This window comes from Ptychodera flava, chromosome 11, assembly GCF_041260155.1.
Source record: "Ptychodera flava strain L36383 chromosome 11, AS_Pfla_20210202, whole genome shotgun sequence".
Classification (NCBI taxonomy): Eukaryota; Metazoa; Hemichordata; class Enteropneusta; family Ptychoderidae; genus Ptychodera; species Ptychodera flava.
In genome coordinates, this window is record NC_091938.1 from 28,057,391 (window position 1) to 28,129,479 (window position 72,089).

Below are 72,089 nucleotides of genomic sequence, written 5' to 3' on the forward strand. Positions count from 1 at the left end.
CAAATGGTGACTTATTTTAATGTTGATGTTGAAAATACATAAAGGTCATGCTAAAATTTGTATCTCAATCACTTGCAAGCCAAATCCAAGACCGTGTTTAGTTATCGCCCAGATGAGCTTGGTATTGAGGAATCACGTGCACTGGCGATACATTTTGGGTCAGAGCAAAACGGGCGTGGCAGAGACGAGCTCACTAGCTTCACTATTCTCTCCGTCGGCCCTGTCAATATCGTTGGTTTTTGTGGAAGCATAATGGATGCATCGTAAGTCTTACTAAATCAGAGACAGGTAATTTCCAACTTAGTATTGCCGGTGTATTGCGGGCAGTCATTATTACAGAGAGCAAGTAGGGGAAATTTTGACAGTTACCATCAGAGAGGGCGTCTCCATGAATACAATATGTTATTGCATTAAATGACACTCTAACACCAAAAGGAGCCACCCAGTGTACTAAAAAGCCTTTGTATACTGATCTGTTCAGTGTCATTACGCATTCATCAAACGCAAATCACACAATCACACGCCAACTGTGATGAAAGAGACTTTCCTTTTCACACTGTTAACTTTATTACACGTCTATATAATCAATGCATAGTGTTGTAAAGCAATCAGATACTTAGAAAGGGAGCAAGACAAAGAAAGGCAACTTAAAATTATGTAATTTATCAAAATTCGGTAAAGAAATACTCTCCTATATCCTTCGTGCCGTTCTTTGCTAAGACTGTGATCGGAGATTCACGAATCGCCGAATTATTGATTTTGTTAATCCAAATATGGTAGTCTTGAATTGACAGCATTACAGTTTAAAGTGATTTTTAAATGTTCTTCTATACTCTGAACAGTTTATTACACACATTCAGTTCGAATATGACTAATAACAAGCAATTTTCAAAGTCCCCTAGCCTCTGTCTTACTGTCAATGACAAAATTGATGTTTAACATTGCAATATAAAATACATTCAATTACAAACAATATACACTCTAGTTTATTGATATTCATATATAATACTCTAAATTATTGTCTGTACTAACATTTGAGATGTACATTGGTATCCTCGAACAAGAAGATATACCGATTAATACGCATTGATAACACCTTACAGAAAAAAATATCAACAGAGTTATACGCTGATAAGCATACAGATCATATCCTGATGATGATAACGACTCTATAAATTTTAACAATGTTACTTTGCATCGACATCCAAAATTATCACAACTACGAATAATTGATGTTAAGCTGTTCAGACAAAACTCGGTGTTCAACAGCAAAGTTATTTACGTTATCAAACAAACACTTATCTAGTTGAAAATCGCAACATTTTAAAAACGACGCGGTGACGACGATTTTTTTCTTCGTTTTATAAAAATCAAATGAAGCATGTTTTTACACTTTTATAGATGACTTTATAGCTGTAGATTAATCAAGTGCATACAGATTAGCCTATGTCTTGTTTAACAACAATATTTGGTATATTCAAAAACATATCTCTAGTATTTTGTTTTTGGAATCCATAGTTTTAATTTAAATCCATAGTTTTAATACAAACATTTAGAATGATGGTTTTTATTAAGCGTACATGCTTTAATTTTTCAAATATTTCTACTCTGAGGTTTTTGTTTGTGAGCCACGTGAGAAGCCACCTAGAATATTGCAGTGCTATAAGGTCTCCATGGCAAGTAACATAAATTGATAAAATCGAACAAGTGCAGCAAAATTTTATTAAATTTTTATTCTTTAAATGAAATCTGCAATCTATTTCAGCAGAGTATTATTCTCTCAGTACCAGGTTTGAGCTTCCCCCACTGGTAAGGAGGCGTAAATTTTTAGATGGCATTTTGGTTTCAAACTGGTAAATGCACACTATAATTGCTCGTCCACTTTGTACAAAATACCTTTTAACGTATCGTGCAGAAAGCTGCGTATTTGCTACATTTTCCGCATCAGTGCCTCTAGAATTAATCTCAGGAAAAAATCTACATTTTAAGATGGTTAAATATTATCAATGGAATTTTATAAAATCATCCAAAAATTGATTTTTTTAGTTCTACTTCCACCTTTCGGCATGTGCTGCAGGGTGCATGTTTTTACTAGTTTTACTAGTTTTAACTATGTGTTAGTTATGATTATGATGTCACTTTTAATGTTTTTACTTATAGTTTTCTTTTTTATATGTTAGTTTTAATACATTTCCAAGGTGCCTGTAAATGGACATTTCTGCCCGTTGGTCTACCTAAATAAATAAATAAATAAAGAATACAGACGTCTTAATTCACAAGTTTGCTCTTAACGCAACATTTTCTGCTTTCATTTCTCCCAATCCCATCTGTCAGCAATGTAGTCATTCTAACACGCGCTCCATCAGCCGAGATATAAGGCTCCCAAAGTCCTTCATATCCTGTGCATACGGTATCTTCGTGTCCTTAACAATGAATTGCGATCGGCTCATGTCGGACAGGAAGGCACGGCAAATATTTCCCTAGATAAATGGCACAGACAATGAGAACGTTAGTAAATGCTGTGATACACTGTTGGGAAGTACAATGCCTTTCGTCTGCCCAAATCTCATCACCGGCATATTAAAATTTTATGTTGATAATTTCAACGTGTTTTTCTATTTAGATACTTGACTTTTACACGTGGGTTAGTATCATAAAATTGAAAGTGGACATAATGGGAGAAATTTGTCTAATGTAGTTGACTTTGATTCCGCACAATGGATGAAACGAGGACTTCTGCTACGCGGAGGACATCCACACACGATGTAAAAATTCTATAAACAAGAGTAATTTGAAAAAAAATATTTTCATGCTTAAAACGTGCACTTTACTGTCAGAACTAACCTGCGCATTGGTTGTTAGAACGATTGAATCTTCGGATACACGACCATGTACTATTTTGTATCTGTGAAGAAAGTCTAGGGACTTTGCTATGTCGGTAGCCATGACATGTACCTCTTTCACCGTTAGTGTACCCTGTTGAACTTTGATGTTCCTTTTCAACAACTCAACACGTTCGAGGGATGACGTCATGAGATCTTTTGGAACGAGAGGGGTCATCTGCATGGCTTTTTGAAGCGCGGATACTGAAACAACAATATTCAATGCGCAATTATATGCTGATGTGTAAAGTGTTGTGCTGATAAGTGCGAAGGTGAAACAACGAGCCTCTCAAGTGTAACTGAGATTTCTAAATGTTCATCATTAACGAGTCTAAAATTACTTTTTACATTATGAAGACACAAGTTCAGTGTGACCAAATGGATCAGGGTGATGTGAAATATTTTTAACTAAGAAAATAATAAGAGCGTTCTGTCTCACTGCAGTTTCTCTCTATATATCTCTATATATGCAATTTTTTTATCGAATTAGTCAAAAGGCGACGTAGTCGAATGCCACGTCAGCACTCTCCATCTATAAGGTAAAGGGATGCGTTCGGTAAACACCGACACTTCTGTTATTACTATAGTATTGCTTTCGTTTTAATTTACCAGTCTCCAGCCGATTTGAGATCTTCAAAGTTTCGGACTTCGTACGCATTTTAGATTGTTTTGGGGGCGTCTTCTTCACCTTAATGACAGATATGGTGTAGAGGATGGGGTTCATTGCAGAGTTAACAGGCAAGATGAAGACTGCTGTCCAAGCGTATACAGATCCCGGAATTGTGACTGTGTCAGTCAACGCCAGTATACCCATTACAGTGATCGGAACCCAGCAACAGAAGTCAGTCAGTACTATCAGTGTCATGCGTTTTGCAATCGTCGTTGCATTCTTTGTATTTCGAGTAGAATTAACACCAGCTGCTGTCGTTGAAAACTTTACGGAAATGTACATTGCAACATAGCATGCGAAAATCAAAACAAAGGAAAGAAAATTGGCGAACAGGAAAACTGTCACCGAAAATTCCCATCCGGGTGTGCGTTCATTGGTCAAATGTAGAGACAGACATACAGGGGAACGACCATAGTAATTATCACCAAAGTAGGGAATACCAACGAGTGGCAGAAAACTTAAAACCACTACAACGATCCAACCGACAACAATCATAAATACAGCTGTCTTGAGCTTGATACGAATGAACTTCATAGGAAACACGATTATTAGAAATCTATCGAGCGTGATTATTGTCAGCGTGTAGACAGACACTTCACTCGATAACGCAGCTAGAAAACCAGCAAATTTACAGAGTAAACTATTCTTCCAGGATGCGTCATAAGTGACGTAGACACCACGGTAATACATATCAGCTGATGCTATTATCAACATGTATATCCCCATCAAGAAGTCAGCGAGGGCCAAGTTCCAAATAAGAAAAGACGGCACTCTGTTCAAGTCATTCTCCTTAATTCGCCAAATGATAACAAAGATATTGCCAACAAAAGCTGATATTCCAAGGACCCAAATAGACCATCGTAAAACTTGATTGGCCATGAGATCTTCACAAGAGGAGAACGGATCAGCAAGTGGTGTGCACACATCTACATCCTGGTGTTTTCTGACCATACAGCAATATCGGTAAGCATCCGTATGTCTGAAAAGACGGTAAGACGAATGAAGTAAAACACTGGACGTCCACAGTTGTCATCTTTCAACAAAATGGATTGATGAAGCCGAAATTGTTAGAGTTAAGGTACCACCACTTGCAAGACAAAAGAGTTTACACGACGATATGCCCCTATATATGCAATCAATTAGGAAAAAGACGCACGTTTATGTCCTCGTTTTACCTGAATGTAAGTGTGGACCATAAATAAGTACTCACATTTCGTGTAACCCTTCAAGTGGTTCAAATACCGATGAACTTTCGACGTTAAAAATGTTGCTTGTGAGATTCCTGTGTTAAATTAAAAATAAGAGAATGGGCCGTTGTAAGACTTTGGTCTCTCTGCTTAGTTTCAGAAGACCTTTCTTATTAGCTTCGATGTCAGCGACTCGGAGCTTATCAAATAGACAGATTCTCTGTCGTCGTCCGTCCGTCCGTCCGTCCGCAAGCAAGTCATAGCTTTGCAATTTTAAAGCTCATTCGTTTCCTCTCAATCCACAAATTTTCAAATGGCGCCGGTGTGTGTTATTCATTTCGTGTAAAGGAATACAGCAGAGAGTCTCAAATGTTACTTTCACGACTGCAGCACCAAATCGATAAATGCCGTATTTATTAAATAAACATTGAGTATATAAACGTATAGACCTTTGAATCGAATAATTTCTGTTGATATCTGTTTGTCATTCTGTCGGCTTGTCTGTCTGTCTGTTTGTCTTAATGTATATAGATGTGAACTTAATGTGCTAATGTGGTTTACAACAGGTTCATTACATAGCACTATGCTTCACAAAACAATCATATATCTATCTGATCATTATAAGTTCCAGAGACCAGCTCTGGAACTGTTAGTTTTTGCTCACTTTCCTTTTTTCTTTCTTTCTTTCTTTCTTTCTTTCTTTCTCTCTTTCTCTCTCTCGTATTACTACCATAGAACATGCTATATAAAATTTCACCTTTATTACCCAGAATGCATTGCGACACGCTCATGACGTCATCGCTCAGCTCGGACGGGTTTTACGGGCATTTCTTGTTTGTTTATTTATTTATTTTTTTGCATTGCACAAATATCAAATTGAGTTCAGCTATTAATAATTCTAGCTTTCTTTCGCTTTGTTTTTTATTGCTTTTTGATTTTGATTTTTCTCTAAATACTCTCCGTACGTGGCGCTATAATGTTACGTTATACGCCTGGTTGAATGAGATTAACAATCGCGGCGGATACGAACGCTTCCCTCGCATAGAGAGACAAAAGTAGGCTTTGCGTAAGTTTACAAGCGCGGCTGGGCACATCGTGTACCTAGGCGAGGTGGGTGTGCTCGAAAACGAAGATCAATGCAAAATTTGGATTAAAAATCGGCTGTTTCGGCGGAGAAACTGCCCGCCTAAGGGGCCACTAGCGGTTTTTTCTATATCAGTCTGCAGGGCTGAGGTGGCAGGTCGTTTAACGCCTGTATACGTAACACACAGCCCTGCCATGCAGAGCTAGGCGTTCATAGTGAACTGTCTGTCACCGCACGGGCATGCGTTGGCTGCACGTAAAAGCAACTCAACTTTCCAAGATCAAACGGTCAGTATCTTGTGAAAACAGCGACATAGCAATGAAAATTGTTTTAGTCAGTGGTAAAAACTCTTAACAGATGAAACGTTAATAGCTTTTAATCAAATGAAAATACATGTGGCCTCGGTTTTCAAGTTCAACTGCCTAGGTCCGATGTCTCATCTCGTCTAATATACATTTCCGTGCGTTGTCGCCCCCGTATGTATCTGTTGCGTTTTTGCCGTACATGTAGGCATTTGTATTCTGTGTACTGTAATTCCCTGGACTGCCTTGCTTTTAGTTGTATTCTGTTGTTGTATCAGCCCTCACTATAAGTACGTGCTTTCATATTAAAATCCAAAGCACTCTTTCCTTCTGCACCAATCTTCTTCACACATTCTCTTTTCTTCCGCTGCTCTTGTCTCTGGAACTTCGCTTTTGCTTGCAAATGCTTTCTAGTATGTAGTAGGTTTCATAAACTTATGCAGAGTACTCTCGGAGTTAAATAACTAATAACAAAAAAATGAGTTGTTTGTGAACTTGACACTGCTCTATGCTTTATAGGACAAATAGTTATTTATCAGATCAACAACTGTAGCACCTTTCATGTTCTATCAAGAATTACAAACCAACACTAAATATGCAATATCTGTAGCTGGTTTCACCAAATTTGGTGCCATAATTTCAGAGCTATATCACAAATTTCAAAGTTCATTAAATATGAAAAATGCATCCTTAATAAATTTTACATTACTTTTTGCTGAACAATACTGTCGGATATCCGTCGGCTCAGTATCTGCAGCAACTTTTATCAAATTTGGTGCAATTATTTCGGAGCTATGTGACTAATTACCAAACTTCATGAAACATGCAAATGGGCTACTTATCAACTTTACATTGCTCAGTGCTTCACACGACGATTAGATATTTATTAGATCAATATATGTAGCAAGTTTCACCACATTCCGTGCCATAATTATATATATATATATATATATATATATATATATATATATATATATATATAATATATATATATAATATATATATATATATATATAGGTTCTGTCTATGGCCTCTCAGCTAGGCGACTGCTGATGCCGTATGTTGTGGGTTCGAATCCGATTGAAAACTAGCCGCATAGTTTATATATATATATATATATATATATATATATATATATATATATATCACAAAATTCAAAGTTCATACATATGCAATTGAACCCCCAATTAACTTGACACTGCTAAATGCTTCACACCACATTCAGATATGTCACAACTTATTGTCCAACAATCAATCTGGTTTTCGTAAGCTTCATTCCTGTCAAACAGCTCTTACTTACCTTACAAATTTATGGTATCAAGAAATTGACAAGGGCAACCTTATTGGGCTTTTGTTGATAGACTTCAGGAAAGCATTTGACCTTGTTAATCACAATATATTGCTGCGAAAACTGAAACTTTACGGGTGTTCCGACAAAACTCTTCATTTCCTTACATCATATTTAACAAATAGATCCCAGTCAGTTAGCTTCAATGGAACCTTGAGTGATGCTCTTCCAATTAATGTTGGAGTCCCTCAGGGCTCCATTCTAGGTCCTCTTTTCTTCCTGCTTTTTATTAATGATCTCCCCCTAGCTTTAGACAATTCAGAAATCAATATGTATGCTGACGACACAGCGGCACAGGCGGTTGGCCACAATATCCAAGAACTTGAAACTAAGCTCAATGGTGACATGGCATCCATTTTGAGCTGGTGTTGTAATAATAATGTGTATAAACATAGAAAAGACCAAGGTGATGGTCATTGGAACCTCCCAGAAAAAATCTAGAACAGACAAATGTATAAACGTTGTTTGTAATGACGAGCAGCTTGAATGTGTTAAGCAAGAAAACCTTTTAGGTCTGTCAATTGATGATACTTTGACCTGGGATAAACATGTCAGTAAAGTATGTGGTAAAGTTGCTTTTAAGCTTTTACAGTTAAAGCGTATACGATCATTCTTAACTAAGAAAGCAATGTTGACGTTTTATAATTGTTTCATTTTACCTCATTTTGATTATTGTTCGAACATATGGGGTCATTGTTCAACCACTCTTTTATCTCGTATAGAAAGACAACAGAAATCTGTTGCTAGAGTGATTTTAGATCAAGATTTTAATACTCCAAGTTATGTTTTATTTAAATCCTTAAGATGGTTGGACCAATTCGTGAAAGGGTTTCATACAATGAATCAGTTTTAATGTACAAAGTCCTGATAACCTTGCTCCTGATTATCTTAATGTTTTTAGAGGTGTAAAGCAGATCCACGGACGTAACACAAGGTCTGCAAACAGGGAAGATCTGTATATTCCAGGGCATAGAACCCAATTTTTCAAAAGACGTTTTATGTACAACGGGGTTAAAATATGGAATACTTTGCCTGGAGAGATCAAATCTAGCTCTTCACTTCTATCATTCAAAAAAAATTGCAAGTGCCATTTTTTTTAAGAAGATGGGTTAACTTACTGTTATGTAAATTTTAAATTTGTTTTTAGATTGTTTTACTTGTAGCGTTTTTACATTTTTTTCAGTATAAAGTGTTCTTCCTGACTTATTTTTTTTAATGTAAATATTGTAAATGTTGTTATACTCGACTTTGTGTGAGAAGAGCCTCAGGCTCAACAGTTTATCGAGTTTAAATAAAGTCTAATAATAATAATAATAATAATATCTGTCGGATCAGTATATGCAACAGATGTCATCAAATATGGTGCAGTTACTTCGAATTTATATGATTAATTATCAAACTTCATGAATACGCAAAGCTTTGAACACTCTGAGGTCGAAGCCAATTGTGATTAACTATTAGGTTGCCTCGTTCTGAACCCGGTCCATTTAAACTGCAATAAAACAAGTATTACTGTTCATTTAAGTGATACCTATACTGACAATATACAGACAGACACAAGTGTTGGGGTCAAGATCAACAATTTTATTCCAATTTTGACTGGCTATGAGCCAAAAGCCCCTAACACTAGTTGTATGCGTTAGCCTCCGGCGCCCTGGAAGTAGCGTCATCGTTATTACGGATTTATATAACTAATTTCCAAACTTCATGAAATATGCAAAGGAGCTGTTTCTTAAGATGACACTGCTGAATGCTTCTCAGTACAATTCTATATCTTTCAGTTTGATATTTTAGCAGGCATCATAAAATTTAGTGTAGGACGTTCGGAGATGTACCACTAATTACAAATGTTTATTAAATAGGCAAATGAGCAGATAATTGACATGACTCTCACTGAATCATCAAAATGTTGTGAGATTGTCATCATTTGAAAGTTTCATGAAATTTTGTGAAGTATTTTTTGATATATAGTTATTAATGTCATTAGTGTCTCCATAGGAAACAATTCATGAAAAAAAATGATATGTCATAACTTCATTAATATGCAAGTCACACTAACCAAAAACTAATCAGTTCTTACAGTTAGCATACATTACCTGCCTACCAAATCTGACATGAATCCGTTCAAGCGTTTTTGAGTCATCGTGTAGACAGACAGACAGACAGACAGACAGACAGACAGAAACGGACACACGGACAGACCAATAAACATCGCTATGACATTAGCTAACGTGTGTGAACACGTGAATTAAAAATAAATAATTATTATATAAACATATGGACCTATGAATCGAATAGTGTCTGTTTGTCCCTACCTGTCATCCTGTCGGCTTGTCTGTCTGTATGCCTCTCTGTATGTCTGAATGTATGTGTCTGAATGTATGTATGTATGTATGTATGTATGTATGTATGTATGTATGTATGTATGTATGTATGTATGTATGTATGTATGTATGTATGTATGTATTACATTGATTTTAACTCTTACAAGAATTTGACATTTCGAAGGTCTTGAAAAGCACCAATCTCCAAGAACACGATGTCGTTTCCTGATAGTAATCTAAGAAAGAACAAATGTATGAATGTTTATAGCAATTGAAACCTCTGGCCGATGTTGAAAAATAATTATTACCTTGGAATGACTCTATTCGTTAGCCAAGGATGAAAGGAAATGTTCTCAACAGTGGAAATATCATTTGTTTGTATTGTATTGTTTTGTAATGTGACTGGCATTGTTTTACGGATTATCCGGTTAATGAAACAAACGTTCTGCATTAATAAACTCGTAATATTTCATTTCGCAGTAGTCTACATATCAAGACAACACACTCATTCGTCATATCCAGGAAGTCTAGAAGATTACATTTTACATTGACATGTGTAAAACATTCAAGCATATATGTTCTTTTATATTTAGCACAATTGGAGTCTGTCATGATATCGAAGCAATCGATAATTTGCTTCAGTATTATAAGAGGAAATGCGATTATGTAATGCCTTCTGACTGCAGCAATAGCCGTCTCCCATCAAATAGCTTCAGTGACAGCGAGGATATAATTTCAAAAATTTAATTGCTGCATACATTGTCACAGGCAGAATTATGACGATGAGCTGTACTTCCAGCTCAGTGTTTGATTAAATATTCTATTGGAAAAAATTATTACGTACGGGCCCTCCACTTTCCGCTTTACGTTTATGGGGCAGCTAAACCAACATCAATGTCGTAAATGTAAGTATTCACTTAACAAGCGACGTCTTTTTCAAACGTCTTTTATTATTCAAAAAGAATCCACAAAGGGCCTTCGGATTTTACCAACGCTTTCAAATATATATTTTTTCTGGTATGATGGTTTTCTACTACTGTTATCATAAACTATTATTTACCGTGTTCTCAGTATTATGATTTGCAGTCATATTGCATAAGACGGACAGGCTGAAAAGGTATATGGTTAATGTTTGTTTATATATCTAAGTTACTGAAGCATTTATGAAGTACAAAGTGACTTAACAAAAAAAATTACTGACAGTTCGATAAGATTGTGCAATCCATAGAAAGTGTTTTCAGATAAACCTCGAATGTCGTTTTCTTCAAGATTTCTGGAAGAGAAAGCAGCACAGATGTCAGGAGCGAGAAAAAATTTATAAATGTTGGTTTTTCGTAACATTTTACAGACAACGTGGATCATAATGTTGAGAGTAATAATAATTTTCTATATTATCAGTGTTAAACTGATAGTGTAAAAAGGTAGCAGAAAAAAGTAATCATTTGTATAATATTTTGTTTCCCGTATTCCGGAGAAACTTCCAAAGAGAGAGAGGTTGGATACTTACAGCAAGTATAAATTTGCAAGAAAGAGAAACTGCTTGGGTCGAATCCGAGTAATTGAATTACGCGACAAGTCTCTGAAATGAAGAAACATTACAAATTATATGTAATATTTGATTGCGCTTTTGATTGTGTGTTTCTAAATGCGCATAAAGAGATGTGGTATATTATTATAATATACATACATACATACATACATACATACATACATACATACATATATATATATATATATATATATATATATATATATATATATATATTATATATATATATATATATATATATATATTTGTGTTTGTGCTTTTTCATGTATGTGCCACACATAATTAAACAGATGCATACAAACCATTGACACTACAACTTAGCAATGAGTTCAGCAGTTACTGCGTATAGTTTAAGAACAAACACAGGAGTGCAACATCACATGACTTATTCCTTTCAATATAATCTTGAAAAACCAACATCGACTACTTCGACTTCTTCGTGACGTCCAAAAGTAACATAGCCTGCATACAATATTCTCAGATAACCACAAACATAAGGTTCATTTACATGGAGAACGAGGCTTTCATAATGGCATGAAAGAACTGTATAAAATGCTAGGATGAGTCGAACTGCCCGTTGAAAGGGAACTGTCAATCTAGAGGTTGTCTTAACAAGTTCATTGTCTCTACAGCGGTCGATATTTTTCAGATGCCTGACTGGTAACACTTTCAAGACACTCTGTGCTTATCACATGCAATGCAGACTCTATTTGGACTGGTGTAGGTAGACTGATATTTAAGAAATGACAAATGGAAGGATAGATGAATTAATTTTCAAGCTAGATATGTTATCGCTGTTTAGTTAGTTTCGTATTTGTACTTACAGTTCCGCAAGTAATCGAAACTCTTCGAAGTCTTCATCCTCAAGCTTCAAGGTATTGCCGGAAAGAATTCTGTTTATAGGGGAAAGTCAGTTGAGGCGCACATTAACGATCTGATGTCATCAATGTTTTTTTAGACTCTAAATGTGTATTGTCGTCATACAGAAAGAACAAAAATAATTTCCTTACGTATTCAAGTTATCGTGATCAGGTTTTACGCGCATCTTTGACACCTAACATCATCATATTTATAATCATTATTGACACATGACGTTGCTATTTTAGAGTCTGAAAATCAATTGATTCATAAGTCTGCCGACAGTACTTACAGTTTCTTGGCTTTGTTACTGGCAGAGTATGGCAGGACACTCATGTTCGTGTTGGCACAGTCTTTAGCAGAACCGTGGCACACACAATTGTCGGGGCAAGTATCACCTGAAATGAATATAGTAAATGAAAATGTTATGACTATAACGTTAAAGTCTCAGCTGATTTCTGTAATTGGTAACACCATGTATAATGAGTTCTTTGAAATATGTAAAACTAAGTGAATTCATGGTGGATGATATCGAGTTGTGTAAAACACCAGCTTCCACAATGCCACCTTAAAGCCTACGCTAGACTTTCTCCGACAAGATCACAAAAACCATCAATTATAGGCAACCTCCATGTAAAAAGATTGACATTTCTTACCACACAATAGCTCATCATCTCCATACAAACAGTGTTTTATTCCATCGCATCTTTCAGATAGAGGTATGCAGTTTTTCATTCGGTGGCATTGATAACGTCCAGAACAGTTATACGTGTCTGTGTTTATAAAATAGAAGGACATGCTCTATAGATCATAATGTAATTCAAATACGCTGTGTAAAATAGTCTGCAATCATTTTAGATGTTAATTGCATTGTAACAGCCCCTAATGTTCCTCAGGAATTGCACCATTGAAGCTGTTATATAAGGTTATGAACATAGCTTTACTGATCGAAATAATTTAAGCTCGGTTCATAATAAATCACTTCTCATTCAAAAATGAATGAATGAATGCATGAATCATTGAATGAACGAAATGTAGGGTGTATATCATATATTGCGCCATATACCCGTACACCCGTTTAAATATAAGGTAATGTTTTCGAAAACCAAATGGAATCAAGGCCGTCTTCACGTCTTCATAATGTCACTCGTGTAAAATTAATATCGATCATTGTTGTAAAACGGAGAAGAAAAACCTGCACGTTTTATCATTAATATTTTTATTGTTTGATGCCATTACTGTATACACGTCATATTTAGTGTATTGGTCATAGTAACTACTAAAATGGTTCACGTAGTTCTTTCTATGCTGAATGATTGAAACACATGTTGGCTTATCAAGCGATGCATTGTCGTTTTTACACTTCACTTTCATTATATATTAACGGGTAGATGGCCTTATTCACTAAGCATTTAAATAGATAGTACATTATTAATAAACAAACGGATGATTAAATCATATATATTAGAACCAGATTGGAACTAGTTTTGGATGGATATAATATTATATAAATGACTCTTAAAGAAACTATTTGGATATTATTTTGCTTACCACCTTCAAAATTGTATTCACCTTATGCGATCTTGTAAAATCGTTAGAATAGGAATCAAGGCATGACAGTATCTGATGAATTATTATTCAAAGCCAATAAAAAATGTATTTAATTCGATGAGAGAACGTGAACTTGTCTACATTTTCTTGGTCACTGAAAAACTAGTATTAATGTTCATTTGTTATTTTGCCTCAAGCAAAATGAAAATTTCCATTGATTCATTCAGTCAGTCTGGGATTTATGCGTTTAGTAAGCCTCAAACTAAGAAAACGTTAGAGACATTCCAGGAATGGTTAGATTAAATGTCATCTACTACAGAGGTTTTATGCATTTTGTTTCGTTCATACACCCTGTTTATTGTCGTCTGTCTGTCGTTGAGAAATATTTCCGTTTTTACACTATTCTATTTTTTAAAAATTGAATCGAGGTTATTCGTTTTTATTACACTTTCCTTATAAATAATATCACCGTATTATCATAATCTTCTTACAATCGTGTTTAAGAAAATATTAAAGAAATAATGCGTCATTGAATCCATTAATTCTGATGAAATAGTATCAAAATGCAGAGTAAGCTTAATTTAACTTTGTGCACATTTTGGAATAGCTCTCTTGACCTTTCACTATTGCAGCAGCAGAGTAAAAGCTCTGGCAACAATATATATAAACTTTACTGCATTTGTTTCTCAAAATTTGTTAGACGATAAAAAGTACGCCAAAATGCCATTACTGTTGTGTTATTTCAGCACTGCACAAATATCAGTACACTGACCTTTAAAGTGTTCTCCGTCCTGCAATGTTACTGCCGTAATCATAAACCAGAAACGATTTTGTCCATGCAATAAAATACGTTGTAAGATACGCTTACCACAATTGCGCTCATCCATGCCATAGGGACAGTCGAAAATACCATCGCACCGTCGATGTAATGGAATGCAGTAACTGTCAGGACACTTAAACATGGTTGTTGGACAGCTGAAGAACTCTGGAAAATATGATGTTAATATTTCCATTATACATAATCATACATCGTAAAATATCCTTGGATTCGAGCAGAGGTATCCTAACTGAAAAAAATTCCCGAAGAACATATGATTTGAAAATATCAGATATTGCAAATTTTCATTGAATCATAAAATTATTACTAACTTACCACAATGCCTGAGATGAGTGACATCCCGACATCCACGCTGGTACCCATACTTATCGAAATCATAGACACATACCCATCTTCTGTCTATACAATGTCCATTGTTGCATTTGAAACCATTTGGACCACAAGGTCCATATGGCAGCCGCGTATGGGATTCAACGTCATTTGTGCTATTGTGATTGAAACAATTAACCTCATCTTCGTTTTCGCTACCAGCACAGTCCTTCTGTCCATCACATTTTGCTTGGTTAGGAATGCAGTCAAGATAATAACATAAGAATCCTGTACATACGTCTGAAATTGTCAAGAAATACCATTAATATTACATTTCTGATGACTTCAATGCACACGCGCAAAGACCCACTCGGAGAAACAGACACAGACAGATGATAAACTAAACACCGATAACCTGTTTAAGATACAAGTGTGAGTTATGACCGACCGTATATCAGTGAGAGTGTTGAAACAAACATCAGCAAGATATTCCTCCGACTACTTGTTCACCACTCCAAAAGTTGATCTATACTATACATGATCTTCAATAGAAACACAATTGACGTGAGCCAGGGTTGCACTTACAATGCTTCTGTATAATATTATGAGAGTAATCGCGGAAACAAACATGCAGAACGCCTTTCTGTTTGTCATTGTCGGGATAAGTACAAGTGCCCGTTAAAAGGTAACTGTAAAGCCAAGAGTGTCGTTTACAAGGTCAACATCTCAACAGGGGTCATTAAAAGAGAATATTCACGTATATTGGCCTCACAGAATTAACCTTCGAACCACGTTTCGTTAATCACATGCAATCGTGCTGTAACCAAAAGTACCTAATTATCAAAATTCATTTAGTCTCTCAAGAACAGGGACCAGGACTTTGATGTATCATGGTCAATACCAATGCCAATCTCAAAGCACTAATTCATGTTTAACCATTTAACCTGTGGCGGTACACAATGCAGAGCTATATTAAGTTACTGTCCATTTTTACGAACGATAAGAACTCTCTGGAAAACTCTAGCAAGAACAATCGTCTATTTCGAAAACATGACATTTACCACACAGTACTTCATCAGAGCCATCGATGCAATCCACAATCAGGTCGCATTTTTTCGAGATATGTACACACTGTCCGTTATTGCACACAAACTGGTCTTCTGTACAGTTTCGATACACTATAAGTTGATGAAAATTGAATTGTGATAGGTGATTAGCAAGTACATAGCTCTGTAGAATCATGTGACTTTTATTGCAAGTCATAGAAATACGGATCTCGATAATAAAATGGGTAAACATCTATCTTTTCGTACTGTAATTAGTTTTGACTGTGTCAGCTTCTATTTTGCATGAGTAGATGACCACAGAATTGTTAACACGTTATGTAGATATGTTTTTTCAATTTGGAAACAAACATCACAGCATTTTATCCAACTACTCTACTACTGCTTATTATTATCTTGATTTATTGTATTGAGAGAAGATACAAGCAAGTAACGCGCAATAAGGAATTGATTGGTTAAGATGTCATATGGTAATGGTGGTAATTATCCGCAGGAATATAATATACTTATTTCGTGGGCTATAATAATTATCAAATTGTACACAGCTCTTATAATTGGAAATTCTATACAGACCACATTTCTCCTCATCACTGTTGTCGCCACATTGATCGACGAAATCGCAATAAAAAGAAATTGGAATGCATTGTCCATTGCCGCATTGGAAACTATCACTTGTGCACGGTCCTTTCATATCTGTAATTAATGATAGCTTACTGTTAGACAAATAGTGTAAACTTAAATAAAACACGCCATATTTTAGGAACAAATGATCACCGAAACTCGGATATAGCACGAAAATAAATTCTAGCTTAGCTCAGTTAATGAATATCAGACAGGTATTCGGAACACACTATTCAGGCATGCCTTCTGAATTAAACATAAAATGATGCTCATGTAAATCTACACATTATTGAATAACATAACAGTTTATGACTCAATGTAGTTGTCGCCCACAATAGTATGTAGCAAATGCTGCAAATGATAAGATTAACTTACCACAAGCTATCTCATCAGAGCTATCTCCACAGTCATCTACTCCATCACATCTATATATATCATGTATACAGTTGTTGTTTCCGCATTGGTAATTGCTGCCACTACAAATCTCAGGCTGATCACCTAAAAAGTGTTTAGATAGTGTTTTGCGGTTTTGTAGTCTCTGAGTGAACTTGTTAAATTGAGAAAATTGAAAGCGAAATATGCATGGAATTGCATCAGTGACGTCAAACTTGACAACGTTTTAAAAGTAAACTACAAGGACAATCACCTAATTCGCACAATCATATTTGTTCATCCCAACGCTGCATATATTGTTTTGCGCTTGAAAAATGATTTTCTTGGATTTGAACACATATCCTATCCAAATTCAGTTCTAATACCCCACCAATCAATTAAGCAAAAGATCAAAATAAGTTAAAGCTCGTTAACGTGCGCTCTCTTTTAGATTTTTGATTTACTCTGGGTGTTCTCAATAAAGAGATAATTTACGGATTTCAATATTTGTTACCCCGACTTAGAGAGAAGATAAACCAAATCTCCATTTTTGATCAATTGCTAAATTAGAACGCTGATTTTTATAGCTTTTCTTGTTGAAGGATTTTTATCTGCTTGTATATCGGGTTACGTTGAGATGGTAAGATTAACATTGCCGTGTAATTTATTACCTGAAGCTTCTTTTACGCACATGACATTGGTGATGTAATGATGTTCACAGTTAATCAGCCCTACGGACCAATCGAACAAGCTGATAACAAGACATGTGGTAGAGGTATTCTGGGATCCTTTTATGTTCTCTGCATATTCGTCAAAGAAGCAGGCTGTTGAATTTCCTTCTACGTTGTTCCCACAATCGTCAACGATCATATTTTCGTCGTCGGCACTTAATATAGCTGCTTTCCCGACCAGAATATATCCTGATGCGTGATTGAACCAAATATAACGCAGGTAATATTTCACTGTTGTAAGTTCTTGAAATGAGATACTCGTGAAGCCAAACTCTGAATGTTCACACAAGGCTGGCTTTGATAACATGGCTTGAGGCTTGAAACAGGTTTTTTCGTAACGTCCCCATGAGTCGTCTGCACAGTCTGCAAGAATGATAAAAACGTCTTTAAGGAAAACGATATAAATTACTCGCTTTAAAAGTCAAGTTGCTACGTTTTTCATCTTACCGATTTCGTAATTCTTAAGTCTTGCTGATGTTCAAACAAAGAAACAGTATTTCGGCCATAAGATGTATCCTGATGGGACAATGTTGTTACATCTGTATGAGAGATTTACATGCGTTTGAATGCTATCAAGGCTGAATCGTTTCATCAAAATATTCTCAGTACAGAAAACCGTCCTGTTCATCATTGCCCAAAGTATACGTTTGAGTAGGTGAAATAGCGATGCACGTATGATAATTTAATCATACATTTTAATCGGAATGATGACATTACGTTTGTTCTCACCGATACGTCTACAATTGACGCATTCGACGTAGCATAAGCCTCTCCTCGCGCATTGCTGTTAGACCCATCATGTTTCTTGCTTGCAACATGCTATGATGAATGATCGATGTCATGGATGTCACTTGATTTCCCAACTCAAATCCTTCGCCTGATTTCACAGATTTTAATACTTTGACTGCGGTGTTTAAGTAGGGCTTCAAATTGTAAGGGTCGGAGGCCTCGAGGATACGAATAAGGGTATGTCGGGTAATCGGAATGACAAGACGTTTTGTCACTGGCCCTAATCGATGAGTGCATTTTAATAATGAGATGTTAAAGGAGTTGTACGTCACCTTCATAATACGCTCTTGAAAAAACATGGTTGAGAATGATCTTTTCAAGAAATAATATTTCCTGAACAGAGAATATAGTCATTGTATAAATACCTACTGAGAAATTCAATACAATTCATATTACAACGCACTTCAATATCTTACAGGACATGTAGATGTTACTGAAATTTCCGCATCCTGGTGTCTATTAAGAATTAAATTGTAAACGGCATTATTTTCGATGGCATGCGGCTATGCAGAAGACATTGCATAACGCCCGTAATTATAGTACGCCAAAATTATCTTTTTCTATTGAAAAAGATTATTAAACTAAAACATATCATATAATGGCGCTTTAGCATATTCACTATGCATTTGAAAGACTGGTGCCTTTTGGTAGTATCTGGTATTGGTGTACTCATTATAGGCTATCGATTATAGTCCTCGTCATACTCACCAAACATCGATATGCCAGAGTATTGGTCGATTTCATCTGCAATACCGTCAAGTACAGCCTCTCGCTTGCATATATATTGGTTCATTGTATTTGATACACAGGAAATATCATGCCAGTGGTCGGTGAGATGAAAATCAGACAATTCGATTTTTGTACACTGTTCAAACCTGGCACCATCTGGCTGATTGTGCTCAGAGTCAGTACGCGCTCTCTCCCTAGAAGGAAACATATGTATATACAATTAAAGAGGAAAACTTGCCTTTGGATGAATTGAACTTATCCAAACGAAATATATTATTGACATTCAAACACGTACAATGGTCTTCTAATAACAAGAATAGACGTCGCAGAGAAATATTTTGTCAACAAAGCAATGGACCTCAAATGCGTGTAAATAGCATCGGACATTTCTTATTTCGATATACAAACTAAGTTGTTATAATTATTTTCAGTGTCAGTTTCAGTTTTTGAAAATGAAACCATAAAAGTTTGAATTTTCGATTGGATTCGAACTCACAATGTACGGCACCTAGTAAGTTAAACCTAGCGAAGTCATCAGAGTCAAGACCTCTCGGACAAATCCCAACGCTTAAATAAAGACTGACGCAATGATCTAGCTAAGTTGTTTATGTTTATTGACTTAGACCACTCCACACTGTTGCACATACTAGCTATCACAATTCGCACAAATCTTTATCAAAGCAATGAATACATCGCTTATCTAGGCGAAAGACAGCCTAAGGGCAATTTATGTAAACCAGCTGGGCTATCAATCCAGGATAGAAAAGTCAGTAAATGTTTTGATGGGATTCGAACTCACAACGTATGGCACCTATTCACCAAGCGAGGACATCACAGTCAAAACCGCTAGGCCAAATCATCACCTTTAAAAAACAGAAGTTAATGACCGAGCTAGGTTTTTACAAATATTCTGACTGCTATACCTCCACACGCTGTAGAGTCCATAAAGCACTTGCATGAAATGAGAATTATTATTCCTGCATGTGCAAACCTAATATCAGAAACGCATATCCGCACTCGTTGTAAAATACATGTAAAACTTTCTAGGTTACTGTGTGTTTTGAAATCATTGTATTCTATTTGGCTGTATTTCGTTTTATATGGGAATTCTAGCCTAACAAAGGCAATACTGAGACATTAGAAAATAAGTCTCGTAGGGAAAAAATATAACAAAACACCGCGGCCGAAGAAACATACCAGTCCGCATAGCTCATAGGATTGCCATCAGTCCATCGATACCGTCCCTGGACAGTTTCTGCTGTCAGACCTTGATAAAACACAGCGATAGAATGATATTTAGACAGTGCAGTGACAGTACTTGTTCCAGAGCAAATGGGGAAAGGTGACTTAGCATATTATTATAAATGGATAGAATCAGACACTGAAAATCACCAATTTGATCGCACACTAATCGAACGATACTGGCAAACAGGATACTCTGTCATCTGTTTTTGGACAGACTCAATACTGAAAAAATGTAACATTCAGCGAGACAACCAATCAGTTTTCAGTCGAACCTAACTTATTTAGTTGTAGTTTTTGAAGTGACCTAAATTAAAGTAGATATATTTCTATTCAATCATTATATTACGTCACATGATGGTTTTTTCTCTGAGACATCTTTTCGAACAATAACCCTCATTGACGGTTAGTATAGTCAAAGGTTGGTTACAATCTATAGCGTGTGATTGAAAAGCAGCGAGGATACTTCTACGTCAACCGAGTGTTTACCTGACTTAGAAGTAGGTTATTGATAACATAGTATATTGATGTCATTTCGATTTGTTTAGTCTTCAACGATTTTACCATTTCAAACTTTCATGTAATTCATTGGCAAATACTCACCTATATATGTTGAGGTGTCACCATACCACCAATCATTGATCAGCGAGTACATAATAAATTTTGATTCGTCCTCATTCAAGATACTGACAAGATGAGCGCCTTCTCCGATACATGCCTTCTCAGCTTGTCTCCATGAAAGTCTTGTATCTTGCCGATGGAATTTATAACATTCCTTTCCATACTGTTTCCAACTTTCTTGACATTTATACACTGTTATATATATATATATATATATATATATATATATATATATATATATATATATATATATATATATATATTGTATACATTTTGTATATATAGTTATATGTGTACATATATATATATATATATATATATATATATATATATATATATATATATATATATATATATATAATTACAACGGTACAATGAAGATTTGTTTCCTGCCCTTATTGCTAATGACAGTTATACTGATGCTTCCCTTCCTGCCATGCGTTACCTTACAAAAAGTTATGTGAATAAACCTAAGCGAAGAAACAGAAATAATCCCAGACAAAGGAGACAGAGAATCGCCGATGTAAACGGATATACGTTCCCATCGCCGCACCTACAATTACGTTGAATATTAAGAGTAGACTCGGTTGTTTGTACAAGTAATACGTGTTTACGTCTTTACTGTAAGGTAATCATTATATATATATATATATATATATATATATATATATATATATATATATATATATATATATATATATATATATATATATATATATATATATATATAAGGATACATTGGATTATAGTTCTGCACGTTCGGAAGTCGATCGTGTGATTTCCGACGCGGTGCCCGAGAATTTTAGATGCACAGAAAAGCAGCAAAAAAAATTCAAGTATGTTCATCGGCAAAGATAATCTTATCTCGAGTCCCGTAATCCACGGGAATGACACGCAGGAACTAAAATTGTTACTATTGAACTTACATAAGTCAGTAGGCTTGGCTTGCGGGATTTCCAGTTGATACGGAATAGCTGTATACCTAGCCAAGAAACCAGTGCTATCCTCAGACATCTGTTCACCTTTGAATTCCATGTACAATATTGATGAAGGGGAGATAACAGGACTAGGCATTTCATCTCCGCATAAAGTTCGTAATAAGTATGCATCGTCAGCCGTCCGTGAAGCGTAAACTTTCACAAAGTCATGCTCACAGCTTCTATCCCCAACATTGAAATCAATGAACTCCAGCAAAATGACGTCACCTTCTGCCACTTCAATACTCCAACTACATATGGCATTCGATTGATATGGATGGGGATATCCAGACGATTTGAAATATCCACATTTTGAATTGGCGTATATGTGACGTTTACATTCCGACATATCCATTCCATAGCCTTGGCAATCTAAATATATTGATAGTATTTTAAGTAACTATACAATGTGAACCGAGAGTAGATGCCTCTGACATACCTTCTACATCAAAGTCACTTCATCTAGTATTAATACAATTTATGTCAATGTCCCTATGTAGATGGAAAGATAAGCAAAAAGCTGATTTGGTAAAAAAACTAGGTCAGTCCATAATAAAATAAAATAATAAAAAGATAACGCGTGAAATTGCCACCAAACTTGTGCCCAAACAACCAAAACCTGGTCACTTCTACGGCTTACCAAAGATTCACAAAAGCGGAATACCGCTGCGACCAATTGTCCCCCAGTGTGAGGCTTTGACAACACCTCTTGCCAAGTATGTAGATTTTATCCTCCAACCAATCGTTCAATCACTGCCATCTTTCCTGAAAGACACAACTCATCATCTCCAAGACATCCAAAATATATTCGTTCCAGACAATTACAGACTGGTTACCATGGATGTTGTCTCCCTTTACTCAAACATACCCCACCAATACGGAATTACAGCTGTGAAGGAGGCACTCAGAGAGCATAACATTTCAACGCCCAATCCTGATCTCATTGCAGAAATGTTAGAATTTATTCTGACGAAAAATTTCTTCCAGTTCAACAATGAATATTTCCTTCAACTACAAGGTACAGCCATGGGAACAAAAGTAGCACCTGCCTATGCAAATATCGTCATGGGCAAACTTGAAAGAGATATCCTCACGAGCACTCCGAAGAAACCACAAAAATAGAAAAGATTCATAGATGACGTCCGTTTTCTCTGGCCGCACACCACTGATGAACTCATACAATTTTACACCTTCTGCAATAACATACATGAAACTCTAAAATTCACCATCGACCACAGCAACAGCGAATTGCCATTCCTTGACACCGTTGTGATCATACTTAACAATCAGATAGAAACAAAGGTTTACAGCAAACCCACTGTTAAACACGCATATCTGATGCCATCATCATGTCACCCAAGACACATTTTCAAATCCATCCCATATTGTCGAGCTTTAAGGTACATACGAATATGTTCGAATGATGATCTCTATAATGCAGATGCCATCAAACTTCAAGGGCACTTTGCAGTACGAAACTACAAAACATCTACCATCAGAACAGCCATCGCCAAGGCCCAAAGTATTGATCGAGGAGAACTCATCAATTACCATAACAAAAGAAGTGACAACACCAGATGTGTACCACTCATTATCGCCTTTCGCCCAGCACTTCCCAGTATCTCCGACATTGTCACGAAACACTGGAGCATTCTACAAACAAACAGACTTGCCAAGGAAACATTCACGTCAACACCTGTAATTGCCTACCGACAACCGCCAAACTTGAAAAAGATGATACTCAAATCCAAACTTCACCCCGGCGCCAAGATAAACGAAGAAGGACACTCTACCCCCTGCATCAATGCCAATTTTGCAAATACATGTTTACAACAAGACAAGAAATCACAAATAAATCCCTTAAAATAATTAGGACCATGGACTGCAACACACGAAATTTGATTTATCTCATTACCTGTTTCAAATGCAACAAACTATACGTCGGGGAGACCAAGAGACAACTACGAACACGTATTTACGAACACATGTACAATATAAAAAACATAAATGCACAGTAGTCGCCCAACTTTCTAATCAAAATAACCACTGCATTGAAAATTTTCAATTTTCCGGTATCTGTAAAGTTTTTTCAGGGAAAACCGCCATCAGAAAGCAATTAGTACTCAAAATTATACACCCTTGCCCCGAATGGACTCAACAAAAAGGACTGGTAACTTTCTTTTATAAGCTAGGCAGTCCCTCCAATGTTAGCACTCAGCAAGCGACTCTCTTCCCATGATTCCATAAGCTTTCGATCAAAAACTAGGACCACAAGTGTTCCGAGCACTTTACCTGTAAGTAATTTTTATTCTCTTCAACTCCCCTCAAAAGTTTTACTTTGGCTAAGGAAGCATTTTACGTACTACGACTCTTTTTAACCCATTTCCATCGTCTTTTTATTCCAATGTTCTGTATTTTTTATCATTGCCGACTGTGTTTTTATTCATTTTAGATTCCTTAAGAAGGTCCCTTTGAAGGACCGAAACGTCGAATAAATGATTTTATCTGCCACTTGAAACCAGAGTCTTGCCTTCCTATCAAACCCAAAAAGCTGATGGCAAAATTTTGTCAAAGACGGATATTGAAGATTTATAGTTAAGGATAGGTTAAGTCAGCGATTGAAACGTTTTTGAAAATGTTTTACTTGAGCGTTGGATCAAATTAACCCTTTGATCTTTGAGTAATTTTTGTGAAAGATTTTCTGTAGCGTGATTGTTTATGGGAGAGAGAAGGAGCTATGCTTTTGAAAGTTGGCTGTGGAGCGAATGCAAGTGCAACTACGTGAAACGACCAATGCAGCAGTTTCTATAAATTGTCCTCAATTATATTGAATGTTAATTAGTAAGCAGGAATAAAACATGGAATGTAATAGTGTTTCCGCTTTACAAATGTGTAGACAAAATTATCAGATAAGTAGTTTGAGGCATCATACACTCCACAGCAAGATGAACGGCAACTAAATAAAGTACTTTGAAAGACGGCTCATTTATGTGATGCTGTTATGTTCGTGCTGTTATTACCTAAAAGGTTTTAAGTAAATGTGAGTAGCGCAAATGATGGTGATAGCAAGAGTGTAAGAGATAAAAACCGTGTACAATCAAGAAAATACCTCTTGTCTGATATGAAGCAGTGAACCCTGTTCCAGAAGTAGTTTGATCCGACGAAAAGACGATAGTCAACTCATTGGACAGGGATGAAAGGAGTGGAATGTGAGATCCACAAAATATATCCATGAGGTCTATATCGTTGACGTCTGAGCCGTTATATAAGGCAACGTAGCTGGCACAATGTCTTTGGCCGACACCACTGTGACTACTTGGGACGTCAAAAGAGTCAAACCTAACATGAATGTATTGGGCAGATGGTGCGAGAATTGTCCATTTGCAGAAAGTGTCCGGGTAGTAATAAAGATCTCCGGTTAAATAATTTGTAGAATAAATGGAACCAGTTGTGCTACTCAGGGTTCGGGGAGATCCGCACCCAGAACAGTCACCATCCTCGCAGTCTACAACCGAAATTAAAGTTGAGATTACATCAGATGAAACAACATTTATCAAAAATTATTAAAAATCACTTTCCCTTTGCTATTTACGGCGTAACCATGATACTAAAGTGAAGTGGAAATACACGAACGATCAACGTGCCTATAATTTCCTAAGAATTGAGGGAACAATAGATTTACATTTAGAGTCTTGATATTCCTTGGCTTACAAAATGTGGTCAATTTTCACCGACGCTAAGGGAATCCGATTGAAAAGGAATGAAATCTTTCTTTAAAAGTCGAAACGTCATAAAACATCTGACTACTTGTTCTCCACTACAATTCCAAAAATATTATTCGGCAGCATGATAGTTTTTCCGTCAGGTAAGTATGAGTTTTAAAATGCGGGAGTTTGATATTCTTAATACTTGTAGAACAGTAAAGTTTTTTTAATGGTCAACTATATAGCGTTTGCGTAGTTTCATGATTGTAAAGATCGTCATTTCTAAAATCAAAATATTTTATGTTGTGCTTTCTGTATTTAAGAAGTTTATAGCTTACAATTTTTCAGTATTGGTTGTATAGGTAGTGTAATGGCACCCTTCATATCCTCGACGGACACTGTTTGTCCCTTTTGTAACACCGAGTCTATTACAGCTCTACCCATATTGGTAGTAGGGCATTCGGGGCACTGGAAACAGGCATCACTTGTAGTGCTGAGATGACACGACGATTCACACATTAACCCTGTGAAAATGTGAAGGTGATATAGGTTAATGTCGTGTTAGGGCAAACGAGTCTAGATGGGACATTAAGTAAATAATAAATTGTTGTGGAACAGTTTGCTCTCTATTAGTGTTATATGTTCGGTATAAGGCTTAAAAATATCATGTGAATATGTCTACTCTTGAAGAGACTTTACATAATCATACGGCTAGTTTTCAATCGGATTCGAACCCACAACATACGGCATCAGTCGCCTAATCAATATACGTACCGAGAAAATCTCCAGGTTGGAATGATAGGATATCTTCTGTCGGTAGTTGAAAGGTGAAAATATCAGCTATAACATTACTCAGTTGTATATGACTCTGTCCAATCAACTCAAAATGATTGTCCTCGTGACGACGATAAATACCAGGACGTAGAATTAAGGACGTTCCATTTGCCCATGAAGCATTTATTTCCCATGCTTTGATTTTACCTGCACATGGAAATTTCACTGATCTGTCGATGAAAACAACTGGACCAGTCTGGTTGATGGAATAAGTGTGGCCTTTCTTCTCCAAACCAATATATGAGGGACAATGCAGAACATCTGAAATTGTTCAGAAGTTTTAGCAATAGCCTAGTATTCAACTTTAAAATTATCTTGATAACATAAAACAATTTTTGATTTAGCGTACTAATCTTACGATCCGTATTTCCTCATATATATGGAGAGAGAGAGAGAGAGAGAGAGAGAGAGAGAGAGAGAGAGAGAGAGAGAGAGAGAGAGAGAGAGAGAGAGAGAGAGAGAGACTTGCCTGTCGGTAAAAATACCAGCTGGAACACGTTTTGCAAATACATGTCATCATTTGTAAGTGCTACTGTTATAAGGTTGCCAGTACCATAGACAATCTGAAACATAAGCAATCAGTCGATCAATCTATCAATGAGATTTGTTCTCAGGAAATAAATTGAAAGAGTGATGCACTCAGGGACTCGTATTGTCACAACACATGTAAACAAACAACACAGTCGTTCAAAATAATTATAACATGCAAATAAATAAATAAATAAATAAATAAATAAATAAATAAATAAATAAATAAATAAATAAATAAATAAATAAATAATGTGATCGTTTGACCAAAATGTGTTTCAATTTTCTTTTCTTTTATTTTACTGATTTAATTGAGCGTTATTTGCAAAAAAGTACAATTCATCTTTAACTTTTTAATAAAATCAACCCTTTATATTTGAGTGCGAGAATATGTATTTATGCCGTAGGCCTCTCTATCTAAGCCATTGTGTAACCTTAACTGTACCTATCAACTCAATCGTGTGCAGGGAATGGTAACTCTCACGTAAGTATATGATTTATCTGCTTTTCTTGAAGCGAACACAGTTTTGATATGTACATACTTGACATGTACAATTCTTCATTCTCATATTTCTCGATGTACCTGATCTTCGTACATTACAAAATTTGTTTAGCTTTTTGTTAAAAAATAACAGGATGATCAGACCAAAGTGCCCACTCCATACATGATTGTCTCTAATTTGATCATTTTTCCTTGGAATTTACACGTGGGCTAATGTCATAGCGATGTCTGTCTGTCTGTCTGTGTGTGTGTGTGTGTGTGTGTGTGTGTGTGTGTGTGTGTGTGTGTCTGTTTACACGATAACTCAAAAACGCCTGAACAGATTCAAGTCAGATTTAGTACACAGGTACCGTATGCTACTTGCAAAAAGTGATTAGATTTTTGTGAGTGTGGCTTGTATATTAATGAAGTTATGCAATATCAATTTTTTCCGTACAATGGTTTCCCTATGGAGACGGTAATGACAAAGTAGACATATATAAGAAATACTGCGCAAAAATTCATGAAACTTTTCACAGATGACGATCTCGGAACAATTATCTGCTCATTTGCATATATAATGAACTTTTGTTATTAGTGACACATAACTCAGACATTCCAGCACTCAACTTGATGATACGTGCAAGAAATATAGATCTGATATATATCTAATTATACTTAGAAGCATTAGGCAGTGTCAAGTTAATAAATAGCTCATTTGCATATTTTATGAAGTTTTATAATTTGTCATATTACTCGGATATAAATGCACCAAATTTAATGAATTCTGCTGCGGATACTGATCTGACTGATATCTAACTGTGGCGTAAAGCATTTAATAGTGTCAAGTTAATTGAGGGTTCATTTGCATATTTAATGAACTTCGTAATTAGGTATATTACTCTCTAATTACGGCAATCAAGTCAGTGAAATCTTGTACAGATATTGATATGATAAATATCTAATTGTACTGACAAGCATTTGGCAGTGTCACGTTACCAAATAGCTCATTTGCATATTTTATGAAGTTTTGTAAGTAGTCATATAACTCCGAAATAACTGGACCAAATGTGATGAAATCTGCTGCAGATACTGATCCGACAGATAGCTAATTGTGGTGTAAAGCATTTAGCTGTTTGAAGTTAAGTAAGGTTCGTTTGCATATTTAATGAACTTTGTAATTAGTGATATTACTCCAAAATTACAGCATTATATTTGATGAAACTTACTACCGATATCGTTCTGATAAATATTTAATTGTACTGAGAAGCATTTGGCGTGTCAAGTTAATAATTAGCAAATTTACATATTAAATAAAGTTTTGTAATTAGTGATTTAACTCTGAGAGTACTGTGCGAAAGTCGCTGAAACCTGCTCCATATAATAATATAAGAGATATCTGATTGTTCTTATTACAAGCCTAACACAGATGTCGATTATATTGGTATAAGTTGGGTTTATTGACAGGAATATTGAAAAACATAAAAAAATAAATCCTCGTCAGAGATAGCTACTCTGGCAGTAGACCTTATGCACATTTAGTCTTATCAGAAGTCTGTCTTCCGGGTCGTTTGCTCAATTAAACTGCTCTGAGAATATACAATGTCTGTCTTTGTTCTTGTGTTTTGGTTAGTGATTATCCTGAGGTCTGCAAATGTTGCGTAACATCTCCTTGCTTGTTGAGAGAGGTCAAAGGTGTCTGATAAATGTCAATACATGTCGAGTCACCAGCAGTCAATTTCAATGCTTGATAAATAAGTTTGTAATTTTGTGAAACTCAAAGTCATTCCTTCCACTCAAGGGTCACATTAGTATGTCAAATTGTTCTGTAAGTATGCTAAAATTTTCTAGTCTCTTTACTGACTATTAATGAACCTGTTGTGAAACACATGAGCATATTCAGTTCATATCTGGTTATAAAAATCATTTCGACATTGACGGCTGCACATATTAACTGGTTGTTGTAAAGATTTAGTCTGGTGCCGAAGTACAAAACCCAAAAATTTCGGCCCCACAATGGTTCTTGGTGGTTTCTGTATCTTCAAAGCCTACTGAATCAGGATCTGCATTATGCCACCTTGGCACCCTTTGGCCTTTTTAGCTCACGTGTGTGAACACGCGGGCTAATGTCATAGCGGTGTCTGTGAGCATATTCAGTTCATATCTGGTCTATATATTCAAGATGGCCGCCAAGATGACCGCCAAAACATGAAAATGGTAATATCCCAGCCCTATGAAATGCTATCAAAGTGATTTTGGTGTCACTTGCCAGGTAAACAGGGCCAAGGAATTCATTTCTTTCATTGCCGAACATGTGCAACTCTTAATTTGCATAAAAATCCAAGATGGCTGCCAAAATGACCTCCAAAAAAGGTAAAATGCCATATCTCACCTCCACGAGAAGCTGTTGGAGTCATTGTGGTCTCCTTTGCCAGGTTAATGGGGTTAAGAAACTCATATCTTTCATTGCCTGACATATACAACCCTTAATTTGCATAAAAATCCAAGATTGCTGCCAAAACGATCTCCAAAACAGTTAAAATGTCATATCTCAGCTCAATGAGAAGCTATTGGAGTCATTTTGGTATCCTTTGCCAGGAATATTGGGTCAAGCAAGTCATATCTTTCACTAGCTGACATGTACAACCCTTAATTATCATAAAATTTGCATGAAAATACCTGTTTCAGTGTGTAACCAGTCATATCTCAATACATATCTCAATACACTATGCCACTGATTTTAGTGTCTTTCGGTATGTTTACGGGTCAAAGAATTGGTATCTATGATTATTTTTGCTGTAAAATCAACCATGAAAATCTGAAATTGATACTTACAATCCAAGATGATTGCTAAGCTGATTTCCACAACAAATACCAAGGTATATCTGAGCTGAAATTGCATCCTAGAGACTAATATATTAAGGGTTAAAGGATGAAGGATAAGTTTCTCTCGTTATATAAAGTGTAAAAATATTTCATTGAAAGCCAAAATGACCATCCAATATCAACTATGGCCACACAAATGGATGCCACAAAAACACTGAGTCGTATCTTAACCAACCAAGCATTTTTGAGACCTATTTTGTTGTGTTTGGTCAGGTTTTATTAGTCGCAGGGTTTTATTACTTCTTTTCTGAGCTGGAAAAATCTAATGGAGGGATTTTATCCAGCATAGCTGCTATAATGGTTGCCTAAAACATTACACCATATCTTAATTTATCCAGCATCTTCGACACAAGGTTGTATGTGTTTGACTCCGTTCGAGAGATCATGGAATTCATTTTCGTCCATATTATTGTCAAGCCATCCATTCACATCCACCTGCACATCCATAAGGAATGAATTTATGCACTTCTGAAGGGGCTCGTTAGCCTTCACTAATAGTTAAAGTGCAAAGTGATTTGACTGATTCATCTTTCAGCCAAAGTTAAGTGAAGTAAAGTAAGCCTTTATTGAAGTCGTATCCCAATTGGAATCTTAAGAATAAAGTAAAAAGAAGGTTTTGCAAAGTCAACGACAAAATAGTATTAAATAAAAGAGAAATATGAATATCTATATACGGATATTACATGTTCATCAATATTTTCCTTTTTTCATTTTTTCTTGTAAATTTATATAATATGTGTGTGCCAGTTGTTATGCCCGTTATTTTTAGAAGCAGTTTTAGTGCGTTGCGGCTCCAATGGCTAGCATGTAGGCCACTGCTCCAAAACAAGACAAAGCATGGGCACCTAGCAGTTGTGGCTCTTTGTATGCATACATTTTGGTTGTTGGTATGTTTCTTATCGTAGTCCAATAAAAGCTTGTACAAGCCATCAAAACAGTACCGGTTAGTCTTCAATCCATCTTTTGGAGAAGTGGTGTGATAGGAAACACATCAACACTGTTATGTACTTTTGGTTTCATTGCAAGACACGAGGAAAATGCACATGCTCATCAGTATTGACCTTTAATGTCAGGTAGTGGATTTGAACTAGTGACGAAGATTGGTTTCGGAGGAGGAAAGTGTCTTTATGTTTAATTATAAAAACAACAACAATGTAATTAAATATTGGGTAATTGTACTGCAATGAAACTGTTCACAGTGCTTTGGATGGATGTCAAGCGCAAGATATCCATTTCCTTGATGCCCCTACGGATGACCCTATCGCTGAAACTATAAAATTGTTTGCAGCATGACGGTTGCAAAGCTAAGGGTAAATCTTTAGAGGGATTACATGAAATCTTTTCGTCAAAAGTAGAAAAGACAAGAATCTTTCTTGTCGAAAAAGAATAATATAATTCATGTAAATGGATGGCTTGACAATTTATATGGACGAAAATGAATTCCATGATCTCTCAAACGGCTCAAACACATACAACCTTGTGTCGAAGATGCTGGATAAATTAAGATATGGTGTAATGTTTTAGGCAACCATTATAGCAGCTATGCTGGATAAAATCCCTCTATTAGAAGTAAGATTTTTCCAGCTCAGAAAACAAGTAATGAAAACCCTGCGACCAATAAAACCTGACCAAACACAACAAAATAGGTCTCAAGAATGCTTGGTTGGTTAAGATACGACTAAATGTTTTTGTGGCATCCATTTGTGTGGCCATAGTTGATATTGGGTGGTCATTTTGGCTTTCAATGAAATATTTTACATTTTATATAACGAAAAAAACTTATCCTTCAGCCTGAACCCCTAATGAACAGTGGTTTCAATCGGGTTCGAACTCACAACGTACGGTACCCAGTCACCCAGTGGAGAAGCCACAGTATTAGTCTCTAGGATGCAATTTCAGCTAAGATATACCTTGATATTTGTTGTGGAAACCAGCTTGGCAGCCATCTTGGATTGTTAGTTCAATTTCAGATTTTCATAGTTGATTTTACAGCAAATATAACTAAAGATAACGATTCTTTGACCCGTAAAACATGGTGAAAGACACCAAAAGCAGTGGCAAAGTGTATTGAGATATGACTTGTTACATACTGACACAGGCATTCGGGCGGCCATTTTGAATTTTTATGCAAATTAAGGGTTGTACATGTCAGCTAGTGAAAGATATGACTTGCTTGACCTAATATACCTGGCAAAGGATACCAAAATGACTCCAACAGCTTCTCATTGAGCTGAGATATGAGATTTTGATATTTTAACTATTTTTGGAGGTCGTTTTGGCAGCCATCTTGGTTTTTTTATGCAAATTAAGAGTTATGCATGTCAGGCAATGAAAGATATGGGTTCCTTAACCCCATTTACCTGGCAAAGGAGACTACAATGACTCCAAAGCTTCTCATGGAGCTGAGATATGGCATTTTACCTGTTTTGGAGGTCATTTTGGCAGCTATCTTGGATTTTTATGCAATTTAAGAGTTGCACATGTTCGGCAATGAGAGAAATGAATTCCTTGGCCCTGTTTACCTGGCAAATGACACTAAAATCACTTTGATAACATTTCATAGAGCTGAGATATTACCATTTTCATGTTTTGGCGGCCATCTTGGCGGCCATCTTGAATATATTAAAATGCCCAAGGGTGCCAGGGTGGCATCATGCAGATCATGATTCAGTAGGCTTTGAAGATACAGAAACCACCAAGAACCATTGCGGGGCCAAATTTTTCTGGTTCGACCAAAAATCAGGGTTTCGCACCAGACCAATTTTAACGCTGATTTTTCGCACTGTTGTTGTGTTAATTTACTTGTTATTATAACGGTAGACTTCTATTTGGTCTTTTCATAATTGACGCGGCTGAGGTCGATGTGCATTTTCTCAGTGTCCGTTGTCAAAAACGGAAACTTAAATTTACCTCTTGTGGATTAGTGGTATCTCCGCACACAGCTGCAAGTTTATCATCCCCTGAGTCAGATTTGTCGTACACTTCAAGTACATCGATATCACAACGTGGTGGTGCACATTCCCCGACAAGAGAGTAGTACTCAATGACTACTTTGATGGTATTTCCTGCAGAGTATGGAAAACAAGGCCTGATAATTCATCCAAGGACATACCATTGAGGACATCTCTTCAGTGGACAAGATGATCTCAAATGAAATATGAGGATCAGGGTCGATACTTGTGATCCTTCATGGTTAATTTGTTCATTTTGTAACTACAACTCACAAAGTGTGGTAAGTAGACCATAATATAAGATTAATACAGATGGCGACTCGACGATAACAAAGACTGCATCGATGCTATCTCCATTACAAAATTTGAAAGCTAACAAGTGCAGAAATATTCTCTGCGAGTAAATTTTACAAATAAAATGGTCAATGTGAAAATCGTACTGTCATAAGTCACCAATCGGGACCACGGTGATTGTAGAAAACGGGTGTCGAAAATATGGAGTTGTGCACACCTTTTGGAACCTTGACGGTCCATTGACATCGTTCACGCCAGGAAAATAGATAGCTGACCAAGCCAATGTCTCTCACAGTCAGATCCAATACTTCATCAAAGCCACACTTGGAAAGATACACTGTTAGAAGAGTAAATATTACTTGTCACTATATTTGTTGAACTCATCTATTTTTGCTTATTAAGTTGCGAGTGTAAAATCGCATATACCATTGTGAACAAGACTTTGAGAGACGTACAAGTTATTGTTAGAGTTGTTGATTTGTATCATATTCACCTACGTCCATCTCTTCTGGCTTCTTAATTACATGCTTCTTTGCACCATTCTCTTTATTGTCTATCAAAAGTATCGTTCATAGGATGAAACTAAAATCAAATAATATGGACACTGTCGCAGTCTTCTCAAATGTTACAGTTATATACTGTACTATAGGATTCAAGTAGGTTTAATTTTTTCCTGACTATCACATTAAAGTTTAACTATAACAGTATCAATATTGTCAAAATATCATTTGTTGACATTGTATTACTGGAATATAATGTCCATAAATGTACTAGGCAATCGAGAATTGCACACTAGTAACGCAACGTCGAAATGTGATGTTGGCGAATGAATCACCCTAGCGTGTAAGGTTGTTTACCATTACGTTGAAGAAATGTAAATATTAGATGATAGACTTCATGAGTAGCAGACCAAGTATGTTGCTTTCATCTTATATAAGAATTTATAACACGCCACATGCTCATTCCGTGTCGCGATTCGCCAGAATACGTCACGTGACGAGAAAATAGATACGTCTAGTCCCCACCGGATCGACAAAAGTGACGTCAGAGGGTATTTCCCTAGGGAAATAGTCCTGACCAAATTTGGAAAAGTGTCCGGTCACGTGACCGTAGTGTCGTCTGCAGCTTTGCAACAATGGCGGGTGACTAGAAGTTGATGTGGGTCCGGGATAGGTGACGACACATTCTCTAAAACAGATTTTCCATTTTCCAACATTCTACCAGCGTAGTAGGAACTTAAATACTCATCGACGGAAAAGATTAAGGTGCAACTAAGGATGTCGCTAGGTATGCTTAGAATATTTTTTGAAAGAAAGTGGTACTACGTACTACTGAAAGTGCTGTGGAAACATCGCCCAGTAAACTTGTCACAATGGATTGTTGCGGTGCAAAATATCAAAACACGTATCATTAAAAACTATATAACAGTACAACATGAGCATGTGGTGTGTTATAAAACACCTATAGCCCGGTCTTTATTCGGGCTATAGCGCTCGTCTATTACCCCTCGTGGCCGTGTGTTACCAGAAACACATCGCTATACCCCTCGGCCTACGGCCTCGGGGAATAGCGATGAGTTAATGGTAACGCACGGCACCTCTGGCTAATAGACGGTCGCTATAGCCCTCATGACCAGGCAATAGGTGTTTAATATACACTGTGTTAATTTAAATACAAGAATATTAATTGTACAATTAGATGACTTATAAAAGTGTTTGTAGAGAAAAAAGAAATCATCATCAGTAAAAAAGATATGAATTGCATTAAAACAGTTAAGGTTCTATTTGATATGTGGTCGTTTTTGATATGTATAAGTCCTCATCATTTAATCAAGGCCTATTTGATATTGATGACTGGATTAGATGTTTATCTTAACTTGGTTTCTGTTACACGAATGAAGCAATCCTTCATTTTTTAAACAACCTAAGACAGACAGACAGACAGACAGACAGACAGACAGACAGACATGAATAAGGCGGAAATCCAACTCAAGGCATGCCTGGACAACGAAAAGCACCTTAACAGAAACTGAAATCAAATTAATATACACATCACTCCAATCAGCTGACAGACATACATTAAAAAATTCTCTTTCGAAAGATTCGAAGGAATGGAATGTTTTCTGGCATTTGTTGTATATTGTAACAGACTTCACTTTAATTTAAAGGGATAGTAGCTGTAACTTTTGACAATATTTTCACTATTTTTGTTGCACGTCGCGAACTATTCACATGAATAAGCATAGTGAATCACAGTTCAACTCTGGTTCAATATGGCGTCCACACCACAGCGCAAGCGACCAGTGGGTCGACCGAACAATGTATCTGTCATTCACATTGACAAATGGAAATATAACTGACAGTTTGGCAATATCCAATCCTTATCAGTCAGGACCCTTGAACATTTCGAAAATCACTGAAAATTTACAAACGTCAGAGACCAAATTAAGTTGCGGGTAGCTCTGCGTAGCAGGGTTTTTTTTTACCAGCGTTTTACGGCCTCCCACGAACGCTTCCCTCGCATAGAGAGAGAAAAGTAGGCTTTGCGTAAGGTTACAGGCGCGGCTGAGCACATCGTGTACCTAGGCGAGGTGGGTGTGCTCGAAAACGAAGATCAATGCAAGTTTTGGATTCAAAATCGGCCGTTTTCGGCGGAGAAACTGCGCGTGGTTTTGTATATAGCAGTCTGCAGGGATGTGGTGGGAGGCCGTAAAACGCCGGTAACACTCAGCCCTGCTACGCAGAGCTAAGTTGTGGGTAACTGGGTAAAATGTGGTCACATATGTAAATAAATTCTTCGCATGACTTATTATTGCTTGCAGTAATGATGTCTCTTTTCACTTGCGAAATAACCTTATTTCTGTAACCATGCATGTACACTTGTGTTGTTTGTTTTCATATTCAAATATTGGTGATGCTCGCGACGAAAGTAAATTTTTATAAGAATGCCCCCCCCCAAAAAACAAACAAACAAACAAAAAACATGCATTTAAAAATAGACTGAAATAGGAAATACTGACGATGGAAATGTCTAAAGTACGAAAGCGGACGGCTGTACACTGAACGATCATTGATGGTGACCCGGGCCCCGCGTCCGAGCTCGCGAACTCTCACTGCTCACTGTACTTGTAGTGGTCTCTGTAGAAGAAACATTGTGGCACGATTGAATTTATTCGTTTGGTATTTAGGAAACGTAACCAGTATTAGCAAATGTAATGACTCAACTACAAATACAGCAAAAATTTTGCTCAAAAAATAATTCCTGCGGATCATGTAGGTCAATGTCAAACATACCAGTAGTACATGAGACGGTATAGCACCGTTGGGTAAGTTAGGGGGTCTTTTTCCCATCACCTTGGAGACGTACTTTATTTCACATGCTAGGGGGCCTGATTTGTATACCACATATAAACATGGAGTATCTTCAGGGCCCGTGGCATTCGGCGCGATCGAGTGTCTGTCTGAAGTCAGCTAGTTTCAGTGCAGCAGTGCCGACCACAATAACAATGGATGACGAGTTGGATAATCTCTCTCTCTGACAAATTCTCAGTTGGCTGCCGCGTAACACTGTAAGTATTATTATCGATTTATTACGAGTGTGACGGTAGATCAGTCTGAGCATGCGTGAGGCTTACAACATTACGTCATTACCTTAGCCTTTAGTCCCTCGCGCGCGGCCGGCCAGATTTGACAGATTTTATCGTTCACTGGCAGAGTTCCAAAATCTAGATACTTTGTATCAAAGAGTGTTTCCTTTTAGGGTTGACTTTGACAATGAGTGTTTCCGTTTAGGGTTTAATCTTGGCAAATATGGACATGATCCGCCCAAAGTTTATAAATAGAGGTCAAATTATGAACTCTGGGTGCACTCAAGACCTTTGACACGGAGGTTAACCCAACCCCTTTTTAAGGTAAATTGTAGCTTGTGTCTTTGTTAGCTTAGCTTCATTAGTAATGCTAGAATAAGTCAAAATGTTCATCGAAAAGACGTGCTTCGTGTACATATTAATTTGCTGGTCGCTTTCTTGCAGTAATCACTTAAGTTTTTCCAGCGCAGACAGCGAAAACAAGGAGTGAACCGGTGCACTGTTGTATATTCGTTTGTCGTTGATTTTCTGTGTGTTGATTTTTGTGGGGTTTTTTTTGTGTACGTGTGTGTGTGTGTGTGTCGTGCGGGGGTTGTCTGATGCATTGAAGTGACATTGTTTTACGCTCATAATGCTGCCTGCATGTGATAAAATTGACGTAAGCTCCTTTCTTTCGAGAAATGTCTGTCTTATGTGTATTTTTTAATCTAATTTTATTTGTACAGAAGCTAACCATGGACGCCGAGTGGGATGACCTGTCGCTGACAGATTCCCAGTGGGATACCGTGTTTGCCTCCGTCGACGCTGCTGCAGAACAACACTATGAAAATAATGTGAGTATGTGTTTATTTATCTACTGACGTATTCCCTTGTGCGTTGTGGTTGATTTTGTGAACCTGTGTGTTTGTCGGGCAGGGTTACCCGATGTGTCGAAGTGACATTGTTGTGCTCACAATGCTGTCTACAGGTGATAAAATTGTTTCGAATTTCTGATTAACGTTTGTTCAGTGTGCGTTCATGGACACTGTCACTGATTTGTGCAGTGTGACCTAGATCATGCTGCCTGCATGTGATAAAATTGACGCAAACTCCTTTCTTTCGAGGAACGTCGGTCTTATGTGTATTTTTTATTTAATTGTATTTGTACAGAATGTAACCACGGATGTCGAGTGGGAAGAGATGTCTCTGACAGATTCCCAGTTGGATACCGTGTTTGCCGCCGCCGCCGCCGCTGAAGACCAACACTATGAAAATAATGTGAGTGTGTGTTTATTTATCTACTGACGTATTCCCTGTGCGTTATGGTTGATTTTGTGCATGTGTTTGTCAGGCAGGGTTGCCCGATGTGTCGAAGTGACAATGCTATCTACGGGTGATAAAATTGTTTCGAATTTCTGATTAACGTTTGTTCAGTGTGCGTACGGTCATTGACACACTGAGTAGTGTAGTGTGACCCAGATCAAGTGTTTGTAAACACAACATAGACGGAGGAGTCTTGCCTGTATAGAGATAGATATGTACACTGAGGTACTACACTGTTGATTGTATGTCTATCTATGGATTCAGCAATTATGTGGTGACCTGCTGATATTTAAGATAAACCGGTGTTCAGTCCAACCGTTCAGAGTAAACACAATATTCTTTGTTCTATTTATTCTTTATCAGTATTTTGTGTGTGTCTCTGTTTTCATAAGAGTGGTCGCAGTATACAAATTTTTTATTTATTTTTTAATTTTTACTCATTCATATTGTACTGATTGTAATTACCTTTATCCCCTCTTTAGGACCTCAATGACTCTGTATGTGTGGATGATGATGATGATGATGATGATGATGATGATGGTGAAGATAAAGTGGTCAATCGAGATCAATTGCGGTAAGTTATAATTTTCTACTTGCTCATTTCATGTGATAGAAAAAGAGTAAACTGTATTTCTTGACTAATGTATGTCCTGTATGTTGTGAACAATATAGTAATGTTTTAAAGTTTTCATTCATGGTGCACCATTTCTGTAAAATTATTATTTTTTCTTACTTTTGTTTTATTTTTATTTATAGACAAACAACAGCTAAGCCAAAGAAGCAATACATCAGGCTGAGGAAAAATCTTGTTATGGTCAAGACAGCGTGGGATTTTCCTTGGGAAGAAGAAACCAACAGCAGTGAAGAAAACGGTACTTTGGGGTCAACATCAACATTAACTGGTAGTAGTAGTAGTTGTAATAGTAGCAGTAGTTATAATTCTCATAGCAGTTGTAATAGTAGCAATAGTTATAATTCTCATAGCAGTGACAGTCATAGTTCCCATGATAGTGATAGTGATAGTACTGATAGTCATTATAGTGATAGTTCTAGTTGTCAAAGCGAAGATATTTATAGTTGTTATAGTGATCATAGCCAAATCACAGAAAGCGAGGATAATATTGCCACACAGGATTTCAATGTAAAGTTAAAAGACCTCCTACACTCCTACATTCCTCATTCCCCCTCAAATATTCAAGATACTCAGTGTTCATCAAATTCTTCTGTCCCCATGAATACCCAAGAATTTAATACCAAATGGCAGGCCCTCCTCTCAAATAATCATCTGCCTTCCACACAAAGTTCTTCCCCCTCATCACATCCAACACGTCAGATTGGCGGGGGGTCAACTGATGACCTGCCGTCAGAAGATTCGCCATCAGATGAAGACAGCGGCGCAAAGTATTACAGCATCATACGTGTCCGTGAACGACAAGTGAAGAAATTCAATGCTACAGCTCATGACTACGAGATACAATTCAATGACATCCAACCGGTGCGTGGTTTCGTGCAAGTGATGGTTGTGCTACAAGATGTCTTTGAGAGTATTATTAGCCGACTCACCCATGGCATCTCTCCCAGGGACAGAGTACGCATTACACTTGAAAGTCCGTCCCTTCCCTATCAAATCTGGTTACCTTTTTCCCCTGTTCAAGAACTGACTGTGGACAGAGTGTTGGGCGAAATTGAACGTGTACTGCAGTCCTATGAAGAATTCACCCTAGATGACAGTGTTCATATCAACTTCATTCATGTGCACATGCCTGTTGGGACGGGAAAGAGGTGGGGATGGAGACCTGTCAACATAGCCCGTCGCCTCCGACTGATGAGAAGTATCATTCGCATCACTAACACCGATGAATTATGCTGTGCACGAGCTATAGTGACAGCAACAGCCCACATCAACCGTAACAGTGATCCAGGATGGGACAATGTGCGAACGGGACGACCAGAGCAGAAAAGACGAGCATCCGAACTCATTGCCAAAGCAGGTATTTCATCAGGGCCATGTGGACATGAAGAACTTGACAAATTACAAGCTGTCCTTCCATCCTATCGAATCCATGTTATTTCAGATGAGACGTTGGGTTCACTTGCTTATCAGGGAAAGGCCACCGCTGAACACAATATTTACCTGTACCATCATAACAATCACTATGATGTCATCACATCAATGCCTGCATTTCTACAGAGAAACTATTACTGTCACCACTGTCACAAAGGGTACCAAAAAAGCATGATCACATCTGTGAAGTTTTCTGCAAGTGTTGCCATGTTCCATCTGTATGTCCAGCAACAGATAATCAGGTCTACTGCAAAGATTGTCATCGCTACTTTCAAAGTCAACAATGCTTCAACAACCATAAAACACCTGGTCCCCTCGCTCAATATGCAACATGTCAAATCATTCGTCGCTGCAATTTGTGTGGTGTAACCATCAATTGGGAAAACAGAAAGAAAGATGATGACCACAATTGTGGTGAAAAATACTGCAGAGTATGTAGACGGTACCAAGACAGTGACCATTTATGCTACATCCAGCCCATCCACGTGAAAAAGAAGAAGAAGTCCACCAGAGATAGTATTCATGACGATGATGTTGACTTATTCGACTTTGAAGCTGAAGAAGGAGAAGAAGAAAGCAGTGAAGAAGAGATGAAGTACTATTTCTTCGATTTTGAATGTACCCAAGATGAGGGCGTCCATGTACCCAACTTGTGCATTGTCCAGTCTGAGTCATGTTCAGAGCAAGTGTTCAACGGTCCCAACACCAAGCAAGAGTTTTGCGATTGGGCCCTCACAGAAGAAAATGCCATCAGTACTTTCATCGCACACAATCTACAAGGTTATGAAGGACAATTCATACTGCAATACTGCCATGAGAACAACGTCCAACCTGAAGTCCTTCTCAATGGAACCAAAATCATGCGCATCTACATCCCCCACTTAAACATCAAGTTCATTGACTCTTATAATTTCCTACCTGTGGCTTTGGCTCAACTTCCCGACATGTTTGAGCTGAATGAACTGCACAAAGGCTACTTCCCCCATTTCTTCAATACAGCAGAGAATCAAGTTACGTCGGTCCTCTCCCCGATTCCAGATACTACGTTCCTGATGGCATGAAACAGCATGCGAGAGAGAAATTCCTAAAGTGGTATGAAGATGAAAGATTGAAAAACCGCCCTTTCAACCTGAGACAAGAGCTTGAAGACTACTGCAGAAGTGATGTAGACATCCTGAGGAGAAGTTGTTTGAAATTTCAAGACATGTTCAAACAACAGAATGGTGTGGATCCGTTCAGAGATTGTGTGACCATCGCATCAGCCTGCAATGTCGTTTTACGCAAGAATTTTCTCAAGAAAGATACCATCGGGGTCATTCCAGACCATGGTTACATCCAACGAAGAAATCAATCTGTCATTGCATTGCAGTGGTTAGAGTGGATTACATTCAAGAATGATGTCAACATTCAACACGTCCACAATGGAGGTGAGAAGAAAATTGACCGCTATTGGGTAGATGGTTATGACGAAGAAAGCAACACAGTGTATGAGATGCACGGTTGCTACTACCATGGCTGTCCTCGATGCTATGAAGACCATGACATTGTCAACACTAAAGTCGAGAAGACGATGGCAGACCTTTACCAAAGTACCCAAGATAAGATGCGATTTCTACGTTGCCATGGCTTTAGAGTGATTGAAAAGTGGGAGTGTGACTTCAAGAAAGAAATTCATGAAAACCAAGAACTGCAAGAATTCGTCAAGTCACTTGACCTACAGGAGCCCCTTCATCCACGAGACGCATTCTTTGGCGGTAGAACCAATGCCACTACACTATACCACGAATGTGTTGATGATGAAGAAATTCACTACGTGGATTTCACAAGCCTCTACCCCTACGTCAACAAGTACTGTAAGTACCCTATCAAACATCCGAAAGTCCGCACCAAGAACATTGTACTCCCCGTTCAATCATACTTTGGTCTGGCGAAATGTCGAGTTCTGCCTCCTCGAAAACTCTACTTTCCTGTTCTCCCCCTCCGAGTGGAAAAGAAGCTGATGTTTCCCCTTTGCAGAAGTTGTGCAGACACCAAACAACAGTCACCATGTGAGCATAATGACGAACAGCGGTCCTTTGTGGGAACTTGGACAACACCTGAATTAGCCAAAGCTGTCGAGAAGGGGTACAAGATCATCAAAGTGTTTGAGGTATGGCACTACAGAGAAAGAGAAGTGTACAACACAGAATCGCACACAGGTGGGCTCTTTACCGATTACATCAACACTTTCTTAAAGTTGAAACAAGAGAGTAGTGGTTGGCCTTCATGGTGTCAGACAGAAGATGACCAAGATCGGTACATCCGTGAGTACTTTGACAGAGAGGGAATCCTTCTTGACAAGACGAAGATTCACCGAAATCCAGGCCAACGAGCATTGGCAAAACTAATGCTGAATTCTATGTGGGGCAAGTTTGCACAACGCAACAACTTTCCACAGCTGCAGTATATCAAAGAACCTTCAGAACTCTTCCGCCTGCTTACAAGTGAACAACACATTGTCAACAACTTGTCTTTCGTCAATGACGACATGGTTGCTGTTCAACATACGCTTCGGGATGAATTTGTCGAGGGGGCTGTAAACACCAATGTTGTTATTGCTGCATTTACCACTGCCTATGCTCGTCTGAAATTGTACGATCTCCTTGAAGCCATTGGTGAACGGGTCTTGTACTTCGACACTGATTCAGTCATCTTTGTCAGCAAACCAGACCAGTATGAACCACCTCTTGGTGATTACTTGGGTGATCTCACCAACGAACTGGATCCTCCCAACAATTTCATCACCAAGTTCGTGTCAGGGGGAGCTAAAAACTACGCCTTCTGTCTAGCACAGCCCGACAGGAAAGGTAACACCACTCTGTGTAAAGTCAGGGGAATCACCTTAAATTACCGCAACAGCTTAGACGTCAACTTTGATGCCATCACTCGTCTTGTCACCACCTGTCCAACATCAACCATCACCGTGAATGACCCCGTCAAAATCCAACGTGTTGGATGTAATGTAGTATCTAAAAGTGAAAGTAAAAAGTATGCCCTAGTTTATGATAAAAGAGCTCTGATTGGAAATTACAAAACTCTTCCCTACGGTTATTAAAACTGTACATTGTATTTGAAATCCCCCCCTCAAGAAATATCAATTAATGAATGTCACAAAATATTTGGCAAATGTTTTCTAGTATTTCAAAACATTGTGTTATCAAACTAGTTTGGAATGCTTTGTCAGAAAAAAGGTATTGTATTTTGCAATTCAAGAGGTTTTAAAGATCTGATTTAAAGAAAATTTTAAGAATTGTAAATGTTTATACTTAGGCATGAACTTGTTGTATTTTAGTATTGCATTTCAAGTTGTTTGAGGAGGATAATGTAAAGAATTTTAGTGAAGCTGTTTTCACAATGCTCGTGTGTTTCAGCAATCGATGAATCTATTGTATAAATCCTATTCAAAACAAAAAAAAATGTCAAACTTGTGATCTTGTATACAGGTAGTTTTGGCAATTTAAAGAAAAAAGAAATCTGATCATTCTGTTTATTAGAGTTGTAAATTTCATTCATTTTTAAAGTCCTGTAATGTACGTGTTTGAATTTTTGAGAAAAGAAGTTTTGAAATGAAATTTTGCAAATGAAAGAGAAAAGAATGTACATTTTACTCCATGAAACTTTAGATATTGACTTTGGATTTGTTTTCGCGTTTTTTGAGAGAGAGAGTTCAAATAATCTGTAGATCTCAACTTTCATCTTTAAAAACTTTTTATATGTGAACCAAACAAAAGTTCCTGATTAATCTTTTTGTAAAGTAATAAACTGACATCAATTGAGTTTATTTTAAATGATTCAGAGGCTGGTTTGAATTTATTCGTGAGTGTTTATGTGTAAACATTTGTTGAGTGAGGAAGTATGTTTGTTTGTGTATGTGTGTGTGTCCCCTTGCCCCGAAGGCCAAAAAGTGGGCCCTACTGCCCCGAGGGCCACCTAGGAAGATCGGTCTTTGTCGATGAATGAGATCACACTTTCCCTGTTTATGGACTCCTTCCACCCGTCTTGACCCTTTGAAGGCCCCTTAGCCCCTCGGGCCTTATTTTGCCCTCCCTCTGTCAAGAAATGAGAACATCCTTTCTAGTATAAGCTCGTACCATTTTAGAGTAAGGCTCATTTGACGTGATGGGTCTCATTCTGCAAACACTCTTGAAGCTGATCATCAATAATCGAGATTTCTCCAATCCTATGTTCTTCCTGTATTTGTGTGTGCTGCCATACATCATCTATGGTAAATTTTCAAAAGGAAGCCAGTCTCATGTTATGAAAACATTGATCTGAGTGGAGAGATTGACTAAAAGGAAATCAACCAAAAAAGTCACATCATGGTGAAGATCAAGTTGGTCAACTTGGTATACCATGCCACGAATGCGAAAGAACTGTCCTTACCCTGGTTGTCATGCAAAACATCTCGTAAGACTGGCAAATCATCTCACACAAGTGCATAATATTGAAGATAAAGTTGAAAGACAGAGATTTTTGAAACTGGCCAGACAATCTGACACTCATCAATTGATGTGCCAGTTGATACGAATCGTTCGTCTACTGTCTGAACAACATCAATCAAGTCAATCATGGATGCAAGACTACAACATCCATTCACTGCTCTCATATGTGGACCCACACAGTCAGGCAAAACCGAATTCGTCAAACGACTGCTGAAGGAATGGGAAACTATGATTTTTCCATCTCCTGAGCGTATTGTCTGGTGCTATGGAGAATATCAACCTGCCTATACGGAACTGGCTGCCCTTGTCCCTAGCATTCATTTTGTTGAAGGCACTCCTGAAGAGTTGGACAGTATGTTTTCCCCTCACCAATCCAACTTATTGATTATTGATGATCTGATGTCAGAAACTGGAAATGACAAGAGAATTACCAATCTGTTCACCAAAGGTTCTCATCATCGTAATCTCTCTGTCATGCTTATCTTACAAAATCTGTTTCATCAAGGCAGAGAGACTCGAACCATGAGTCTGAATTCACATTATCTGGTCTTGTTTAAAAATCCAAGAGATGGATCACAGATCACTCACTTAGCCAAACAGATGTACCCAGGACACACCCGTTTCATCCAAGAAGCTTTCACCGATGCCTCCCGTGAACCCTATGGTTATCTCCTCATTGACCTGAAACCCAACACACCGGAAGTCCTTCGCCTGTGCACGAACATCTTTCCAGGAGAGACTGCCTTTGTTTACGTCAGGAAAACATAAAATAGACATGATGAGATGAAATGCCATCATTTCATCATGTCTCAGCAATGAGAAAACATGCTCATTTTCTCTCTGTGTTAGCCAAGGGCAATCCAAAGCAACAGAGGGGGATCATTGAGGGAGCCAGTAACGATTTAATCCATTGTCTCTGTGAATGTTGTCTGAACATTCTTCGGGGAAGTGTCCCACTGTCATCTGCTCAAAAGAAGAAATTGAGCAAATACAAACATCATCTTCGCACACTGTCAAATAAAAAGGTTTCAACATCAAAGAAGAAGAAGATACTTGTGCAAAGGGGTGGATTTCTCTCAGCCGTCCTAGGGCCTGTGCTGTCTGTGTTGGGAAGTCTCCTCTTTAAGTGAATTGTCATCATGCCCATGGAACATGCCAAGAAGATGGCACTTGTGCCACAGGAATTACTAGATACCATACAACTACAGCAGAATCAAACAACAAACCCTGTGACGAAGATGCTGTCCTCTCTGGATCGGGAGATGCAACAAATCTTGGAAAGAACAGACATCACCGATGATGAAAAGGCAAAACTGTACCAACAGACTCTTCAGCAGTACAGGGCTTACATTGATAAAAGGAAGGAACCTGTTCAAATCAGCATCCTCCCCTCTGAAACTTCAACGGGTACCACTACCGCTGTGTTTTCTTCAGGGTCTCCATTAGCTAAGGGCACGGAAGAGGAAGGCATAGACAAGCCAAAGCCCTTGGGTAGTGTGAAGCAGAATGTGATGGAAAGTGTGCCAAAATCCCTCCGACGAAAAGCACACTTGCTCCTTCAGAAAGTGAAACAGCATGACTCCGTGGATTGGAATGAGAAAGGGGAATTAACGTACGACGGCAACCCCTTACCTGGAACTCATATGGTAGACCTCATCAACGACACCTTACGTCGGAGGAAATCCTTCACTCCTAGAGGGTGGCAACAATTTGCCCGAGTGCTGTCTGACATGAATGTACCACAAGATCTGATTGGTAACAAGGAAAGATGGAACTGGATTCAGTCTCAGCGAAAATCTAAAGGATTGTTTCAGCCAAGAGGTGATGATGATGAAGAAGGTGATCATGGAGTATTTGCTGGACAATCATCCACCAAAAAGAAAAAGATAAGGAGGGAGATACGTCCTGTCATTTCAACTGCTGCAAGACCGCAACATCGACCATCCATGACAGGGAATTGGCTCAACTTTTAAAACATCACTCGACAATTTGATGATAGTCATTCCAAAGGAGACCTCTGTCATGGAGTGTTGTCCACCTTCTCTATCCCTTGGCGATGTCCTCAAACGGGTGAGGTGCCTCTGTGCTTGCTGCTCTGGATCCATCGTCATCAAACATGAAACCTGTGACCAAATTGACGGACTTGGATCAGCACCTAAGCCAGGTGTATTACGATCCAAGTCATTCCGCAAGTTTTGGAGGAATCGATGCTGTTTACCGTGCTGCAAAAGAGGAGGGAATAAAGACCACCCGTCAGAAAGTGAGAGAATGGATGCAACATCAGGACACTTACACATTACACAAACCAGTGAGGTGGAAGTTTCCAAGGGCTAGAGTAATTGTTGGTGGAATGGATCAACAGTGGCAAGCTGATCTTGCAGATGTCAGTTCACTAGCAAAATACAATTCAGGGTTCCGATACATCCTCACCTGCATTGACATTTTATCCAAGTATGCCTGGGCCATTTCCTTGAAAGACAAACGAGGAACCACTTTGGTGGCAGCGTTTGAACAGATTTTGAAGACTGGACGAAAACCAGAAAAACTACAAACGGATCAAGGCAAAGAATTCGTGAACCACCTATTTCAGAAATTTCTGAAGAGTGAAGATATTCAATTTTTCACCACCGGAAACGAAACCAAAGCTTCTGTGGTTGAGCGTTTCAATCGTACGCTGAAAACTAAAATGTGGAAGTACTTTACCAGAAACAACACCCTAAGCTACCTATCGGTGCTTCCTCAGCTAATGCAATCTTACAACAACACTTGGCATCGCAGCATCAAGAGAAAACCAGCGTCTGTCAACAAGACCAATGAAAAAGAGGTGTGGGATACTCTGTACAGTGACTATGAACAGAAAACAGTGAAATTCAAATTCAGTGTGGGAGAACAAGTGAGAATCAGCAAAACTAAACGTATGTTCAAGAAAGGTTATCTGCCAAATTGGACAGAAGAAATCTTCACTGTGTCGAAAAGGATCTCAAGTAGACCACCCCTTTACATGCTGAAAGATTTTGATGAGGAGGAATTAGAAGGTACTTTCTATGAACAAGAACTACAAAAAGTCGTCAAGAAAGAGGACGACGTCTTCAGAGTGGAAAAAATACTCAAAACAAGAAAGAGAAAGGGCAAGACTGAATATCTGGTCAAGTGGTATGGTTGGCCATCCAAATTCAATAGTTGGGTCAGGGATCTGGCAAAACTATAAGAGGGATGACCCTGTTTGGAGAGTCACAGTCTGACCGCCACTTTCATCATGGCTGAACATCCGTTTTTCATGACGCTACCGAGCAATTCATCCATGGATGTTTTCCCAGACAATGCAGTGACAGGCTACACTGTGAAATTACCCAAACACGTTTCTCTGCGGGGCAACTGGGAAGTGGCCTTGATGGACATACACTACCCTTTCTCTTGGTACAATGTGGTCGAGGGCAGAAACATGCTGGCGTACGAAATTCAAGACCATAGGAAAACACTTGTCAAAATACCTGCAGGTTACTACGATGATTTTGGAAGTATACTGACCACTCTGAGAGAGCAAGGTTTACCCGACAACGTCCAATTGACTTTTGACCCGGTGTCTAGGAAAGTAACCGCTGATGTGAGTGAGGGTACCAGCCTCTACTTTCTACCAGGTCTGGCTGAAATCATGGGATTTTATCCCAATATCATCTTGAGGCAGAAGAACGATGCACCTTTCATGTTCAGTGTTCGAAACCTCTCTTCTCTGTATGTGTATTGCGACCTAGTGGACGACCAGTTGGTGGGAGATACCTTTGCACCCCTGTTGAGAATAGAAAATGTGGAAGGGATCCATGGACAGATGATCAACCACACCTTCCACACGCCATACTTTCTTCCCCTGAGAAACCGCGAATTTGATACGGTAGAAGTCTACATAAGAGACGACACGGGTCAGAAAGTGCCATTTCAAGGTGGGAAAGTGATCGTGACACTAGCCTTCAGAAAACGACGCCCTACACTACTGTAGCCTGAACCATGCCGTATCGACGGAAAATCTATGAAAGCAACCCGGCCACATACAAGAAGTTTTATTTGGATCAGGTGGGAAATGGAGCATCGTTCCAGGGGGCAGCCGTGCAGAGAGGATATGGCTTGGGCGGTATTTTGGGAGGCCTCTTCCGTGCAGCCACACCACTGCTCAAACAAGGTGCAAAAGTCCTAGGGAGACAGATGTTGAAAACGGGACTCAACATTGCAGGGGATGCACTCAGTGGACGTAACATCAAGCACTCGGCAAAACGACGGTTGGTAGAAGCCGGGAAACAGTTGATGGCAAGCAGGGGTTCCAGATACTCAGTTCCCCAAGGCGGCGGTAGTATAAAACGTAAAACTCCGAAACGAAGAGTCATTTCCTCCAAAGCCAAGCGAAAGAGAAGATCTCCTGACATTTTTGACTAACATGGCATTTCTTCACGAACACTCCTGCGAGTGCACCAAGAGTGAACTTGACTTGTTCACAGTTCCTCCAACGCAGACTAGTGTGGAAGAGGGACAATGGGAAGAAGTGCATCCCCTGACCCACATTGTGGAATCGGGACCCATCGAATTTGTGATTTCGGGTTCAGGGGAAGACTACATCGATCTGTCCTCGACACTCCTTCTGATCAAGGCCAAGATTACAAAAGTTGATGGTACTAACCTCGGTGCAGACGCAGCAGTGGGTCCCGTCAACTTGTGGCTCCATTCACTGTTCAGCCAGGTGGATGTACACCTCAATGGCAAAATGATATCCAACCCTTCCCCTACTTACCCCTACCGAGCCTTGTTGGAGACCTTGTTGAATTATGGTAAGGAGGCCAAAGAAACCCATATCGGTTCAGCCCTCTTCTCCAAGGACTATCACTTGAAAATGGATGAAGTGGACCCCACTAAAGAAGGTGGAGAAGTGAACAAGGGACTGAAAAACCGATATGCCTTCACGTCGGGCAGTAAAGTTGTCGATATGGTAGGACCCATCCATTCGGATCTCTTCTTTCAGCCCAAGTATCTAATGAATGGTGTAGAATTACGTCTCAAACTCAATAGAAGCAAGAATGCCTTCTCCCTTGTGAGCTCTGCAGAAAATCCAGGCTTCAAAGCTGTAGTCACCGAAGCCACACTACTGGTCAGGAAAATAAAACTCAGTCCATCGGTACAGCTGGGCCATGCAGAAGCTTTAAAGCAGGGACCGTCCAAGTATCCCATACATCGTTGTGTGATGAAGGTTCTGTCTATTCCTGGAGGCACCATGTCCTTCAACAAAGACCACATCTTTCTGGGACAGCTACCTAAACGCGTGGTCTTGGGTCTGGTGGACAACGATGCCTTCAACGGTTCATACAAGAAAAATCCTTTCAACTTCAAACATTATGACATGACGTCGCTGGTCCTTAATGTCAGTGGAAAGCAAGTTCCGAGCAAACCCCTGAAACTGGACTTCACCCAAGCAGGTGGTCAATCATTCATCATGGCCTATTATTCTCTGTTTACTGGGACTAATAAAATAGGCAGGGATGAAGGAATCAACATCAATCGCTATGAATACGACAATGGATACACACTGTTTGCATTTGATCTCACATCGGACTTGTCTGCCGACGGAGGACATTTGAACCTGGTCAAAGAAGGCAACCTGGGCATCGAACTGCAGTTCAGACAAGCCCTGCCAAATACTGTGAATTTACTGGTGTATGGCGAACTGGATAACATCATTGAAATCGACAGAGACCGCAACGTCCTCTTTGATTACTGAAGTTGATTCCTCGACTGAAGTGAAAGATGGACACGTTAAAGTTGAAAGAGATCTTGAGTACAGATCGATACACTGCATCATCTTTTGGCGGGGTGAAACCATCAGACCGATTGCCTAAGACCAGACTAAAGTCCTATCCTGCTGCCTTTGTGGCCAATGTGGACCCAAGTACCCAAGTACACTGGGTGGCTTTCTACTTTGCCGAAAGCAACCGTGGGGAATATTTCGATTCGTACGGACGTCCACCCAACAGGACACCTTTCAAGGCATTCCTCAACAGGAACTCTCTCGACTGGATCTACAACAGACAAAGGCTCCAGGGACCTCTTTCTTCAGTGTGTGGACAATACGTCCTTTACTATCTGCTACATCGTTGCCGGGGATGGTCCATGTCGAACATTGTGAAGCAGTTTACAGAGGACTTGACTTTTAATGACTTTCTCGTGAATGATTTCATTGAAAAATTGACTGGTGTTGATTTTGACATTTATGATGTTAACTTTTTACAGACTCGTTTGACTTAGAAGTCATATTCATTACATTGTTACTAGTTCTTGTGTTGGCTTTCCTGTTGGTGTTCAATAAATTTTCAAACTTGTTCAATTGAAAATACAAAGCATGTGTGTCTGTGTTTTTTTTTTGTTTTTTTTTTGTTTGTTTTTTTCTCTCTCTCAAGGATGATGGGTATAAAGGGGGAGGGGCAAGGGGAGGGGCAATCAATCATACTCATTCATAACACAATCATACTTCGCTAGCTCACAAAGAGTATAGACAGACAAGATATTGGTTTTCATTTTAAACAATAACAGTAAATTTTATTTTCTCAAAGTTAACAAAATTTAACAAGGCAAAAAACATGAAACACAACACTTTTTATTGCAAGTGTCTTTCAGTGTCCTTGGCAAACTTGTAATGTCCGAAGAAAAAACACATTTATGAATTGAAGGAAATTGAAATGATTAACTGCTTGCAGAACTCATTGTGGAACAAACTGCGGTGATCATGTCGTTGCACAAGACCATTCCATACATAGACAGACTGTCCGATAGAGCTTCAAAACATCTTTCAGGGTCTTCACTCCAGCGGTAGTACAACAACTCCAACAGGTCATCAAGATCAAGTAATCCAAGGGGGCATTATGATCCAGGGTGATGTAACACAGTTCAGCCATGGCAAGAATAGACTTCTGCACAGCCAGCATGTTGATTCGTTTGGCAGCATCCGTAAAGTATTTGCTGATAACTTCTCGTTGACATGCAGGGGTATCACCATAGTACAGGCACTCATGGTCTCTTTGAGATGGCTAGTCTTCTCGGCACCCCTCACAGTTTTCGTTGATGATAGCATTGACTTGGTCCAGGATAAACTTGGCGTAGACATATTTTGCCACTCTTCTTGCTACTTTCCTGTCCAAGTCATTTGGCATATCGCTGAAGGAAGGCTCTGAAAAAGGGATGAAAGACGGGTCTGTGAGTACCAGTTCAATTGCACGTCAGTGTCTTGGCAGCCTCATCGATACTCTGCGCAATACTTTTCAGTCGACTCCACTGATCCAAATTCAAATTGATGCCCTTCTTTGTCGGTATCAGTTCTCCAGTGTCAGGTTTCTTGAAGAATTCACGTATCCCCACGTACACATTTCCCTTGTACATCTGCACACTCACAATACGAGCTGACGTCTCTGTGTCACGCAGAAGAAATCTGAATTGTCTCTCACCTGCTTGACTGGTGGTGCCAGGCTTGGAAGGTGGAGGGACCAAAGCAGCTGCTGATGGCTGACTGGACGGAGTCTTATGAGGCAGGGGCACTTCCTGAGAAGGCTCTGGCAAGTCAGGGCTCTTCCTCCCTGGAACATCAGCATACCTCTCATCTTGGTCAGAGACAGTGGGCATTGTCCAGACACTGGTGTTAGTCTTAACGTTGAAGTAATACGGCAGTTCTGCCTTCACTGAATAACACTTGCGCCATCCCTCTTCCAGTAGTCTTGGTGACAGTATTGGAGTTGCCATGGTTATGAAGAGTTGAGTTGTTGTTGTTGTTGAGGGTGGGACTTCTAGAGCAAGACTGGCCCTTAGATGGCCCTCTCAGAACTTATATACCCTCATTTTTGCATATATTAAGCAACTGACCAATCAGGTAAGCACATTGCTATCCCAATATCCCTTGCGGCATTTAAATGAACCAATGGGAGAGGCGGGTTAATGAGGGCCCCTAGCATGTGAAATGAAGTACATCCCCTAGGTGATGCAAAAAAAAGACCCCCTAAGTTACCCAAGTGTTCTATATCCCCCCAAAAAAGACCCCCTAACTTACCCAACGGTGCTATACCGTCTCATGTACTACTCATACCTACACAACAAGTGTCCGCGGGCCCCGAGTGTAAGCCTTTCCCGATCCCGTTAACGTGAAGTACAGTCATCGCATAATCATCTTTACGTTGAACTAGTTAACTTGTTCGACGATAAATGACAAAGCAAACTGACCGAATTATGCATGCACTAGTTTTAAACTTGGTAAAGAATAGTTGATGGAAAAATGCTCGACGTATCGGGCTTTTTGACGCGGAGACCGTGGTTTCGGGCCCTGGCGCTAGCTCGCGCGATGCATCGACTGCCGATGCCGGGTACGGCCACCGGGCCAAATTACCTTTTTTTTTACTCTGACCGAATGCATCACCACTTGAAACGTAAAAACGCATTCTCATACTCAAGCAACAGAAAAAAAGAGTTTGAACAAATAACACTACAGATTCAAACGAACAGTGGACGTACATCACAATCAAAACAGATACACGTGTGCGTAAGTTGGATATAAATATGCATTAATTACGACGCTCTCCGTCTCCATTGTTACAGTGATCACGTTGAAAATCCCGCTCTCGCGTGGCTAGTGATATCATCTCTCCTTGTGATCCATACCACGTGATCGCCTAACATTTTGTAAACACTAGCGCCGTGAACTTCGCTTACCGGCAGGCCAGCAAACAGTTTTGTTACCGTTCATTATTCACAATCGGGTGTTAGTTTCGACTTATTTCCTTGTAAATCGACAATTAAGGTGGGATAGATATAATCTAGCTTGGTTTTTATTATGTGGCCAGGCAGAAAAAATGGTCAAAGGTTACTGCTACTATCCCTTGAATTACCTGATGGATTATCTACTTACTCAGGCATCCATGGTTTTCGCTTTGTGCTTGACAACGGCAGTCTGTCGATGTTGTCTCATCTACACAGACATTGTCACAGGGACTCTCTTCAACACCTCCAAATGCACATTTATCAGCACCTGCAAGAGATTCGAAGGTACATCGCTGAGTAAATATTTTACGTTACTCTCTTCTATGAAAATAACGCAAAGGTAACAGGAAATTGCAAACCTTATATTAATGGAATAATAATGACTGGCGTTCATGATTTTTGTACCCCTGATAACGTAGCCTATCATTCATGAGTACCGACTCAAAATACGAGACAACTATTGAGTTTGTACCAGCCAGAAAAGTAAAGGGTTTTATCGAACATGTCATCGTCGGTGACAGTGGCCATCGGGGTGCACTTTTTTTGAACTCTTTATCCATGTATTTGTAGAAGGTAAATATATAGTCTCTGAATTTTACGCAATCATGAAAGTTAAACGCAAATTAACCAACGTATTTAAATCGGAATACAAATTAATGTGCAATACAAAGGCATGGAAATTTGAAAAATCATGGCAAATGTCCTTATATAACGTTTAATACCTCTGTTTAATATAAAATGCTCAAAGACTATGAGTGTGGGAAAATCGTAAAACAATGGCCTTCTGTTGGCCATACTGTCCGTATTCGATGAAAAACAACATGTGTATATATGCATTATTATATTGACCTTAGTTCAATTTAACGATTTTGGTAACGAAATGCTAAAAGTTTTGTGCGCAAAGTGTGATTAATTCAGTATTTATTAACTCTATCTGGAGACCGACAAGGGTAAAAAGTACGCTTATGGTGATGAGATACGGGGACAATGAATATGGAAAAACCACAGCATATGGGCGATACGATTATATACAAACAGAGTAAACAATATGTTTTATCTCACCTGCACATGTAATACTCGGTGAGCTTGTGGTGTTATAATCACATATACACACCAAACTTCCAAGGTCGTGCTCACAGATGTGATCACATCGACTAGTAAAAGTGCGAACTGCACATTCGAATTTATCTGAAGAAGTACAAATTGTCCTGCTCAATCAGTACCGGCTAGAATGACTGAACACAATGGCGTGGAATATGCAATGTTACCAAGCTGATTACTAAAAGTTTAATAATTGAGAGAAAAAGCATTAAAAAAAGATAAACCGACAAACAGTTTTGAATTTTACAATACTAAATTGCTCAACGTAACTTTTAAACTGTTTTCTATCAATTGCTAGCTAAACATGAATGTGAAAGAATTAACGTCAATGAAGGCTGTAAACAAAATCTTTCATGGACTTTCACGAAATCGGAGAGTAAATTAATATTTGTTAATTCTACTATGACTGGTCCACAAAGGAAAGGCCACATTTGTCAGTACACACCCGACTTATTAAAATGGAGCAATAAAGAGTAGTAAGTAAGTTAGTTACGTGACAATATTGACATGAATAATGAGATATCCACAATTCAAAATTAAAACCCACTCGGCAAAGAGATCACAGCCGCAAGCCCAAAGGGTTTATATGGCACTTCAAAGACAGTTTAATTCATCAGAAATATAGAATTAATATTGCATTGAAGGAAGAATCAATCCATAGTTTAATATTGACATATGAACGTTCTTTCCTCCTTGTATATACGTTTGCAATAAACTTTATTGTTTCCCCAATATTTCGGGACGTCAAAAACGTAACTATGTATTTCAGTATCTTTTTCAGTAACGTTTGATAATCGGTGTTTAGATTCACATAATTTTCTCTCAAATCGTAACAGACATTATAATGAAAAAGATTGAATAAAATACCAACTCTACTGATAACAGCTTCTCTCTATATCCTTAATGTTTCAACTTGTAAAGGCAAACCACAAGCTCTAAATTGAGCCAATAAACTTTGTTGTCGACGCGACGACATTGATACAGAGTATTCTTCATTATAGTCAGTATTAAAAACCAAATACGTTTTAATTTTTAGCTTTCCATTTTTATTTTCACACCAAGTTGTTAAATGATCAAGCTGCAAAAAACTTCGGGCTAGACTTAAATGTACATAAAATAGTCCATCTGTATCAAAATCCTGATCATCGGAATATTACATACATCATAAGATCAATTTGACCGCGGAAGCTCATAGTCCCAGACTTCCATCAAGCAGATTCCAATATGTCAGTATCTGAATTTATCTTCGAGTCTGACATGAATTATAAAATGCGTTACTAGATTCATCATCGATAGGTTTAAAATCTATAACCTACGAATAGGAATCGTACTGCACGGTTTTTAACCGAGTCACATGTACACTTTGGATGTTTTCAACAACCATGATAAGCTGAACCAATGTTAAGTACTGGGGCTACACTTGAATTATAAATCTTTTTATGCTTGTTGCAAACCCAAGTGCTCCATGAATCTGCTCACTCTGCATAAATCAATAAAAGCAATACGACCGTGAAAGTACTCGTAATTATCAGTATCATTGAAACTGTTTTCATTTATTTTAAAGTAGAGATCCCTTCAGTTGATAAGATAGGGACAAACGGACGATGTTCCGTGAATATTAAAATATTTAATATGACATAATTTCTGTACTTGCAGACTCACAGATAATTATTTATTTTTTAAAGGTTTTGCAACCACACTTGTCATTATTATGGAAAGGAGCCTTCTTTGCTCCTATCAGTAATTCCGTCTTCGTGTAACGAATTCGTATGAATATATGAGCAGTTAATGACACTAAAGCATTGAGACGGCTTTCCATGTAATTCACAAACGAATTTCACTGTCGGTATTTATGATGTAAATAACTGTGCAAACTTCGCTGATTTTTAACCCACTGATAGTGTTTCACTCACCTGTTGCTTCGCATATGTACATGAGTGAGTCTTCACATTTGTAGTCTCCCCATTTGTAACCATAATGCCTGACGAGATTTAAAGATTATTTTGCAATTGTGGCATAGAACGTCATTAAAGGATTTCTGCCTTTGTAGAAAGCTCGTGCGCGTGCCAACCGAGGTGTATCGCGAATATACCACGGTTCTTATTGCGTCTTGACCAATTTGCGCCATCAATATACTGTACGTGATTCATTGCTATAATATCATAACAGTATATTGCAATTATGGCAATTATATATATATATATATATATATATATATATATATATATATATATATATATATATATATATATATATATATATATTATATATATATATATAACTGTTTGCTTGTATTGTGGTCCTTTAAAATTTGGAAAAAAAACTTGCCATGTTTAAAAAGTTTACTCCTTCATAGACAATTTGACTTGCATGCATAGCTACGTACAATAACAACAAATACATCACCACCACCACCACCAACTACTACTACTACTACTACTACTACTACTACTACTACTACTACTACTACTACTACTACTACTACTACTGATAATACTGAGTCTTTGTATAACCACTAGGTCTTCTGCTATTACAACTCGTTTTGTGGATCTTTATTATTGACAATACGCCATATAATACAAGATCGTTTCAAACCAGGACATCGTCAAACATCTGCCATCCCTGTTAGGCTCATAAGGTCGGAAGTTTGTCCAAGTTATGGCTTTTCCGTCACTTGATTCGAGATCTTGACCATTTAGAGTTAGTCTGCCATCAAGCCAGAAGGCTCCGAGATTGTAATCAAAATCTTTTAACTTTTCATTTTTTTCAACGCTGCCGTCCTTCACTATAGCCATGTTGTAGCTCTCACAAGCTAAGGCTGCATCATACTGCATCTTGGGCGGTTGAATAACTGCTACAAATGCTGGTATACCTAAAAAAGACATTTCAAAACATCAGTTATTGTACATAATTAAATAAGAGCAAAATATTTCTTGGAATTGTTAAAACCTAATGAGTTTTACTTACGTTGACATGATATTCGATCTGAAAGTAGCTGGTAACCTTTTTCACAGTCGCAATAAAAAGATCCAGGTATGTTGATGCACATGTGGCTACAAATGTGTCCGGGCCCTAAACATTCATCAACATCTGTGCAGTATAATTAAATGTAAATGATAATGGTTAGCATAAATGTTAAAATATTAAGTCAGTGCCAGTAAATTGCAATATGAAGTATACCTTTTGTCTGGTAACGAATTAATTTGACTCTATGACAAAACATTTTGGAATACTGAACACAAGATATTTAAACATCCTCAAAATCAATAGCTTCATAAGCGTCTGATCTGAGTTAATGGAAAGAAAGTGTCTGTCATGTAGATCTTCCCTTACATATCTTTGCTATTCATCTTACAGAATCAAAATTACTGATTTTCTTTTTGAAGTTCCCCTTTGTAAATGGATTTTATTCTTACCTTTTTTATAAATGATAATCAAACACTATATTTTTGAAAGAAAATTTTTCAAATGATGAACTCTCAAAAAAATGATATGACACATTTTAAGAAATAATGACGCGGCCTACGATTCCCGAGTTATAAACACAGAGTTCAATACCTTCACATGTTTGGTTCTTCATTCCATACCCTGCACAGCATTGGGGGGCAGACATGTTGTACGCACTTGACCCGTCTGAGCAATTGCTTACGTCTAGAATTACGGAATAACAAAGTGCTTAAAATATGACTCTTCTGAAGAAAGAATGAGAGGTTTAGTCGAAATCTAAGTGAGATTTAAGCGTGTGGTTGCGCATGTTATGTCAAGAGAATTTCGATTTTATCTAAGTTTTAAATTCACAAAGAATAACCTTTTCAGTTGATCATAACTTGCTCACCGAAAGTATAGTATCAATCGTAAACGAAGATCGTGTTTTAATGATCATTGAAAGGTACTAAATATGTTAACTTTTATTTTGATATGTAATCTTACTGGAGTATTAGATCATGTCTCTGAAAAAATTCCTATTGTGCCAGGCAATTGTTTGATTACGTTACTGTATACCTTGTCCATATACTTCTATTTCACACACACTTAAATATTCCACTCGGTTTGGTATATCCACACTGACGTATCGTCCGATCATTTTCCCTTGACAGTTTACAATATTTTCGCCACTGTTGCTTGCATCTATAGGCTCACCACAAACTGCGTTCCGTAAGTAGTTTTCATTTCTTCCTACACGCAATCTAGCGCCTAGCATACGATAATCTTCAAATAAGAAGGAAAACAAATCCATATTAGTACTTGAGTATTTTTGAGTATTTAAACATTTTTCGGAATGCTGTTTGTTCATATTTACAGATCTGAAGAGAATGTCATAGTATTAAGATTGTACGCACCAGAGACTTAAACTTTTGTTCAAACATTCCTCAAGAAAACCTTCAATCGCTCTCATACAAAATCAATAATATAAATTAGGGGCTGACATGCAGGGTTTTGTAGTAGAGAAACTAATTACCTTTTGACATTTACCGATACTTAAAAATCAAAGTAGCAGCCATCCCTATGTTAGTAATTCTTTGAGAGAAATATATTTCTGATTTTCGAAAAAAGAGCATGGTTTAAATTTTCCTACTTTAAGTGCTTCAAAATTAGCCCCACACATGATAGCCAAATAAAAATTGCAAAAATTACAACTCCGATTATTTGTCCACAAAGTGCATTTTACCTTAAGTCAGATATAGCAAAAGAGCTTGTTGTTTATGTATCCAAAGACCCTGCATTATTTCGACACTTCAAGGTATGGAAACACGGCAAAGACGGGGAGGAGTTCTCTTTATTCGGTTTGCAAATCGTTTGAAATGAATGAAAGAAATGTCCTAACTTACCATAGTCATCTTGCCTATTGAATAAATGGATTCTGAGTACTCGATATGACTTTTCTAGGTCAATTTTGAACCAAGGTTCGGATTCTTCATGGGTATGTGAACATGTTATTATCTGAGTAACGTCTATTATACCATCTACACCAAGACTAGCCTTGCGATGTTCTTGAAAGTCTGTGCTTTGGAACGCTGGTTTACCAAGGGCGAGGTTTATATCCTCACCTAAAGAAAGCGAGTAAGCATATATTTCTAAAGATTTAAAGTTACTGGTGAATTTTCTTAGTTCGATTCTCAAACATCATATTTATCTGGCGAACCTAGAAAATTAACAATCAGATCATTTGATTTTAAGAGGTTAATACAAAAGATACAGAAAGCAGAGTGTTGGATCGCGGTCAAAAAGAACAAACTGACTTTGCACAACAAGAAACGGGGTGGTATTCTAAAACCTCCATTTATTCTCTATTATTATTATTTTTATGGATGCATATGGTCTCCGAGATTTTCCGACTGACACATACGATATAATTGCATTGACTTTTTGTAGTATACATAATTGAGATCATTGTGATCTATTTTCGATGACTTCAATAAAAACTTGTTAAAAAGGGTAACATATTAGTGTGAAAATAATATTATATAGGGGTCAGCCCTTGGTGTCGCGCCAGGTGTTGGCATTTAATATGTCATCCATGATTAGTATTCGTAAAGGATACCAGATATGAACTGAATATGCTCACGTGTTTTACAACAGGTTATTAATAGTAGTACGCTTCACAGAACAATGAGATATATGTTATCACTATATGTAGCACGTTTTTTTAAAACTTCGCACAGTACTCTCAGAGTTTAATCACTAATTACAAAACTTTCTTTAATATGCGAATGAGCTGTCAATTAACTTGACACTGCTCAATGCTTTATAGGACAATTAGATATCCATCAGATCAACATTTGTAGCACGTTTATTTAATTTGATGCTGTAATTTTAGAGTAATGTCACTTATTACAAAGTTCATTAAATATGCAAATAAACCCAACATGAACTTGACACTGTTCAATGATTCATAGCACAATTAAATATTTATCAAATCAATATCTGTAGCACGTTTCACCAAATTTTAGTGCCCAAATTTCAGAGTTATATACCTAATTACAAAGTTTATTAAATATGCAAATGAACCCTTAATTAACTTTATACTACTAAATGCTTTACAACACAGTTAGATATCTGTCGTATCAGTATGTGCAGCAGTGTTCATCACATTGGATGCAGTTATTTCGGAGTTATATGACTAATTATAAGACTTCATGGAATATGCAAATGAGCTAATTATTAAGTTGACACGGCTCGATGCTTCTCAGTACAATTGGATATTTATCAGATCAACATCTGTAGAAAGTGTCATCAAATTTAATGCTTTAATTTTGGAGTAATATCACTAATTACAAATTTCATTAAATATGCAAATGAACCCTTAATTAACTTCACACAACTAAATGCTCTACACCACAATTAGATATCTATCGGATCAGTTTCTGCAGCAGATTTCATAACATTTGGTGCAGTTATTTTGGAGTCATATCACTAATTTCATAAAATATGCAAATGCCTATTTGTTAACTTGACACTGCCAATGCTCTCAGTACAATTAGATATTTATCAAAACAATATTTGTACCCAATTTCACTGACTTGGGTGCCGTAATTTCAGAGTTATATACCTAATTACATAGTACATTAAATATGCAAATGAACCCTTAATTAATTTCACACTACTAAATGCTTTAAACTACAGTTAAATATCAGTCGGATCAGTATCTGCAGCAGATTTCATCACATTTGGTGAAATTATATCGGAGTTATATGACTAATTATAAGACTTCATGAAATATGCAAATGAGCTAATTATTAACTTGACACTGCTCAATGCTTCTCACTACAATTGGATATTTATCAGATCAACATCTGTAGCAAGTTTCATCAAATTTAACGCTGTAATTTTGGAGTAATATCACTAATAACAAAGCTCATTAAATATGCAAATGAACACTTAATTAACTTCTCACAACTAAATGCTCTACACCACAATTAGATATCTGTCGGATCAGTATCTGCAGCAGATTTCATCACATTTTGTGCAGTTATTTTGGATTTATATCACTAATTACTTAATTTCATAAAATATGCAAATGCCTATTTGTTAACTTGTTGACACTGCCAAATGCTTCCCAGTACAGTTAGATATTTATGAAAACAATATCTGTACCCAATTTCACTGACTTGGGTGCCGTAATTTCAGAGTTATATACCTAATTACAAAGTACATTAAATATGCAAATGAACCCTTAATTAATTTCACACTACTAAATGCTTTACACTACAGTTAGATATCAGTCGGATCAGTATCTGCAGCAGATTTCATCACATTCCGTGAAGTTATATCGGAGTTATATGACTAATTGCAAACCTTCATAAAATATGCAAATGAGCTATTTATTAACTTGACACTGCCTAATGCTTCTAAGTATAATTAGATGTATATCAGATCTATATTTGTTGCAAGTATCATCAGGTTTGGTGCAGGAATGTTAGAGTTATGACAATAATAACAAAAGTTCATTAAATAGGCAATTGAGAAGATAATTGACATGACACTCACAGTATCATCACAATGTTCTTAGATTGTCATCTGTAAAAAATTTCATGAAATTTTGTGCAGTATTTCGTGATATATGCCTTCACTGTCATTACCGTCTCCATAGGGAAACCATTGTACGGAAAAAAATGATATTGCATAACTTCATTAATATGCAAACCACACTAAGCAAAATCTAATCAGTTCTTTCAAGTAGCACATGGTACCTGCGTACTAAATTTGACTTGAATCCGTTTAGGTTTTTTGAGTTATCGTGTAAACAGACAGACAGACAGACACACAGACACACACACACACTAACCATTCAAGTAGCACATGGTACCTGCGTACTAAATCTGACTTGAATCCGTTCAGGCGTTTTTGAGTTATCGTGTAAACAGACAGACAGACAGACAGACAGACAGACAGACAGACAGACAGACAGACAGACACACACACACGGACAGACAGACAGACATCGCTATGACATCAGCCCACTTGTTTACACACGTGAGCTAATAATAGCGAGCACGTTTCGTATTCGTTTATTTACGAGCACTCAAAAAAACAACATGGTGGCGCCCATGAAAGTAGGGTACACTTCCGGTTACTCGCAAAGTATATTATAAATCTGCTCATGCGTAGTCAGTAAGCCGCTGGCGCGACTATTAAGCAATATAATGAGGAAAATTATGTAAGTCTAGTCTTTGCACTTTATTTTCCTAACCAAATATGTGGTATTTGATTATTTATATTTAATTTCTAACGCAAAGAAATGCACAAAAAGCACGCATAACTGGCTGCCAATGTAGTCTGCATATGACCATAACAATGTCTGAAAAAATATAAAGGGTTTAATCTCAACTTTGATGATAATTTGCAGAACTGCGTGCTCGAACAAACCATAAAAGACTTCTGAACTTCTTATAAACGATTATAAACGATTTTAAATGATTATAAATGATTTTAAATGATTATAAACAATTTTTTTTGTATATACATAGAAAGGCCGGTGATTAATGTTATGATGCCAATGAATGATCAAACCAAGTACAAATGGTGACCTTATGAACTCACCGGCACAATCGCGTTCATCTTCACGGTAAGAACAGTCTTGTTGAAGATTGCAAACGTGAGAAACCGGTATGCAAGTTCCATCAATGCATTTGTATTCATCTATGTTACATGAAATTTCCCAAACTAATGAAAAACAAGATACATATTAAATAAAATACTGTTATTAGCTCATAATGCATCGTTTACTTTTTATTTAAATTTCCTAAAACTTTTACTTACTAGGAATTGCTGTCTGAAATGCCTTTAATTTTCCGATAAATATAAGGGAATGTTCGCTTTGTATAAACCATTGACAAGAACAGTACGTTCTTTTACAATATCCTATGCGTGTGTTTAAGGCATTTCTGCATGTTTTTGCATATTGCATCAAAATCTAAAGGCATTGAAAATGTTTGGAAATATATTTACAGATGTTTCATATCTGTGTTGACGGGAATATATTGCTTTCGAACTTTACTGAACATATTTAATTTACAGTTCTGAATAAGAGCCGTTCTTTTAAAACCATGACAAAGGCAAAGGAACCCACTTTTAGTCATTATTATAATTATTACCGGATGACACTTCTGAAAAATCCTCTTCACCGTCACACGTTTCGTCGTTTGTACAATTTTCAACTGCGAAAGAAAGTAGTGATTTTTAAATACTGCGACTCATGTCAAAGCGTAAATATCGATCGAATCACATTAGTTTTTTTGCAAGTGAAATTTTCAGCTGAAACACTACAACCTTGATCTGCATATTCACTCAATCTGAACATTGTTACCCTTTGAATATGTTGCATCAACACTTAGTTACAAATTTTGGTAATACATAAACGTCACCGTGTCTGTAAAAAGACTTTTGTCAATGTGTGTATACTCTATGTGTACTTATTGTTTAGATCAATAAACAATATGCCTATGTCTTGCTTTGTAATAGGAATTTTCTGTAAACATTTGAATTTCATGGCACTTTTCTTATTATTACTCCAATTCCAGTGGTATTAAATGGCATTCGGCGCAGGAGCCTCGATTGATGTGACTCCGGCATGGAATCACATAAGCAGGAAGTTGATTAACTGACCCTTTTGTCCAACTGTGAGGTGAGTTCTGTCGTCAAGAATCTTGTTATTGTAAATTACCCAAAGTTTACAATTCAATTTTGATGTCACATGGCTGTCTAAACGATCAAATCAACCAGCCGATCAAGATAATCTTGGTGTAACTGAAAATTTGAGCGGCATAAATCTTACGGGATGCGATCGATGATTGAGTTTTTTACAATATTTCTTTCAAATATGGATGGACGACCTTACAAATTGCCGCCGTCAATTTAATTCCAGATTGATCCCTTTTTTGAGTCATATAATGGACAATTATAATGTGCTATTGATGTAAGATTAATTTGACCGGATAAGTAAGCACATCACATATAGGAATTCTGACAACATTAAATTTTCATCATTATAATTTAGACAATGACCATTGGTAGCTTCATAGTTTGAGGTCATAAATGAAAAACTTTGCCACGATCAAATTCATTTATTAATGAGTCTTGTTAATAATTTGTTGTTTTAAGACACTGATTGCAATGGATTGACATAAATTTATTACTTTGCTCCTTACCAATCACAAACGCCGTTAATTGGAAACCTTTGCTTACTTCAGTTTCATCGGAATAAAATATAATCCAAACTTCACCTCCAGTTGATGTATAGTTCTCGGGAATGTAATCCCCATGGTACAAATCAGTATCATCATCTGGAGTCGTTCCGCTTCCAAAACCTACTGTGTCATAATACCACTCAGTGTCAAAACTATCGAAAAAGAGTCCAATTCTCCCCAGAACTGTGTTTGTAATAATAATCCATGTACACTCGATGTTTTCATGGTAATTGTACGGATAGTTTGGTGAAGTAATTGTAATCTCATCTGCTTGATTCAGCTGGTACTCGTATCTGCACTCTACAATGATATGATAAAAGCAACTTTATTAAAATCAAAATCATATATCTGCAATCCTCTTGACCGCTTCTTAGCCTCAATGTTTTTAATTATATGTGGTATAAAAAGCGATTTTGAGCGCTTACTGAGTGAAAGCATGAATAGTAGAATATATTTAAGAACTTAAAACTCGCATTGTCACTTTCTATCAAATATTGGCATCAGATAAAGATCACCTATGTATGAGTCGTAAGTAATGAGAAATATAATAGAGTATAATAGCATGACTATATATCATCATGATGACCTTAGGACATGTTCAAAAACATAATTAGTCTGATGGCGGGAAAACGCCTCATTGTTACATGAGCTCGGTATAAATATTAATATGACTCTGACATCTATCTACTCACAGCGATACCAACGCGTTAACAGTAACGCAATAGGTGAATCTCTGCATGCAAGTATGATCGTATAAATGTCAAACCAACTATACTGACATTTAGTGTTCATTCTTACCGCCTGTTGCTGACACTGTTGCTCGGAAACCGGACCCAGACAGTATGTCATCTGAGCGGAATGTCATCCAAGCATCATATCCATATGACTGAAAAGTTTCTGGAATATCGCTCCCATAATGCATCGAGGCATTTGGACTAGGAAGAGTCCCACTTCCAATTTGTACATGATCATAAAATACCTCCGTTTGAAAATGGTCGAAATGTATTTGTATTTGACCACCATCTTCATTTGTAAATGTCCACAAGCAGTACATGTTGCTTTCATAGTTATTCGGATATGACGGGGAAGTGGTTACCAAATTTTCCAATGATCTCAACCGACCATCAAAACCGCATTCTGCAACAAATCAAAACGGTTAACAAACATGTTGTCTATCAGAATTTTAATTCGATCGTCAATTAGCGATGTTGTAGAATGTATTATTAATAATGTGAAAAGACATAAAACCATAATTTATGCGATCTCTCAAAAGAGACTCTTGAGAAATCGAAGATTCGATTAGAGCGTCATCATGTGGTATGTAATTAATAATGCTAGATCTCCATTGATGCTACTGGCATATGCCATGGGCAAGAAGTCAGCAGAGCTAATTACTTGGGTCGTCGAGTGCGCAACTATATCCCCTAAGCTTAAGATTAGCTCTTCATGACTGACATACTTTGGCACAGACGCTCTTTGAACTTAGGCTTATAGGTCAGGCCCGGAAAAGGCTGAGCACTTGTGCTGAAATAGGAAAGACTCTGCTTTTGGCCTCGCTCATTGGGCAGTGCTCTTGACAAACCTGATATAGCATTTTGTTATTTACACGATATAATGCCAGTATTGTGGTTTAGTTTCCTTTCTTATCACATGAGCTGGCCCGTATCTCCACCTGTGTGACGTACACCATTACAGATAAGGAATCCATATCACCCCTGTTGTACGTCATCAACCGGCGGAACGTTTTTCCTGTATAGTACCGATCATACATGCACGTCGCGACACAGACCGATTTGTCGTGATCGATGCCGTGCTCTCAAGACATTTTTTTAAAAAACGTGACCCTATAAATCAAGACATGGAATCATAGAAGACATGTCGAACGAAAGTTCTAGTCGATAAAACTGTAGCTTTTCCCGAGAATTGAATGGGGAAGCCGTCGATCGTTTTATTTTAATGGCTCCCGGTTGGCGATAAACCCGAAATCTACACCTCAGCGTAAGTTCAACTGAATAAACAAGTATTGTATTATTTTCGGGAAAGCGAGATAGGAGGTAAAAGAATAAAGTCACTCGACTAACAACGATAAATTTCCTTCATCACACAAAAGGTTTCGTAAATTCTCTCTCGGAATCAAACCTTCATCGTAAGGCTGTAGCGAAGACATAAGCTGCTGCGTGTAGTCTGAACTCTGCAGTGCAGCACTGTGGAATCCGATGTATTTCGAAAGTTGACTCAGACAACATTCACAACTGTATTACAGAACAGAGTTTCCGTCAAGTAACAAAATTAGGATATATCTACGGGCGAGATATGTGTCACTGCAAACATCAAAGTCCGTAAGACGAAAAGATTGACGACCGATATCGGGATTTACGAGTTGAAACCGCGGAGACGGTGCGGTGACGGCAGCCTTTTGGCCATAAACATGCAATGAGGTTCCTTGTGTGTCATCGAACGGTATCTCTCGCGCTCGCCAAGGTCGTAAACTTGTGTGATATTTTCAAAAGCCATGACATCTCTAAGAATAAGGATTACTGTCTCGTGTCATTGCATTTACTTCATAAATCTATTTGTTAATATTCTAAATAACTTTGAATACTATGACTATCCTCACTGGCGCGGTAAAAGCAATGTCCGCCGATGGCCGACTTGCCTTGGCATCGGTACAGTGCAAGACAATGATTGACACATTCACCTGACCGAATCTGTATGTCTGATTGGTGGAGATACCATTCGATGTACAGCAAAATTTCAACTTGAGGGGATTAATGAATGAAACTATCTCCTGGGTGACAGGCCGCTTTACTGACGACGTGGAAGTAATCCTCGTAAATAAAACTAAAATCGCGACGAAATTCATGCAATTTGTTACAATAATTTGAATTATCTACGTCAAAAGAAAAATAAGGAGACTGTTAATGTGATAATTATATAATCCCATGGAATTTTTCTCTGTTTGACGTCATCGTATACTCGTGCTTTTCGCGGAGCCGTAAAACTTCTCGCCGAACGAAGACGTCAAACAGAGAAAAATACCATGGGATTATATATAATTATAGTAAAATAATTTGTTCAACAACAAATCATTGAACACTGTTTTAATAAACTTGTATTGTAGTGAACATTCTGCCATTGCTTCATGTCAAGCATGTTTATTGTACGCCACGCAGTTGAAAGTCATGACGTTTCTCTCCGTCTGTTGTTACATATTTCTGACATCAGCATGATGTCAAGTCTTCATGGTTCAAAATACAGTGGCCCATGTACGGTGCTATAATCAGGCCTGATCTAGCATCTGTTTTGCAACTATTGTCATTGACCCGACTCCTAAATGCCCGCAATTAAACATTTCCTGTGTAAAGTTTATGTAGATACAGCCAGTCAATAGTTGGCCTAAAACATCATAGATTCATCGTGAAAAAACAGATTGGTTTGGGCGTAATCCTAAAAATCCCCACTTTTACGGCTGTTTCTAGTGCTGAATAAATTCGATAATCCTTCGCATAGCTACACTTCTAAGTAGTTCAAAATGGGCAAGGCGGGTGCTATTACTCTGTATGAGGCCAAACACTCCTTTGGTTTAGAATGCGTCAGTCTGTACTCCCTAGCCTTAGATTACAAAATTGTCTCCGACGAACGAAACTTACAATTAATTAGAAACAAAATGAAATTTCTAAGAAAACTGATTCTCTTGGTAGCAATGTGGTATTTCTACCAGATCGTTGCCATTGAAATGAGTCTACAAACTGATGAAAAATGATAGGCTTTACGGAAATAAGAGTTTACTTGAAATTTATTTATCTACTTTAATTTTCTACCCTTTGAAATTCTTCGATGAGTGATCATTTCTATTGATATTTACCGCCGAATGCACTTGCCACAAACTTGAATCCACGGCTTGTCACGGACCTATCCGAATAAAATGTTATCCAGACACTTTGTGTTGATGTTAAGGCTTCGGGAATTATATTGCCATGATGCTTGTACGTATCAACATCAGCAACATGTCCAGTACCATACTGTACGTAATCGTAGAGCTCCTCCGTCTCAAAGATGTCGAAAACAAGTCTAATACTACCACCATATATGTTAGCAATGGTCCAAAAACAATTAACATTATCACTGTAATTTTTGGGATAGTTCGGCGAATTTACGATGACAGATTCTCCTGGCGCAACAGACACATCGTATCCACAATCTGCAAATACAACAGATGGTTACGTTCATGCTCAGAGAGAAAAGCATATGAGCTTATATTTGCAGATTAATTACTTTACCATCCAATTATCCTAAATTATGCCCAGTCGTGTTTGAAACAAAATAAATTGACATGGCTTACAGATATCAGCGCACGCAAACATTACTAAATGAACAGTGTTAAAGTAAATAACTACTAACTTTAAGCTTTATCAGAACATGTCATTAAACGCACAAACACGTCAACTTGCCGTTCGTCCATAACACACTCAGTCATTGCATTGACGTGTATTCTAAGCAACACTTTTATCTATTCTATAGCACATTTTTATTCTAATGCAGTGGTATAAGGATGTATTGGTAGAACCACCGCTGCTTTCAGTGCAATGTTCAACACACTAGGTGAGTTAGTAAATAACGCCTAACTTTAAAATTTATCAGAGCATGTCACTTAATGTACAAAGACGTTGCCATTCTTCCATAACATACTAAGCCATTGCATTGAAGCGTATTCTAAGCAATAGGTGTAAATATTTTAAAGCACATTTTTTATTGTAATGAAGTGGCAGGAGGATTGTATTGGTAGAGCCACCACTGCTTTCAGTGCAGTGTTGAACATACTAGGTGTCTTTAGCAATTGAAAGATCGAAGTATATAATCATAATACCTTGTCTACATAATCTTTCATCTCTTCCTGTAGAACAGTCGTATTTTCCATCACATACCATATGATTAGCAACACACGAACCATCTCCGCAAGAAAATTCACCTTTTACACAATCTTTCAAAAGGAACAAAAGGACAGCAAATATTTGACTATTTACTCATTTTCACATTCTAATAACCTTGTAATTTCGACAACTTTTACCAAATTACTTTTTACAACTAATGTTTACTCCTGCCCGAAAAAAAATGTTTGATGATTGTAAAACACGTTTCTCCGTAAATGTTCAAATTAGTCCCATAAAACCTTAACTCTGTCTCTAGCTATCCACTCTTGACTTCCGGAAGCTTACAATATCTTATGATGACACAAACTCCCTAGGGAAACAACGAGACGTCCGTCTGTTTGTGTTCTTTACTGTTTTCACGATTTTATAACGACTTCATCTAATGTTTGTTAATACAATAAGTAATATAACTAATTAATTTTTTAATTCCATTTTAAATATAAACAATCGGTATATAATATTATATATATATATATATATATATATATATATATATATATATATATATATATATATATATATATATATATATATATATATATATATATATATATATATATATATATATATATATATATATTATATATATATATATATATATATATATATATATACAAACAAGAGTTGCAGAGCAGGCCCCCTGTGGATTGTGCAACGAATTAATAAATGCATACAACGGTATTTGAAGCACGTTTACACCAATGTTATTTCGTAAAGACTTAGATGTATTTCTTGCGTACATTTTAAAGCTTTCAAAACCATTCATCTAACTTCTATGGTCGCTAAATCGAACAAATTCCGCTGTCACGTCTTAATTTACAAACATTTATAACACGTTCTGGATTAATTTCGGAATTTCTATTGTGTTTCAGATTTCTCTAATTGTTTTAGTGCAAATACATTTTCTCCTCACTGGACATATCAAAACATAACCTAAATTTTGAAATGACACTTTCAGTTTTAAGATCAGGGCAGGTTAAATTTGGCTGTTTGGCGAATAAATTTACCACAGTTTTTATTTATTTTCAAATGTATGTCGCAATATTTAAACATGTCCAATTAAATTGGACAATATAATCAGAATCAGCAATAAATTGGTCTACCTTCCTTGTGTTTACCAATATATTGAACAATATTTTGAAAAATAGACTATAAAAATGGGCAGGTTAAAAAGTTGCTGTTTGGCAAATAAATTTGCTAACTTTTTTCATGTTTTCAAACGTATGTCTCGATAAATTGGACAATACAATACAATAAGTCTTCTTCATATTTGCCTACCTTTCTTGTGTTTACCAATATATTGAACGATATTTTGAAAAGTAGGCTGTATCTTGGAAAATATTTTGAAAGTTCAGAGACGACTTAAACAAAATTCCATTATGGTGCAATGTAATTTGAAAATAATGCCAGCAAATTAAAATGAAGACGTTGTATTAGGCATGGAACAATGAACTATTAAAGCGTTATGCAAATTGGAATAAAGAAAAAGTTGCTTTGCTAAATCTATGATGAACGATTAGTTTATCGATGTTTCTTTAGATTTTCAAAATCTTACTTTTCTGCCAACGAAACAACTTTCTTAAAAAACCTCTTGCTCAAGGTAAACAAAATGGTTATATTTTGAAACTGGAGATGGAAAATGACAACATTTCAATTATTGACGTTGACTTAAAATGACTCACTGCGGCAAATGTGTTTTTTTGAATTTTATAATTTTTCTTTATTTTGGGAGAAATAAATTTAAGCAGCGATCAAAAAAAAGGACGTTGATACATTGTATTTGAAATTGAATTCTTAGTTACACATTTGCCGCTCCTAATGTAGCGGCAAATGTGTTACTAATCATTTATTTCGTGCTAATAGAGTCTTGCCCTGCACATGTTAATTCGTCGTTGCAATACGCAATATAAGATAGTTCTGCCATTTTAAAAGAGA

At 37.4% G+C, this 72,089-nt stretch overlaps 6 protein-coding genes and 1 long non-coding RNA gene across 7 annotated transcripts; 3 read left to right on the forward strand and 4 right to left on the reverse strand.

Moving 5' to 3' along the window:
• Positions 1 to 552: 552 nt before the first annotated feature.
• Positions 553 to 21,257, reverse strand: LOC139144001 (G-protein coupled receptor GRL101-like). The gene is made up of 19 exons (XM_070714639.1): positions 21,054 to 21,257; positions 20,406 to 20,475; positions 19,188 to 19,402; positions 17,631 to 18,053; positions 16,963 to 17,085; positions 16,540 to 16,659; positions 15,964 to 16,080; positions 14,909 to 15,202; positions 14,624 to 14,740; positions 12,861 to 12,977; positions 12,497 to 12,602; positions 12,171 to 12,239; positions 11,305 to 11,376; positions 10,999 to 11,070; positions 9,962 to 10,033; positions 4,763 to 4,834; positions 3,492 to 4,531; positions 2,845 to 3,086; positions 553 to 2,480 (listed from the first exon to the last, which is right to left on the reverse strand). The coding sequence occupies exons 1-19, from the start codon at positions 21,103 to 21,105 to the stop codon at positions 2,343 to 2,345; spliced, it is 3,531 nt and encodes a 1,176-aa protein (XP_070570740.1). The 5' UTR covers positions 21,106 to 21,257; the 3' UTR covers positions 553 to 2,342.
• A 270-nt stretch (positions 21,258 to 21,527) lies between these two features.
• LOC139144460 (cubilin-like) lies at positions 21,528 to 55,116 on the reverse strand. Its single transcript, XM_070715160.1, has 10 exons — positions 54,998 to 55,116; positions 54,084 to 54,203; positions 33,944 to 34,063; positions 33,392 to 33,546; positions 27,056 to 27,149; positions 26,734 to 26,847; positions 26,091 to 26,276; positions 25,158 to 25,553; positions 21,809 to 22,420; positions 21,528 to 21,541 (listed from the first exon to the last, which is right to left on the reverse strand). Coding segments are annotated over exons 2-10 (1,692 nt in total). The 5' UTR covers positions 54,085 to 54,203; positions 54,998 to 55,116.
• Positions 38,019 to 41,684, forward strand: LOC139143999 (uncharacterized). Its single transcript, XM_070714637.1, has 4 exons — positions 38,019 to 38,145; positions 38,462 to 38,569; positions 39,097 to 39,188; positions 39,371 to 41,684. The coding sequence occupies exons 1-4, from the start codon at positions 38,047 to 38,049 to the stop codon at positions 41,046 to 41,048; spliced, it is 1,977 nt and encodes a 658-aa protein (XP_070570738.1). The 5' UTR covers positions 38,019 to 38,046; the 3' UTR covers positions 41,049 to 41,684.
• Positions 41,737 to 43,773, forward strand: LOC139144461 (uncharacterized). The gene has a single exon (XM_070715161.1). The coding sequence runs from the start codon at positions 41,737 to 41,739 to the stop codon at positions 43,771 to 43,773; it is 2,037 nt and encodes a 678-aa protein (XP_070571262.1).
• LOC139144463 (uncharacterized protein F54H12.2-like) lies at positions 49,587 to 50,918 on the forward strand. The gene has a single exon (XM_070715162.1). It carries the CDS (start codon positions 49,587 to 49,589, stop codon positions 50,916 to 50,918), a length of 1,332 nt encoding a protein of 443 aa, XP_070571263.1.
• On the reverse strand, positions 52,193 to 53,132 carry LOC139143096 (mRNA (2'-O-methyladenosine-N(6)-)-methyltransferase-like). Its single transcript, XM_070713256.1, has 2 exons — positions 52,636 to 53,132; positions 52,193 to 52,361 (listed from the first exon to the last, which is right to left on the reverse strand). Exons 1-2 carry the CDS (start codon positions 52,925 to 52,927, stop codon positions 52,222 to 52,224), a joined length of 432 nt encoding a protein of 143 aa, XP_070569357.1. The 5' UTR covers positions 52,928 to 53,132; the 3' UTR covers positions 52,193 to 52,221.
• A 2,898-nt stretch (positions 55,117 to 58,014) lies between the features above and the next one.
• On the reverse strand, positions 58,015 to 60,072 carry LOC139143097 (uncharacterized). Its single transcript, XR_011554527.1, has 4 exons — positions 59,866 to 60,072; positions 59,039 to 59,245; positions 58,595 to 58,687; positions 58,015 to 58,126 (listed from the first exon to the last, which is right to left on the reverse strand). It is a non-coding gene; the product is annotated as an uncharacterized lncRNA (long non-coding RNA).
• Positions 60,073 to 72,089: the final 12,017 nt, after the last annotated feature.

Bases quoted from the DNA above. Each gene is read 5' to 3' on its own strand.
- LOC139144001 (XM_070714639.1), bottom strand. From the start codon at position 21,105: ATGTACTCGCTGATCAATGATTGGTGGTATGGTGACACCTCAACATAT. The intron at 12,240-12,496 runs GTAAGTACTGTC...CCCTATAAACAG, and splicing joins AGTAACAAAGCCAAGAAACT to AATTCTTTCCGGCAATACCT. The intron at 2,481-2,844 runs GTTAGTTCTGAC...CCATTTATCTAG, and splicing joins TTCTAACAACCAATGCGCAG to GGAAATATTTGCCGTGCCTT.
- LOC139143999 (XM_070714637.1), top strand. From the start codon at position 38,047: ATGGACGCCGAGTGGGATGACCTGTCGCTGACAGATTCCCAGTGGGAT. The intron at 38,570-39,096 runs GTGAGTGTGTGT...TCCCCTCTTTAG, and splicing joins ACCAACACTATGAAAATAAT to GACCTCAATGACTCTGTATG. The intron at 39,189-39,370 runs GTAAGTTATAAT...TTTTATTTATAG, and splicing joins GTCAATCGAGATCAATTGCG to ACAAACAACAGCTAAGCCAA.
- LOC139144461 (XM_070715161.1), top strand. From the start codon at position 41,737: ATGAAACAGCATGCGAGAGAGAAATTCCTAAAGTGGTATGAAGATGAA.
- LOC139144463 (XM_070715162.1), top strand. From the start codon at position 49,587: ATGGCATTTCTTCACGAACACTCCTGCGAGTGCACCAAGAGTGAACTT.
- LOC139143096 (XM_070713256.1), bottom strand. From the start codon at position 52,927: ATGGCAACTCCAATACTGTCACCAAGACTACTGGAAGAGGGATGGCGC. The intron at 52,362-52,635 runs GTGAGAGACAAT...TCCCTTTTTCAG, and splicing joins TGGCACCACCAGTCAAGCAG to AGCCTTCCTTCAGCGATATG.
- LOC139144460 (XM_070715160.1), bottom strand. The intron at 33,547-33,943 runs GTGTGCACAACT...CATACTCTGCAG, and splicing joins GACCGTCAAGGTTCCAAAAG to GAAATACCATCAAAGTAGTC. The intron at 27,150-33,391 runs GTAAATTTAAGT...CTTATGTTTCAG, and splicing joins ATACCACTAATCCACAAGAG to ATTGTCTATGGTACTGGCAA.